A 72,089-nucleotide genomic window follows, 5' to 3' on the forward strand; every position below is an offset into this window, starting at 1 on the left:
TGTTTTGTGGTTAATGGGAATGTGGTTGAATGATTAAATGGACATGTGGGGTGTAATTGCAAAGGGAATGCAAAGTGAATGAATAATGAATGCATGTGAGTTAAAGAGGGAGAATGTGGTGAAATGATGAAGTAGGAAGGTGGAAATGCATGTGAGATGTTGGAAAGGAATTGGGAAGCTCACGGCAAAGGAGTTGTTTTGTTGCATGTGTTGGCTGTTTTGTGTTAGAAATTATGATGAATGCATGTGATGAAGAATGAATAAAGAAATGCATGTAGGGTTAGCTAGGTTGGCTTTGTTTGGGTGCATGTGTGTTAATGGTGGTTTTGCATGTGAATTGATGGATTGTTTTTTATGGAATGGATGGTTCTTTGCATGGCTTTTGAAGTGATTGTGGGCTTTGGAATTGGAAGGAAATGCATGGCCTTGGGGTTGGTTTAAGAGAGAATGGGCTAGGCCCTTTGTTTTATGTCCAAAATGAATACAAGGCCTTCAAATTCGTCCAACACTTTGACTCCAATCATATGCTATCCATTCCAAGCCCAATTTTGCTCCAAAATGCTCCAAAATGCATCTTTTTGCTTCCTTAGCCATATGAACCTAAAAACACACGAAAATGGCTTAAACTACTAAAACAACTATGAATTAACAACATAGATGCACGAAAACAAGCTAAGTAAGTCGCCTAAATATGCTCCTATCATATCCCATCCAATTCAATGAGTTAAGGAAAATCTGATGGTTAATTTGTGCTATCACAGTTAACTTGGGGTGTTGTCATTCATAGTCTAAAGGAATAATAACTGGAAATTGGTTTGTATGCATATGTCATGTGTGGAGAAGGACCCTTTAACTAGCCTTTCACCTTTTTCAATTCACCAAATTCGTTTTTATAAAGTTTTTTTATGCAAAATTTATGTTTTAAGTTTTAAACTCGTAAAAAACAATTCCCCTTCCATTGAGTCTTGTTATTTGAGTCAAAATCTGTTTTCTTTTAGTCTCTTGAGTCAAGTTAAGACTTATTTTCGTAAAAATCACTTGTTAGGTCTAGAATTGAGTCTTTTTGATTGTTTACTGCTGTTTTGAGTTAGTTTTGAGTCTATAAAGTCTAATTTAGTGTTTTTAAGTCTTATTTGTGTTAATTAGCATCCCTAGTTAATCCCCGTTTTAGAACGATCCCTACTTACATATATACTACAATTGTTAACATTAGGGTTTAATTTGTGTGTCAAGTTAATTTTCACATCAATAATAATAATACAACATATGTAAATATAAGTCCAATCAAATGATTAAATGTAAAAGTAGTGACTACGTCCACACAGGACTTTCTTTGAATACCGAATCAATCTGTCACTCTGGTCACCGTCATTATCATTCCATCATTCTCTTCAGATTGTGACTCACCACTCACCTTTCATCATTTCCCAAATGGTCACAAAGATCCAATTGCCACATATTTTAGAACTTAACCATCATACACCTCATTAAATACGTATAGGAATGGTTCTTCAATTTTGAATCTCACCACACGTCTTTCAAGATAACAATATTAATCAGTCATCACACAACCCGAAGTTGTGTAGGCACGACACACCATCAATAAAATAATCACGTGTGATTGAGATATGTGGATGCAAATTTCCGCCTTCTCATTCTTGGACGAAAATGCACATGCAAATCAATTAACACCTAAGATCAAGGCCAATAGCTTTACGTGCCCACGATGAATGAGGGGGCTTTGGTTGAAGAATCTCCGATGCCAAAGTTAGAATTTGAGAGAGAAAGTGTTGAGAGAATTTTAGAAGAGAATTGGACATAGGTTTTTGGAGAGATGAGGGGCTATATATAGAGGTGTGGTTGGCGCTATTTGGGGAAATATGGACCAGCCACTTATGGTGGTAATTTGGCTCTAATTGCAAGATATTATGCTATATAATATCTTGCAATCAATTAGGTAATTAATCAATTAATTTTGGCAATTAATCCCAATTTGAAAAGAATAATTGGGAGTTACCTTGTGGGTGAAGATTTGATGAAGAGTGATGAGACGGTTTTAAAAGAATACCATTTTGATCATCTTTAACCTCGATTGAGCTGTTATTGTCTGTTGCATGCGCGTGTGAGTCCTGATGTGCCTCAAGGATAATTTTGTCTTTTTAACCCCAAAAGTCCATTTGTCGCCTCCATAATTTTCTTGGTTATTTTTGGCTCCACAAATGCCCCAACACCTGTTGGACTACTCACAGGAAAGGGCAACAAGTGTAGAGATCATTTTGCTTTAGGAAACAGAGGATTGTTTCTTGTTTTGATGTAGATTCCCTCTTTAATTGAAATTATATCCTTCTAGAAAAGGGAAATAAATTACTTCTAAAGTCTACTTAAGTCTACCTTAAGTAGATTATTAAATCAACTTTTGAGAGCAATTTATTCTACCTTACAAGAGAGAGAAAGCTAGAGGATATTTGTTCCCCCTCCCCTAGCAATCTTCTACACTTGCCCGCTCAAATGACCGTCTTTCGTTGCTTTCTTTGTCTTCTTCACACCGCATCGAGGTAAGAAAAAAATTAATTTTCGTTGTCTTTTTCTTGAATAGTGTTGTCGCGGGGCAGCCGTTGGGATGGTGCGGCACATCGGCTAGCAGGGGCCAGGAGTTGGCTTGGCATGGGGCGAGGAGGTGTTGTGGCAGGGACCATTGCTTTGGCTGCTCAACTTGGTGATGTGATAAAAAATAGCACACAAATTAAACCCTATAATTGTAGTATATGTAAGTAGGGATCGTTCTAGGCCAGGGATTAGAAGGGATGGTAATCTACACAATTTAAACTCTAAAACACTAAACTAGACCCAAAAACAAAAAACTAGGCTCTAACAACTCAAAACAAGCTAAATAGACTCAAAACACACAAACTAAGTTAAATTGACTCAAAACAGGTACTAGAAAATGATTTGGACGAAAAATAAACTAAAAAGACTCAAAATACTAAATGGGGACAGATTCCGACAAATTTAAACTAAACTAGCACAAATAAGAACTAAGGGGGTATTTAGACGAATTTTAAACTTAAAACAAACAAACTTGCAGAAACAAAGTAATAGGGTACAAATCTGGGTGAATGAATGGGTGAAAGGCTAGCTAGAGGGTCCTTCTCCACACATGACACATGCAACACAAATCGATTTCCAGTTATTATTCCTTTAAACCATGAATGACAATGCCCCAAATTAATCGTGAGAAGCACAAATTAACTTTCAGATTTCCCTAAATTCATTGAATTAGACTCAACGACGCAATCAAATTATTCTTATCAAGTTCCCTATATGAACTGCATGCTAGTGATACATATCAAAGATCATTAAGTTCTATGAAAATCATAAACATTGACAAGACATTCATAACTATGAACTGCTTGACACTCCTACCATGGATTTACTTAACACAATCATGACTAGTGACTTCCACTACTTATAAATATAAGTTCATAACAATTAGGTGAAATTCCCTTATATTTTAGCATCAAATTCATGCATGCAAACTAAGTATGCATCCTTAATCAACACACAAGAATAAGTTATCAATCAAACAGATAAGTAAATCGCATTCATGTTTTATGAAACAATAACTTGAGGAAATCAATTCATATCACATATATGTTCATGGCTTTGAATTCACCTCTAACTAAAAAGAATTTAGTTTCTCATGTTCATCATAATTGAAAACCAAACTAAAATAAACATCGAACTAAAACTAAGGATATAAAGAACCCAGAAACGCTATAACACTCCAAAGTACGCAGCGGCACTCCCTTGGATGGTGGCAGGCACATCACTCTTCCTCTCCTTCTTTCCTTGCACGGCATAAGTCTCTAAAAACTCTTAGAAACCTGGGCACACTCTTTGTATTTGTCTGAATTTCTCTCATGTGTGTTGTATGAATTATGCGGCAGAAATATGTATTTATATGCTAGGGTTTCATGGCACAAAGCCTTGGAGGACAAGGATAAGGCATGGCATAAGTTGAGAAGGAAAAGGACTAGGGTAATTCAGCAGAAACTAGGCTTCTAGAAAGGATATTGTGGCAGGTTTCTAGAAGAACAAGGGATAAAGGGTGCGGCATCAATGTAGGAGAAGGATAAGGCTTTTAGAAACATGATTTGTAGGTATCCTAATGTCATTTAGATGTCCTCCTTTTAGCTAGAATTAAGGTGGGATAAGATTAGGTTAGGATAAGGTTTGGATAAGATTAGGTTGTTTAGATAATGTTTCCTTCTTCTTAGCTGATTCCTTATCTTCCAAGCTTCCAAATTTGTTTCTCCAGATATTAAGCACATTCCTAGCCTCTCTTGAACTTCAAATTCATCCATCCACCTTGCTCCATATGCAAGCTATCCATTCCAGTACAAAATTGCTCTAAAATGCACCAAAATGCACTTTCTTGCCTCTTTTGCCATTTAAACCTACAGACACACGAAAATAGCTTAAATCACTATAATAAATAGAAACTAACTTACTGAATGCAAGAAAACAAGCTAACTAAGTTGCATAAATATGCTCCTATCACTTGGCTAAAGCCAAGGGTAGCTGTGTGGCTGGGGCTGCGGATTGAGGCGTTGGGCCGCAGTGCTAGGCGAGTTGCATAGCTCATGACCTTTGGGCTCTTAGACTTGATGTAGGCCAAGCCAACAATTGAGAAAAATGAGGAGGTCGTGGCCTCATGGTCTGCTAGAATGCTGGGCATGTAGGCTTCTTGCCTGCTTGTCCGAGAGAAAAGATGAGAGAAAAGCTAACCTGGGTTGAGCTCTTCTACTGAGTACTGTGAATGACGTTGGCTGCTTAGTCCTCTTCGCTAGGAGAAAGGTGGGCTGCTCCCGAGAAAGGAGATAAAAAGGATCAAGGCGGATACATTGGCTCATCTGATTGCTATCGTGGAGCCTACTATGAATGAAGGTGGAAAGAAGAGATTTTCCTTGCCTACTTAAGAGATGTCGGTTGAGAAAAAAACTGAAGACTTCGTCTGCTGCTCGTAAGGTTTCGTCTGCTGTCGAGAGGGCTGTGATTAACTTGACTTCTTCCACTTGGAAGAAAAATAAGGTTGCTAGATCTGAGCCTGTGACGTCTGCCATGCTAAAAATGGCTAGTACAATTGCTAATAGGATTGCTCAGTGTAGAGGTTCTGCCATGCCTCAGTGCCGAAGTCTGTACCTAGACGTCTGTTAGGAGCTAAGTCCAGTTCATCTTTTTGCTACTATGAAAAGTGGTAGGTGAACTTTGCTGCTAAAGTGGCGTCAAGGCCTATTTCTCTTGATGCTGAGACTGGTTCACCTACTGAGAAAGAGGAGACTACACACGTGGGCAGTTGTGAGAAATCCACTAAGTCTATTTCTAGAGGCTGCTGAGATTTGTGCACTCTTGAAACCAGATCTACTTGAAGATATGGACGCGTGTGCCAAGTTTGTTGATGACGTTAGAGGGGTTGTTTGCCCAAGTTCATTTTCGAAGCATACGACCGAATATAAAATGACTGATTTGCTTGCTATGATGCAGAAAATGACGATTTTGGCAGCCGAGTCTATGCTCCTTAACCAAGAGGGTACCAAAAATGCCAATGAGGTGGCAAAAACTATGGCAACTGAAGCTTATTCTTCTGCCGAGAATATCAGAAAGTTGGAGTCTTAGTTCGTCGCTTTAAAGGGGTCCAATATCTCTGCCCCCACTTCTCTGCAGCTTGAGGCCACTCACTAGGAGATCTTTGACTTAAAGACTAGGCTTGACGCGATCCAAGTTAAGTATGAAAGTGCAGAGAATGAGATTGGTTGTTACATACCTCAGATTCAAGATCTTGAGCTTGCCATTTTTGAGCTTCATTATGTTGCTTATGCAAAGGATGAAGAGCTGATTGCTGCTTATAATCAAGTGATCCACTTTAAGAAAATTGTCAATAAGCTTGAACCTCAAGTGTTTGGAACTCCAAGGTGCACTGAAGATCAACAAAAGTTTGCAAGAAGTGGATGAGCTGCAGCGTGTCCACGTTGGTCTGCTCGAGGAGAACGAGCAGCTGAAGGACTCGAGGCTGGGCTCGAGGCTTCGCTTGTTTAGAGTCAGGCCGATTTCTACAAGCTGGGTTATGTAGATCATTTCTTTGGTAAGCCATCTGACTTCGAGTTTGTTGGGAAAGACTTTAAGACCTTATTTATTTCTCCGAAAGACTTGCTTGCCTTTACTTTTAAGGTTTCCATTGGTGAAGTAGTCAGAGAAGTTGGTGCCCAGGCTGAGGTAGCCGGGGGTGAAGCGCTGGATGATGTCGCTGCTGAAAGTGTGGCGGCTGCTGAAGGTGTGGTGACCGAGTAGTCGTGAGATGTCCAAGCTGCTGAAGAGTGGTCTTCTAGGTAGCCTTTACAATTTTCTTTGTTTTCCTTGTTGCTTTTTGTTTTGCTTAAACTCCTTCGGCCTTTGCTATTTGTTTATATATTTTGCTAGAAAATTTAATAAACTTGCTTCCTTTACTTTCCTTCATCTTTGTTTCTTTTGTTTACGCCCAACCTTTGACCTTTAGACCAGCGGCATGAGTGCTGCTTTTCTATAAGCAGATAGGCTCATGTAGCCTATACAGCTGTAGGTGTTGGTTTAGAATTTTTGCAAAGTTGTTAACCATAGGGTTGGCAGCCGAATGCCTAACTTACAAAAGCAGACGAGTCTACGTGACCACTTATCTGTTAACCTTGGTTTTCTCCAATTCCATAAGTTGTGTAGTAAGAATCACAACACTTTAGGACTTGGTGTAGGTCGTTCCGCGCTTTGGCAGAAATGAAGCCCATCGACTGCGTAACATGTTGGCAGTGGACGAAGCTTTGTATATGCGCGCCAACTTGTTTAACCTTCCACATAAATGTGCGGTTGTATATGAAGGATATATTTGTGAAAACTAGTTCATTTGAGCAACATATAGGCATGTAATTAATAATTAAAAGGCAAAATCATGCCTGTATGCACTCAAAAACAAAACTTTACCTAAGAAATTCAAGGCCTAGTAATTGTGGTGAACCTAGACTCAACTCAAATCTTAAAGAAAAGAGTTGAAAAACCTTTATACCTTTGAAGCACCTCTTTGCTTAGCAAATGATATTCACCCATGTGAGGGCCTTCTTTCCTTAGTCTCCTTGCTCCTTGACTCCATGGATGTGGATGGAGGAATTTTGCTTCTTGGCTCCATGACTTCTTGGATATATGAAGGAATGAATTCTCCAAGTTCCCAAAATAAGGAACTTCTAAGTCTCCACACCAAGGAGAGCATTAAGGAAGAGATGAGTGACCAGAGGAAGAAAGATTGCTAGCTATTTTCCTCTAGGATGGCCAACCTCTTAAAGAGAAAAGAAGAGCTTGTGTTCTCTCCAATTTCTTCAAAGAAGACCCTTAATGATGAAATGGCTATAAAGATGCATTTATACCACCTCACATTTGAGTGGCAAACTTGCAATTAAGCCAAGTTCACTACCCCTCACACTTATGGTGTTTATTGGGCTTTTAAGCCCTTTATGTTTTCAAGTTGTCATACAATTTGAGTTATTGGACTTAACATTCAAATCCCATTGGACCTTGAGGCCCAAAACTAACCCGAGGTCTAATACAAACTTATTCGTTTGATTAATTAATATATTAATTAATCCTAGCCATAAATAATTAAACCATTTAATTATCCTTACTCATCTTCATTGTTTCTTCAATCTCTACCTTACACGGTGTATGATCCATTAGGTTCCTTTTAGCGAGGCAGTGGGCGATTAGAACTCTTCAAATCGATTGTGAATTGAAACATACTTTCAATTCTCCCTTTAGTGGTTATACACCCTTAGGGTTTCCACAAACCATGAGTGACACCTAGCAGTATATCATGGCTACCCAAGCTAATCAGAAGAGGTGGAGAACCTATTCAATTAATGATTACAATGCAATATGGTCTTTCTCTAATACAATACTCTTGACCACATTGTTTGGTTTGATAGTTTATTCATGTGTACTATCCAATGTGATTCTTTACTTATATGATTACCTTGAATGTGATTTGGAACGGCTTCCTAAATCTCATTCATACTCTGGCCAGATATTCTTAATCATATCATAGAGTATTCTCGCTTAAATGGTTTGAAGGCTAGAGATCGCTTGTTGGGCATTCACTTGCCTCCATGACTAAGTGGCTTAACCTCAACTATGCCATGGAAACCCTTTGACGGAGTGACTTTGACATAGTCAAAGATCAAGGACCTAACCACAAGACAACTATGATGTCTCAGGTCAAAAGACTATTTTGCATTATCTCAACCATGAGTTCTCATGTGACATGAGTATAAGAACTCCTTGTTGATTGCGTTCAGTGGACTTATTCTCTATTGAGCACCTACATGCTTGTCCTGGTGTCAGTCACACCAATGACTCGAGACTAGTCACTCTCCCTAAGAGAAGATATAGCACATACTGATCTTAACGGACTGTCAATGCCCAATTGGCAATCTTATGATCAGGAACGTTTAGGATATGTATGCGAAAAAAAATGGTCTCATGAATCTAACTTATTTAGATCACATTCTCCCAATTACATATTCCTTGGACTTATCGTTTAAGCAAATAACATTTATATGAGACGACTTTAAATAATAATCTTTGCCCTTTATATTAAACTAGATTAGTTTAACATGTGAAATGTTTGTAAAGTATCATCATACGATTGGCTTTAGGGCACATTTCCAACAGTATAGGTTTAGCACGGCTTACTGCTCGAAAGGCAAGCCGTAGGCAGTCTTCTGGAAACCATAGGCTACCTTAATGCACTCGGTAGTAGCTTTAGGGTTCCAGGGTAGCCATCCATATGGCGTACTGCGTAATGCGTAATGTGCCCCATTCGTCTCTGTGCCCCGATTTCTCGCTGATTAGGCCAAGAAACCTAAAATCCTTCCATTAGCTAAGCCTTGAAATAGACCATTATGGCTACTTCTGGGAATCCCAGCGCAAGCCATTGTGCATCTAGTTATACTAAGGCAACCCGTCTCATCCATGTCTAGATATTCAGAGTGTAGAGTTTATCCTCTCGCTTTGGAGAGCAAAGACCCATGTGGGTGTTAGGGAATTGGTTTACCTTTTCACACTAGAGAGCATGGTTGGTCCCTCGGAAAGGTGCAATTCCTGGGATGAGTCTCTAAGAAGGGTGTGATCTTCTTTTGAAGTGCATGAGTGATCAGTTGTTGTAAACATGTAGTCGAGAGCCAAGTTGTAAATTACTTCAGAATTCCTCATTGAAAAATGAGTGAAATGAACGAAAACTTAGCTCTAAAGTAGAGACTACATAACAACTGGATAATCCTCGGCTCGTGAGGTGGTGCCCGTTGAGCTGCTTGAGTTCTTTGGGCTTTTATGTAGAGGTCACACATGGTACTTCCTCATATTGTAGGCATTCAATTGCTTTTCATATTGTAGGCATTCAATTGCTTTTCGATCTCTTTGTTGTTCATGATAGGAGCATATTTGTGCGACTTTGTTATCTTATTTCTTTGCATTTGCTTTGTTAATTTCCATTTATTATCGTAATTTAAGTTATTTTCGTATTATTGTACGTCCAATTGGTAAAGATGACAATAAATGGCTAAATGGAGCAATTTGGAGCAGTTTTGGATTTGGATTGGATAGCATGCGTGTGGAGCAGTAGGGCTGGACGTTTTTGGTATTTAACATGTGCTAAATATGTGCTAAAATTAGGAGGAATCAAATTTGGAAGCTTGGAAGACAAGGAAAGACATAATCTTATCCAACCTTATCCAAACTTATCTTATCCAAACATTATTCCACTTTATCCAACATTATCTCATATTATCTCCAGCTACAAAAGCAGTCCGTATCCTATTTAAAATACTTCCCATCTGATTCTAGGAGTCATAATCCATTCAAACACCCTAATCCTTTTTCAACTTGGTTTCTGCCAAACCCTACCCTATATATATGTATTTCTACTTACGCATACTACAATCATAGGGTTTTGAATTTGAGTGTTAGAATATTGCACATCAAATTTTTGCGTCGTTGCCAGGGATTAGTAAAATTGCTCATCCCTTTGTTTGTTTGTTTATTTTTCTTTTGATATTTGATTTAGTTTTATTTCTTTGATTTCAGGTACTAGAGACGCAAGACATGGCAATTGCTAATCTTCAAGCTCAAATAGCGAATCTTACTTCTCAGTTGTCACAATATGCCGAAGGGTCCACAATGCAAAGTGTCCCTACATTTGGTGCTTCTTATAGGCAAGAATATTAAGCAAATCAATGTCCACAAAGAGATTGGAGTGATCATTCAAACTCTATGTGGTGGGAATCTCAACAAGTTTAACACAAAGGATATTGGCAGCCATATGAGGAGTTATATTCAAGACTGCACAGCCACCACAACCTCATATACATTATGCCCAACCAAACTCAGGTTCGTCAATAAATTGTGCTCAAATTCTTGATGAATTAGTTTCTTTGGCACAGGGCTCACAAAATCAAGCCAAGGAGGCTCAACAAGAAGAATATTGGCAGCTATATAAGGAGTTCTATACAACGCCTATGCAGCCACCACAACCTCCCCCACAACAATCCCAACCAAATTCAGGTTTGTCATTAAATTATGATAAAATTCTTCCAATACTAACTTCTTTAACCCAGGATTTACAAAATCAAGGCCAAGTGATGAGCGAATTGAAGAATCAAATGGGAGAGATTACGGAATTCATGGGGCAAATGCAAGAACAAAGTGAACTATCCGACTCAACTGTTGAAATTGCTGAAGCTATCATCTTGGAAAGTGGCATGGAGGTTGGAGATGAACCCAAGACGTCCAAACCAAGCCAAAATATGGATAAACAGCCGCTGCTCGAAAAACCACCCTTGCCGCAACCCCATATGCCCTCTATGTCGTCCACTACAATCAAGGTAAGCCCAAATTCAATTCTTCCTAGCCCTATTCCACCAAATGTCCCTATTCCGTGCAGGTTCATGATTTCCAAGGAAGAAGAGAGTGAAAAAGACATCTTGGAAGCCCTTCCAAAGATGTAAATAAATCAAGTTTTAGAATGTGTTGTATTGTCCAACGAATTTTGTACAACAAGAAGAATGATTCAAGAGAAAGAAGTGGCTGGGGAATGTCTAGAATTCATCAAAGATGATATACTTGAGACAACAATTCCCAAAGAAGTTAGATTTTATGTCATGGGACAAGTCATAACTCTCAAAACACCAAATCTGGCTGAATTTTCTAGTCCTACAACTTTCGAAGGGGTGTTTATTCTTGAGTTCATGTCGGAGCACACAGGTAAGCCACCTCCCTGAATTTTAATTTTGTTTTATACTTATATGTTGTTAATGATTCAGGCACCCACTCAAGAATTTAAACCATTACCGGATCATTTCAAGTATCACCTCCTATTCAAAGATCAATTCCATGCCATGGGACCTAGGGGAACTTAAAAAGAGGTATCGTCCGGCTGGAAGACGTTAAAGCAAGCGCTTCTTGGGAGGCAACCTATGCATTCAAATAAAGAAGACCTAGGAATCTCTAACACTCCATAACCAGATTTGCGTTCCTAAACCCTACTCTTTATTGCTTTTACTTTGCCATTATTGTCGTGTGTGTTAATTGTGTTATTTGTTTGTTTGTTTGTGAGTCTATGTTTGAAACATTGAGGACAATGTTTGGTTTAAGTGTGGGGGGAGGTGATGTGATAAAAGATAGCACTCAAATTAAAACCCTCTTTTTGACAATTGTAGTATAGATATAAGTAGGGATCGTTCTAGGCCGGGGATTAGGAGGGATTGCCAATGTAATGAAAATCGACTCAAAGATGTGAAAATATGCTTTAAAACACTTAAATAAACTCAAAAGACTCTTAACTAAACTTGTATGACTCTAAACAAACTTTAAAGACTCAAAACTACTCAAAACAATAAAAAAGATTCAATTTAGACTCTAGGACTCACTTTGGACGAAAATACAATTATTTTTTACTCAAAAGACTCAAAAAGACACTTTTGGACAGATTTAGAACAAGTAAGTAAGGGGGATTTGATTTTGGACGAATTTAAAAGAAAAACAAGTAAATTAAAAACTTGAAAACAGATTTTGACGAAATTAAGTAAAACCAATGGATGATGGACTAGCCAAGGGATACTTCTCCACACATGATACATTCAAACATAAATTGATTTCCAGTTGCTTTTCCGATAAACCATGAACCTCAACACCCTAGATTAACCGTGACATCACTAATTAACCCTCAGATTTCCCTTAAGTTAGTGGATTGGATGACATCATACGACAACCCAAAGCATTCTTCAAAAGTCCCCTACATGACATCATAATAGAGATACAATCAAAGATCATTACGTTCAATGGAAACCATAAGTATTGACAAAGCACTTGTAACTATGACATCATGATACTCATGCTAAGAATTTACTTAACATGATTGTGAAAACAACCTTAACTACTTGTGAATATAAGTTTGTGACGATTATGTGAAACTCCCTTATATTCTAGCACCAAATTCAAGCATGCAAATTAAGTAGGCCTCCCTAATCGACATACAAGAATAAGTTATCCATCAAACGGTTAAGTAAATTGCATTCACAATTTATGAAATCACAACTGGAATTTATCAACTCATATTATAAATGTAATCATGGTTTCAAAGCATCCCTAGGCTAAAACGAGTTTAGCCTCTCATGTTTATAACAAAACAAAGGAAAATAGAATTAAACATTGAAAACAAAAGATAGATTACACCTAAAAACGTTCCAACACTCCAACTCGAATGCACAAACGTCCAAGGCTTCGTCTTCCTTCTCCTCTTCCTTGCTAAGTCACGGCACAAGAGTCTAGGGTGGTTTTGTGGATGATTTTCTGGGTTTTGAATGGATTTAGGAAGGTAGGGTAGTGCGGCAAGGGTTATGGGTGGTGTATGAAGGCTTGGATGAAGGCTTAGAAGTAGGGGAATGGTGAAAGGTTGGATGGAAGGCTGAGGCAAAGGATAGATTTTTGAATGAATGAAGGCAGGTTGTGTGGAAGGGTGATTAGGGTCAATAAGGGTGCGGCATAGGGTTTTTATAAGGAAGAAATAATCCTAAGGCTTTATTACTTAGTTTAGGAAAAGAATTAACTCCAAATCCTTCAAGAATAAGAAACACAAAGTCAGAAATTAAAGGGAAAAGGAAGTAACTTGCGGCATTCAATTGTGAGAAGGAGAATGTCATTTATTTCTGAAATTAGGCAAGGACATTGGAATAGAAAAGGGTATGTGAGTTATGGCTGAGTTTGATATGAAAAAGGAATGTGTTTTAATGCTTAGAATAGGAAACAAGGCCCTCCCTTGCACGGCAAGGAAGGGAAACACCAAGGGGATACACGGCAAGGAATTTGGGTTGCAAGGGAACATTGTTTTGTCACCTAGAATAGGTAGAAGTCCTTGATATTGCTGAAACATGGAGTCTTTAAGGATTAGGAAAGGTTAAACCAAAATAGGAAACCTTGGCTTAACTTTCCTACTTCAAGTAGGAAACCTTCTTTGACTAGGATTCCTCATTTGATTAGGAATCCTCTTGTGATTAGGAATCCTAACTCTTTTAGGTCTTCAATTTCATCCATTCCTTTTGCTCCAAGCATAAGCTATCCATTCCAAGCCCAATTTTGCTCCAAAATGCTCCAAAATGCACCTTTTTGCTTCCTTAGCCATATGAACCTAAAAACACACGAAAATGGCTTAAACTACTAAAACAACTATGAATTAACAACATAAATGCATGAAAACAAGCTAAGTAAGTCGCCTAAATATCCTCTTATCAGGAAGGGGTAAACAAATGATTTTTCACTGATTTTCGTGGGATTTATCACCTATCACTTCTAACGTTGTTACTCACTGTTTTTAAGTGTTTTTAATGTGTTTTAATGTGTTTTTCGTGGGATGTGCTTCGATTCCTCGTTGATTATTAGGTACCCTAAGAATCTACCTGAATATACTCTAAATGTGCATTTGGCGAGATTGAGCTTCATCTTGTACTTTCTATTCGAAAGTTTCTGCCAAGTTGCCGATGTGGTCTGATTGTTGTTTGCCTTTCACCATGATGTCATTGGCGTAGACCTCCATGGTTACTGCAATTTTCTTCTTGAATATCATGTTCACTAACCTTTGGCAAGTGGCTCCCATGTTCTTGAGGCCAAAGGGCATGACCTTGTAGCAATAGGTGCCTCGCTCGATCACAAACGTGATTTTCTCCTTGTCGGGCACATACATGGCTATTTGGTTGTAGCCGAAGTATGCATCCAAGAAATTGAGCAACTAGTTCCTAGAAGTTCGATCTACTAATAAATCGATTCGGGGAAGTGGATAAGGATCCTTTGTGCATGCCTAGTTGAGGTCGGCATAGTCTACGCAAACCCTTTATTTGCCATTCTCTTTCTTTTTTACTACCACAATGTTGGCAAGCCATGCTGAGTGTGCTACCTCTTCTATGAATCCGGCCTTTAGTAGCTTGTCAATTTCCACTTCGATGAACGTCACTCGTTTGGGTGCAAAATGCCTTCTTTTTTAGATCATCGGTTTGGCAGTAGGGTCGATGTGCAACTTTTGGCAAGCTATCTTGGGGTTGATGAAGGGCATGTCGAAAGGTGACCATGCGAAGATGTCATGATTTTCCTTAAGGAAAATCGTGAGTTCTTCCTTTTCCTTCAGGCTCAAACGTAAGTCGATACTAGCAGTCTTCTCTGGCTGCTGGGGATCAAGAATGATGTGTTTGGCATCCTCTTCAGGTTTCCATCCCATCTCATCTGCTGGCACGTTAGTTTGAACACCATTTTCTTGATCCGCTTGCTATAGTTGTTATTTAGTAGCTTCATCATCATTTTAGACCTCGGTAGCCTCTACGGAGGTAAATGTCTTTTTCTTTGATTTCAATACTTGCCCAATGCATCGTTGAGATGCGACCTAGTCAGACTTGATTTCTCCGACTCCTCCTCCTAGGATGTGGAATCGAATTTTTTGATACTTGACGGAAGTGACGGCATCCAGTTTTATTAGCCAAGGTCTCCCTAGAATCCTATTGTAGGGAGACGGGTCACTTACTATTGTGAATGTCTACTTTGAGACAATTGGAGGTGTTTTCACATTAGGTGTGATATGGCCGATGGTAGTCGAGGTGTCCATTGAATCTAGTGAGTACATCCGCTCGACGTATGATTGTGCTTTCCAGGCCCATCTTTTAAATTATTGAGAGTTAAAGTAGGTTGACTGCACTTCTATTGTCAACCATCATTCTGTCGACTATGGTATGGGCTAGTTGGACATATACCACTAGTGCGTCATTGTGTGGGGAAATCGATACCTTCAACATCTTGCTCAATGAAGCCAATGATGGGTTCAGGTCGGGTGTCGACTGTTTGGACTTGCGAGACTAGTAGAGCCTGCTAGATGTTCATGTTCTTTGAATTGTTGGTGGCCCCCAAGTGCTTAGATTCAGCAAGGTTCTAAAAAACGCTAGGCACTAGTCGGGCGACGGGCTGGCACCTAACGCCTAGGCGGCTAGGCGGGGTTTAGGTGGACGCCTAGGTGGCCTAGGCAAATTTAGGTAAATTTGTTATATATCTTGTAAATAAGTGCATATTGACACTTATAAAAAATTATACTTGTATGAAATCCAAATATAAGATAATCAAAGTTCTAAAAAACGCTAGGCACTAGTCGAGCAACAGACTGGGGTCTAGCACCTAGGCGGGAGCCTAGATTTAATTAAATTTTACTATATATTATATAAATAAACATCAAATAATACTTATATTATTTTTTTTAAGGAAATAACACAATATGTATATAATGTGAGAGTTTAATTTAAAGAGAATCTGGTGGAGTCTTAAAATACAAAATAAAATAAAGAAGGAAAATAAAAGTTACAAAGGATAAATAAATAATTTTTAAAAATGATAAATGGAAACGACAAAAAGAAAGTTGAGGTCATGAAGGAAAAAATAAGGGAAAATGGGTAATCAGATGACAAAAGAAAGGTGGATTTAGAAAGATTAGAAAAAGAATAAAATGGTGGGGTCGAGATTCTGTACAGTTAGTTTAGAAAACCAAGGTATACAAACGAAAAGTTAGCAAAATTAATCGATATCTTTTGCAAACGACCTCGTTTAGGTAAAGGGAAACTTCAAGAAGTAGGCGGCTTTGTCTTCTTTAGCGAGTTGTTGCTGCTTTGCAACTCTTTTTTTTTTTGCAGATTTCGGTTTCCACATAAACCCGCCTAGCCCCACATAACTTCGTCTAGCGCTGCCTAATCCTACCAAACTTTGTCCAGTTGCAGCCTAATAGCTATCCGTTTTTTAGTCCGATTATAGGCAAATCGCATCGGTTGACAGACAACCACTGCCTAGGCGGCTGCTTAGGCCGCTTTTTAGAACACTGAGATTTAGCGAAGATGCCGTTAATCTGAATCGTCTTGTTGGGTGCTTCTTCGTCAACATCCGCATTCCTTCTAGGCTGCGCAGCCAGCTTGTCCAAGTATCTATCAACCTTGGCTTCCTTCATAAGCTTCTCTAGGTGATAGGAGCATATTTATGCGACTTAATTGGCCTGTTCTCGTGCATTTACGTTGTGTTTCTTTAGTTATTTTAGTCCTTTATGCCATTTTCGTGTGTTTCTAGGTTCATATGGCTAAGGAAGCAAAAAGGTGCAATTTGGAGCATTTTGGAGCAAAATTGGGCTTAGAATGGATAGCTTATGCTTGGAGCCAAAGTGTTGGACGAAATTGAAGCCTTGTATGCACTTTAGGACATAAAACAAAAGGCCTAGCCCAATCAAACAAAGCCTTAGAACCAGAAATTCCCATACACACACAAATTCATCCCTTGCCGTGCCTTCCCTTTCCACTTTCCAGCCTTCCTACTCCTTCATTTCAGCCACACTTCCACATGCATTCATCATCATTCACCATAATCATTCCCTCACATGCTTTCCCAACAAAGAATTCAGCCAACACATGCACCCATCACCCAAAACAATTCATTGCCGTGCACCCCCCTTGCAATTCCAGCTTTCCACCAACCAACCTAGCTGCCATTCCACATGCATTCCCTCTTTAATCATTCCCTCCTAGCTGTCATATTCCCTCTTTTAATCATTCATCCATCTATAAATAAGCATCCATTGCAGCCACAAAGGATCATTCAATTCCACACCTCCATTCATACACACTTCAACACAAAAACACATCCTGAAACTTCCTTACCGTGCCTCCCCATTCCATTTCCAGCATTCTTCTCTTCTATTTCCACCACTCCCCAACCCTCCAAAACACTATCCAACCATTCCTCCATACAAACACCAATCCAAAACCTATCCTTAGACCTTGTGCCGCAACAAAGAGGAGGAGAAGGGCCTAAACGTTCATACAATTCAAGTTTGAGTTGTTGGAATTTTTAGGTGTTTTCTTTTCCTTGATTTCAATGATTAAATTTACGTATCTTTGTTTTGTACGTATGAGGAAGTAAACCCCCCATAGCTAGGGGGTGATTCGAAACCATGTTTACGCTTGCAATATGAATTGATTACCTTTGGTTGGAATTTCATGAGTTGTGGATTCAATTTGTTTAACTATTTGATTGATAACCTATTTATGTATGTTTATTGAGAGTGCACGCTTAATTTTCATGCATGAATATGACGCTAAAATATAAGTGAGTTTAACCTAATAGTTATGAACTTATATTCACAAGTAGTGGAGGTTGCTTATAAACAATCGCGTTAAGTAAATTCTTGGCATAAGTTTCATGCAATTCATAGTAACGAATGCCTCGTCAACACTTATAGTTTTCATGATGCTTAATGATTCTTGCTTGTATCTCTATTATGCAATTCATGTAGGGAACTTGTGGGGAATGCTTTGGGTTGTCGCATGCAATCATCCAATTCATTAACTTAAGGAAAACTTGACGGTTAATTTAAGCGGACCTAATTAACTCGGGGTGTTGAGTTTCATAATTCATCGAAAGACCAACCGAAAATCATCTTGTATGCAAGTGTAACATGTGTGGAGAAGAACCTTCTAGCTAGCATTCATCCATATTTTCATCACATTCATATTTACATTTTGCCCTTAATTACAATCTCTGCATTTTAGTTTAATTTCGTCAAAACCTCAATCACCCCCCCCCCATATTTTGTTTAGTCTTAATCTATCTTATTTTTTGTTTTTAAGTATTTGGAGTCTTGTGGCCTTATTTTGAGTTTTCGTTAAGTGAATTAAGTGTTTAAAGATTAGTTTTATTTATTTGAGTCAAGTGCTTAGCACCCCTAGTTAATCCCCGATTAGAACGATCCCTACTTACATCATTACTACAATTGTCACAAATAGGGTTTAATTTATGTGTCACATTCGTAACGCATCACTAGGTAATTCTTCCAAGTGTAGCAGTCGTCAATTGTGTAACAGGACCTTGGTGGAAAGCGTAGTACTTGGTGTGGTCCAACTGAAGGAATATTTGTGAAAAACATGTTCATTTAAGCAACATCAATAGCATGCAATTAACAATTAAAGGCGGAATCATGCTTGTATGCACTTAAAAACAAAACATTTACCCATGAAATTCAAAGCCTAGTAGATAGGTGAACCAAGACTCAACTCAAAACAAAGTGAGTTGAGAAATCAATACCTTTGTAGATTCCTCTTTGCATGAGCAAAGGCTAATCACCCAAAGAGAGGGCCTTCATTCCTTGCATCTTAGATCCATGGATTTGGATGGATGAAAAGGTTTCTCCAAGTTCCCAAAATTGAGAACCTCTAATGATTCATCACCAAGGCATAATGAAGAAGAAATGAGTGACCTTGGAGGAGTTTGATTGCTAGATGATCCCTCCAAGGTTGGCCGAAATTTTAGAGAGAAAGGAGAGCTTGTGTTCTCATCCTTTCCCCCAAAAATAACCCTTTATGAATTTTGGCTATTAAGTCACACTAATACCTTAATTCATTTGAGTGGCAAACTTGTAAATAAGTCAAAACCCACTCCTTCTCTAACATGGCCGGCCTTAGGGATTTATTTGGGCTATTTGGGCCTTTGTGAATCATTATTCATTAAGTTGTCATACAACTTAAGTCAATGGACTTGACGTTCGAAGCCCATTGGGCCTTAAGGTCCACAACTATCCCGAGGTCTTTTAACAAACTTATTCGTTTGATTAATTAACATATTAATTAATCCTTGCCATTGGATAAATAATTAAACCATTTAATTATTCTTACTCATCTCCGTTGTTTCTTCAAACTCTACCTTACTCGGTGAACGATCCATTAGGTTCCTTTTAGCGAGGCAGTGGGCGATTAAAACTCTTTCTAATCGATTGTGAATTGAAACTTACTTTCAATTCTCCCGTTAGTGATAATATACTTTTAGGGCTTCCACAAACCATGGTTGACGCCTAGCAGCATGTCATGGTTACCCAAGCTAATCAGAAGAGGTGGAGAACCTATTCAGCTTTAGGATTACAAATGCAATACGGTCTTTCTCTAATACAATACTCTTGACCACATTGTTTGGTTTGATAGTTTATTCATGTCTACTATCCAATGTGAGTCTTGTGCTTATATGATTACCTTGAATGTGATTTGGAACACATTCCTAAATCTCATTCAAACTTTGGCCAAAGATTCTTAATCATATCATAGAGTATTCTCCCTCAAACAGTTTAAAGGTTAGAGATCCCTTGTTGCGCATTCACTTGCCTCCATGACTAAGTGGCTTAACCCCAACGATGCCTTGGACACCCTCCTGATGGAGTGACTTTGACATAATCAAAGATTAAGGACCTAACCACAAGACAACTGTGATGCCTCAGGTCAAAAGACTAATTTGCATTATCCCAACCATGAGTTCTCATGTGACATGAATATGAGAACTCTTCGTTGATCGTGTTCAGTGAACTCATTCTCTATTGAGCACCTACGTACTTGTCTTGATGTCACATACACCAATGACTCGAGACTAGTCACTCTCCCTGAGAGAAGACATAGCACGTACTGATCTTAACGGACTGTCAATGCACAATTGACAATCCTATGATCAGGAACGTTTAGGATGTGTCAACGAAAGAATGGTCTCATGAATCTAACTTCTTTAGATCGCATTCTTCCAATCACATATTCCTTGGACTTATCATTTAAGCATATAACATTTATATGAGACGGCTCAAACAATAATCTTTGCCCTTAATATTAAACTAGATTAGTTTAACATGTGAAATGTCCATAAAGTATCATCATATGATTGGTTTTAGGGCACATTTCCAACACCAACTTGGAAGTATCTCTATTTGATTGCTTTGGTAGCTCGAACCATGGTTCGCTCCTGATGTCGTGGAGGATTTGGTGGATAAGGATCGAGAACTCATAGTAGGTTTTGGATGCTAAACCTTCTTTATTCATGGGTTGATCCTTACGCTTAGCCTCCTGCCTGTTTGGTTGTACTGCTTCCTGTCCTTCTTCTTTTGAACCACTGCCAACTCTTTCCGTGGCTGCTCAAGCGCCTTGTCTGCTTGCCGAGCCTCATCCTAGAGAGCATGCTTCTCTGCCAGAGCGAAAGAGTCTGCCATAGTTAGATATTCTTTCATGATTAACTCCTTAAACATCGGGTAGTCTGCTAGGAGTCATTTTTGGAAGGTTGCACTTGCTATTGAGTCGTCACATCCGACTATTTTCTCCTTCTCTGCTTTAAATCTCTTCACGTCAAGGTTCTAAAACCCTAGGCGCTAGTCGGCCAAGGGCAAGGGCCTAGGCGGATTTATATAAATTTATTATATATCTTCTAAATAAGTGCTTATTTACACTAAAAAAAATATACTTGTATGGATAATAAAATAATGATAAAATACAAAACTAATACACAAAGTACATCCATCCAATAAGTTCAATATTTAAAAAATGGTAAGCATATAATCATAATGAGAAGTATTCTTGGATGATAAACTAAATTATTCTTGTTTATGATCAGTATAGACTAAATAACTCATATGGTATTTAGATAAAACATTAATATATATAAACTTTTGAAAGATAAAAGCCCAAGTAGTGGGTTGTTATGTAATTAAAATCCATTGAACGTGCACTCCACCTCTCACATTACCCAAGGTAGAGCCCAAATAAAGTAAAACACCTTCCTAATTTCCCATTAAATTTGTTCGCTTCTTCGTCTTCCTTATCTCTTTTAGAAGAATTAGAACCATAAAGTGAAACAGAAACTACAGCTCGCACGGTCGCACTGCCACGGCTGAAATGTCAAATACCCTCTCTCTCTCTGCGCATACTTTCTCTTCCTTCATCTACTCACAGACGGCAAAGCTGCATAAGCTCGCAGAGATCAGAGCTTGTAGATTCAGAGTTGCTGCGCATTTGGGATTTGCAACCGCCTAGAGTGGCTCCTAGCGCCACCTAGACTGCCTAGTGAGTTCCTAGACAGTCGTGTAAATCCTCTCCGTCTTAAGTGAATGATTTGGTCGAAATCAGATCGGAGCTCCGCCGTCCAACGCCTAAGCGCCGCCTAGGTCAATTTTTAGAACACTGCTTCACGTAGTCGTGAAGCGACTCCTTTGAACAAGTGGTCAAACTTCTTCTTGATCAAGCGATAAGACGAATATTCTTTGATGAAAACCAAGGAAAGAACATCAAAACTCCAGATGGATCGTGGCGGTAAGGTGTAGAACCAATCTTGCACCTCACCTTGTAAAGTGGTGGTAAATATTTTGCACATAAGACCATCATTGTTTTGATAAAGAACCATCGCACTACGGTAATGCTTCAAATGCCTTTCCAGGTCTCCATCTCCTTTGAAAGATGTGTGGCATGTTAAACTTGTGTGGAGGCTCTGTTTGCTCGATCTCGTCCGTGAAGGGTGACCTGCTCATGTTGGTTATGTTTCATCATAGCACTTCGTCGGTGACTTCGTTGCGTTGGAAATCACGTAACCGCTCATTCAAGAGCTTCTCTACTTCTTCCTGAATTTGCCTTCGATGGGGCAGCAGAGCTTTCGGTTGCCCCTGATCCTGATCTACTGGTCTAGGTTGCTCTTCCACTTTCTCTGCTCGTCGATGTCACAGTGGCGGTGCACGTGGTTCTTTCCTAGCAGGTGAGGGAATTCTTTGCATGTTGTCGATTGAACTCGAGCCGAATTAAGTGACTGCTTCTCTTCATCTGTCGTGCTACTTACTCCAATGTGAGGTGGAAGATGCTCCTTATAGGCCTAGCCGTGAATGAACACTTCACCTAGAAGGTTGCTCATGTTGATTGTCGGAGTATGGTCTCAACCGTGAGTGTATGCTCGTCTGTGGGCTTAATCGAGAGTGCACACTCCTTCGCTCACTAAGACGGGAGTATATGCTATCTCGGGGGCCTAGTCGGAAGTGTACATTGCTGGAACACTCGGTTCGTGGTTGGTTGAGTAGCTGCTTATCGAGATGCTGCTGGAGAAGTTCTTCATTTGCCTTTGTCCTACTTTAGGACACCTCGTCTGGGGCGCGTTGCATCTCGATGCACTGCAAAAGTTGATTCACCAAGTTCATCCGTTGTGCGAGGGGGCTCGTCAATTCTATGACTTGTAGAGACAAATGTTGTTCGCCATTTAGGTTGGAAGAGTTTGGACGGAATGCGTGTCCTTGAGTAGTGGAAGTGTGGTAAACTACGGCCACGAGATTTGAGTTGGAAAATGTCAAATCTGTGGAGAGGTGAAAATGCCCCCGGTTCAATCGTCGGCCCATAAATTTAGTGTCGGGACTGTTGAACCGGTCTTAAACCGATTTGGACTACTTGGGACACCACGGGAGTGGGCTGGATTGCATGCAGCACATGTTGGGCCTGGGCTCGGCTCCGTAGATCGTAAGCTTAGGCTTGTAAAGCTTGGAACGACACGGGGCGCTAGATTGGCTTGGTTTGGGCCTATAGACCTTGGGCTGTGCATTGTGCTCGAAATTGGGCTGCTGGGACAGTGACTTGGGTTGTCCTTGGCGCCTGGGCTTGCTACTCCCCATAAGTGGGTCCTCCAAAGGTGGGCACGGTGGTTGCTGTCGTGGTGGCCATCGTGGTAGCTGCTACAGTGGTGCCCTATGAGGGTGGTTCCACTCTACTCGTCGTTGCGTTAAGTCTTGTGGATCACCGCAGTCCAAATTCTTGAGCGTTGGAATTTTCGCTCGTCATGGTTTCTGAATCTTTTGCCATCATACTTTTCTTTTATGTTTATTCAAAGAATTTTTGTATAAAAAATTCTAGGAATAAGAATGTACAAAAAATCTACAAATGAACAAAAAATTAGAAACCTTGAATGCAAGAGTGTTTTTCGAGCGTTTGATCAAGACTCTCAATGAAAACACCAATTTGTGGATGCAAATTTCTGCCTTCTCCTTCTTGGACGAAAATGCACCTGCAAAACAATTAACACCTAAGATCAAGGCCAAAGAATCTCCGATGCCAAGGTTAGAATTTGAGAGAGAATGTTTAGAGAATTTTAGAAGAGAATTGGACTTAGGTTTTTGGAAAAATGAGGGTCTATATATAAAGGTGTGGCTGGCCGTATTTGGGGAAATAAGGACCAACCACTTATGGTGGTAATTTGGATCTATTTGCAAGATATTATGCTATATAATATCTTGCAATCAATTAGGTAATTAATCAATTAATTTTGGCAATTAATCCCAATTTGAAAAGAATAATTGGGAGTTACCTTGTGGGTGAAGATTTGATGAAGATTGATGAGAAGGTTTTAAAAGAATACTATTTTGATCACCTTTGACCTCGATTGAGCTGTTATTGTCCGTTGCATGCGCGTGGGAGTCCCGATGTGCCTCAGGGGTAATTTTGCCTTTTTAACCCCAAAAGTCCATGTGTCGCCTCCATAATTTTCTTGGTTATTGTTGGCTCCACAAGATTGGTATCTTTTTAATCATATCATCTCTTCGTTACGAGTATGAATAGAGTCACATCTGAATACATTCTATTTTAGGCAACACTATCATGTAAACTATTTGATTCAATCATTTGTTTCTAAATTGAGCCACACAGGCCTTCAATCTCTTATTTCATATATGTAAAAACATGCTAGGTCTAGGGCTATAGAGAAACAATAGGCTAAGGCCTACAATAGGTAACCGAATAGGATATGACCTTCCAATGCAGATTAACCAGGCATAGTCACTCATACAAACAGTGATATGAGGTAATCACCCAATGCAAATTGACTAGGTGAGATCACACCTAAAATACGTATGACCATACCTAGATAACGAGAAGATTGCCTAATGTAGATTAACCAGACACGGTCTTAGGGTTGCCCAATGCAAATGAACCAGGTGCAACCTTCAAATAGTATGGTCCCCCAATGTTGATTAACCAGATAAGACCATCCATGTAGCATTGCTACATGGTGCAGATTCCGATTTGATGCCACATCGCCTCATGTACTAGGTTAACAATCCTTTACTAGCCCACTATTGTTTTCCTTCCAAGTGCAAATATAAGGATAATATAATCGCACAAGTAGAGGTGTCGAACCACAAGGACTGATTAGACCTCTACACATTACTAGCTTTATGTGAACCCTAATTAAACAATGCAAATAACAAGTTGGATTTGATTTTTTGAATTGAAAACTAAAATAACTTAAAAATGCAAGAAAGATAAAGATGAATGATAGGTTGATTTAGAAACAATGGGAATGGAACTAGGGACATCGATTTCACCATTACAAACCAATACCGTGTATATTAACTCAAAAAGTATTCAACTCTCCAATCTGCAATTAGGGTTCATTTTACTTATTTATGATCATCCGTTTGATGTGTGGTTGTGATCAAGTACTCCTAATCTGTAACCTAGTTGTGATGCTTAACTTAGATTACCAATTAAGAATTCTTTAAGAACAAGAAAACTTCAAAGAACCAAAGAAATAACAAGGCAGGATGTGTATTATAACCTGGATTAAATAATCTTCAAAGCACCTTCTCCATTCATTCACATTTCCACCAAGATTAAGCATGATGTGTACTATAACCTTGATTAAATAATCTATAGGAAACCTAATGGTGATCAAACATTAAGATAAATAAACAAATTAAACTATAAAATCAGTGAATGAAATAAGAAAATAGATTGACGAATTGAAAGCTTTAACTTAATAACATATAGTAGTTTTGCAAGGCTACATCAAAATCCCCAACTATGAACTTAATTACACAACATGATCACATAATATGTAAATATGAAGAACAAAAAGAGTGAAATTAAATCCATAGAAGAAAACCCCTAAAGCAATTCTGAAGTGGAACTCATTCAAGCATAGCGCAACTACATGGTTTCTTTGGTGGCAGTAGATGGTGAGGAGAAAATAGAGTTTTGTTTATAGAAGAAAGGCCAAAGAAAGAGAAGAGAGAGAGTTTTGGGCGTCCCCAAGGGGAGGGCTTGTGTAAAAAGTGGCAGAAAGGAAAAGTTTTATAAGGTAAAAGAGGCTGTTATAGAATGCCAAGACATCCCAGTAATGAAGCATTTATTTCAGACTTTTTTTGCTGTTATTGGTCTCTTAAAGGGCCATATGCATCATCATCTTCAATTGTACACTTTTGATTTTTCTCTCTATATCAAAATCCTTATTCAATTCTCCACTTTCAGCACTATTTTGCCTCATTTGCCCTAAAATGAAGTCTAAAATACAATTAACTACACATTAACACAAAAGAGGGTAAAACGCAACCAGTTTAACTCAAAAATATTACAAAGAGACTAGGAATGGATGATATAAATGTATAAAATATATGAGTTATCACCATCATATTTCAAAATCATTTGAAACATAGCATAGATATATTTTTGATAAAACCATCAAGTAAACATATCATAGTAGCACACATTTCCACATCATTTGTAAATCCATGTTATATCCACATAGTATATAACAAGGAAGTGCTCATGGTAATAACCATATCACATAATATTAAAGTTTCTCACCCAGGTTCTTTCAACATTTCCAGATTCACCAACACCTCCCCAAGGAACCTAATACAGTACACAATACCCCACTTAGGAAACTTAGTACATAAACGAGACCAAGTGCCACTTGCATGTGAATCGAAATGCATGTCAACCAGGAATGACACGTCATTGTGATAAGCCAACTAAGCTCTATCAAGCCTCAACAACATTTTATAAATAAATGACACATTAGAATAATTTGGGACACGTTGAATAAAATGTCGACTGTCGGTCAAATATTAATGGTAGGGCCAACAACAATAGTAATTCTAAGCGGAAGATCCACAAATTGGATTTTTAATTTGTAAGTAAGGGTCTCAATATGCTTCCAGAACAACATACTAAAAATTTATGATGATTCAACGATCGAATCTTCGTCTATTACAAAAATCGTACAACTGAACGATTATCCTAAAAAGTGAATAATCGAACTATCGTATCAAATTTCAACAAACGGGCCTTGGATATGGGCTAAGGTCATTGAGAACATCTTGCTATCCAAAATCTATGAAATTTTATTTTTCCTCACGTGCCGCCACGGGTGGTGGTTTCCGGCGATCGCAGACCTAATTTTTTCCCTAGCTCCAAATTCTACCAAAATTTACAAGAATGTAAATCTCAACAAGAGGAATAGCTTTTATACCTGCCACGAAGTCTAAAAATGGACGGAAGACGGTCAATTTCTACTGTAAAGATAGTGGGTGTCTAAAACTTCCCGGTGTCGATTCGCCACCTACGGTGGTCCAATGCAGTCGGGGTTGGTCAGGATTTACTCCTAGCATGATAACCTACAAAAGGTAGATTGTGGCGTCAGTCGTCACTTTGTTGATTCACCAGACAAAAGGAAAAAGGGAAAACGTCGCTGGACTTGTCACGAAAACGTTGGGTTTCATGGCCTTGCACCGCCACATGCAATGGTTAAATTGGTCGGTTCTTGAGTGGGTTTTGTTGAGGAGAGTGAGAGCTTCAAGATAGTGGTGGGGGCATTGAAAAATTTTGTTGGAATTGGCGAGAATCGATGTTGAAAAATAAGCAGTCGTGTGGGCCAGTGGGGTTGAATTTGGGTTTGTAAGTTTTTTGGGTTCTGGTCAGTTTCCCAAAATGGAAACTTTCCAAAATCTTGGTTCCCACTTGTGGAAACCCGCTATTTATAGTAAGATCAAAATGACCAAAATGCTCCTCACTTTAAAAGCTTCTAACTTCTTCATTCTAACTCGGAATTGGGATCCGTTTGAGGCTATGTGCTCATGGGATCGAGCTTTATCTAACCAACTGAAGAGTTGACCAAAAAGCTTGAGTAAAAATTGGAAATGACAAAAAAAACCTTTTATTGGGTTTTTCTCAAAACTGAAGAATTTAACGAACTATATTCAATTAAATCTATGAAACACTTCTAGAATGAAATAACTAGAAAATTTGGGATTGGATATTACATTCAATTTATTCCATGATATTTTTATTCTTTATTATAAGTCCATAAAAAGACATTGAATGTTTTTTTTCTTGTCACGCATGCATGCAATATAAGAGGAGTTTGACTCGCACTTGAAACTGAGCACAAAGATGCTAAATTTACGTAATTATAATTTATGGAGAGAGAAATTTAAATTCCAATGCAGAGAGTAGAACACACTACTCTATCCAACTTAGTTAAATTCAAATTTTAAGAGTTATGTTTGCTTTACATTGCGTTGTCATGATGTGTTTTATTAATGCAATTTTACATTATTAGGGTAGTCACATTAGTTGAATATAAAGATGGTTCATTTGCTTTTTCCCCTAACAATTAAAAAGGACAAAAAACCAAAAGACAGAAATATCTTTTTCCCTCCGGTTGGAATTGTCCAAGTGTGACAGTGGGTGTATTTCCTAATCTGATGAAATTATGAATAATGACTAAGAGCATCTTCAAAGAGATGTTAAATTGTCCACATAAGTTATAACAGTAAAAAAAGATAGTTACTATTGTTTCACACCGAAATGCTAAATTTTATGTGGCATGACATGAAATGACAGCAAAGAAGTTTGTTGTCAAATTTGACAATAGCTTCAAATTTTTTTTACTAAATATTTTAATGTCCACTCTCTCTGAAAGTCTGTGAAAAAAACAGTAAAAAATTTCTAACCTTTTCAAACTTTTTCTTCCGAATCATCAGATCTATATTTTTCTAACCTTTTCAAACTTTTTCTTCCAAATCATCAGATCTATGACTCTGACTCTCTCTCTCTCTCTCTCATCTTTCTCTCAACTTGGTACTGGTAATGGGATTTTGTAGTAAAGTTTTTTTCTACGCGGGAGGTCTTGATTTTCCATCTATATTTTTCTAACCTTTTCAAACTTTTTCTTCCAAATCATCAGATCTATGACTCTGACTCTCTCTCTCTCATCTTTCTCTCAACTTGGTACTGGTAATGGGATTTTGTAGTAAAGTTTTTTTTCTACGCGGGAGGTCTCGATTTTCCAACCAAAATCTAGATATGTGCTGGAGATTTAAACTACTAATTGAATGCACCTCTTTGAGAAACTCAACTGAAAATTACATAAGATCAGTAAAACACAATCAATATGTGTAGGTTTGTTTTTTTAAGGTGTATAATTGTCATGAATGATTTGGTTCTTTGAGATAGTTTGAGTACATAATGATTTTGATTTCGAGTTCTTGTTTGGGTTTTTTATTCTAAGTTTAAATTTGTTAATTTGACTTAAAATTGGATGACTATGTACATTAATCATGGTTCAAACATGCGCTATAATGATTCTTTTTATTCAAATTCACTTTGATAGGAGCATATTTGTGCGACTTAATTATCTTGTTTTCTTGCATTTTAATTAGCTTGTTTTCTTGCATTTATATTATTAGTTCCTAGTTATTTTAATATTTTAAGCTATTTTCGTGTGTTTGTAGATCCAAAGGGCTAAAGTAGCAAGAAAGTGCAATTTGGAGCATTTTGGAGCAGTTTTGGGTTTGGAATGGATAGCACATGTGATGTGAAAATTAACTTGACACACAAATTAAACCCTATTTGTGACAATTGTAGTATATATGCAAGTAGGGATCGTTCTAGACTGAGGATTAACTAGGGTTGCTAATCAACACAATTAAGACTTAAAACACTAATTTAGACTCGACTTAAAACTAACTCAAAACACTTAATTATATATAAAATCTTGGAGTACAATGAGATATTTTAAGTGTCAATAATAACATCCTAAATAACGATAGTTTCTTAATTTTATTATATAACAATGTTATATTTTTAAGTGAAACTTTAAAGTTAGAGGTTTGAAGTTTTTTTTTTTTTTCCATGTTTGGTTGTTTAAGATAAAATTGCTTTTGATTATTTAGTGAATGTTATATTTGTAATTGTTTCTCTTTTTATTTATCATTAAAGTCATTTGTAAACATGCAATCAATGAGTGCTAAAGTTTGTTTTGATTTTTTTTTATTTTTTTTTATTTTTAACAAACGATATTATCTACATTAACTGAGTGGGGGAGTGGACTAAGCCTTACAATGAGCTAATAATAATGTGGTTCAAATTTGTCTTTGATGAGAATTGAACCTAAGAACTCTCACTTACAAATGAAGAGGAATACTACTAGACCGTAATACTAAGTGGTTTTGTTTTGATTTAAGTGAATGTTTTCTTGTCACATCCCCGCCCGGGGCGGATCACTTCCCGGGCATGCTCCACCACCATAGCACGACATTGTCCGCTTTGGGCTTACCATTCCTGAAGGAATATTTGTGAAAAACATGTTCATTTAAGCAACATCAATAGCATGCAATTAACAATTAAAGGCGGAATCATGCTTGTATGCACTTAAAAACAAAACATTTACCCATGAAATTCAAAGCCTAGTAGATAGGTGAACCAAGACTCAACTCAAAACAAAGTGAGTTGAGAAATCAATACCTTTGTAGATTCCTCTTTGCATAATCAAAGGCTAATCATCCAAAGAGAGGGCCTTCATTCCTTGCATCTTAGATCCATGGATTTGGATGGATGAAAAGGTTTCTCCAAAGTTCCCAAAATTGAGAACCTCTAATGATTCATCACCAAGGCATAATGAAGAAGAAATGAGTGACCTTGGAGGAGTTTGATTGCTAGATGATCCCTCCAAGGTTGGTCGAAATTTTAGAGAGAAAGGAGAGCTTGTGTTCTCATCCTTTCCCCAAAATTACCATTTTTAAATTTTAGGCTATAAAGTCCTTTATATAGTCCCTTCAAATAAGTGACCTAATGGACCAAAAGCCCTATTCTTCTAACATGGCAAGCCTATAGGGTTTATTGGGCTTTCAAGCCCTTTGTTTATTCAAGTTGTCATACAACTTGAGTTAATGGGCTTGACATTCAAATCCAATTGGGCCTTGCGGCCCAAAACTAACCCGAGGTCTTTAACGAACTTATTCGTTTGATTAATTAACATATTAATTAATCCTAGCCTTAGATAAATAATTAAACCATTTAATTATTCTTACTCATCTCCGTTGTTTCTTCAAACTCTACCTTACTCGGTGAACGATCCATTAGGTTCTTTTTAGCGAGGCAGTGGGCGATTAAAACTCTTTCTAATCGATTGTGAATTGAAACTTACTTTCAAGTCTCCCGTTAGTGATAATACACTTTTAGGGCTTCCACAAACCATGGTTGACGCCTAGCAGCATGTCATGGTTACCCAAGCTAATCAGAAGAGGTGGAGAACCTATTCAGTTTTAGGATTACAAATGCAATACGGTCTTTCTCTAATACAATACTCTTGACCACATTGTTTGGTTTGATAGTTTATTCATGTCTACTATCCAATGTGAGTCTTGTGCTTATATGATTACCTTGAATGTGATTTGGAACACATTCCTAAATCTCATTCATACTTTGGCCAAAGATTCTTAATCATATCATAGAGTATTCTCCCTCAAACAGTTTGAAGGTTAGAGATCCCTTGTTGCGCATTCACTTACCTCCATGGCTAAGTGGCTTAACCCCAACGATGCCATGGACACCCTCCTGATGGAGTGACTTTGACATAATCAAAGATTAAGGACCTAACCACAAGACAACTGTGATGCCTCAGGTCAAAAGACTAATTTGCATTATCCCAACCATGAGTTCTCATGTGACATGAATATGAGAACTCTTTGTTGATCGTGTTCAGTGAACTCATTCTCTATTGAGCACCTACGTACTTGTCTTGATGTCACACACACCAATGACTCGAGACTAGTCACTCTCCCTGAGAGAAGACATAGCACGTACTGATCTTAACGGACTGTCAATGCCCAATTGACAATCCTATGATCAGGAACGTTTAGGATGTGTCAACGAAAGAATGGTCTCATGAATCTAACTTCTTTAGATCGCATTCTTCCAATCACATATTCCTTGAACTTATCGTTTAAGCATATAACATTTATATGAGACGGCTCAAACAATAATGTTTGCCCTTAATATTAAACTAGATTAGTTTAACATGTGAAATGTCCATAAAGTATCGTCATATGATTGGTTTTAGGGCACATTTCCAACAATCTCCCACTTGCACTAGAGCCAATCAGCTTAGTCATCAGTGATGATACCTCTTCTGTAGTCATTTCATAAATGGCTGAGTAGTAGGCCTAGACAATGGATATCTATATGTTATCCATAGAAGCAACCTTGAGAATAATGACGTCACCATTATACATGATTCTCAATCATGTGGTTCAGTCTTTCATTTGAGTTCAGACCTTGATGAAACCTTGATTCCCTGGCTTGAGCTATCGCCCCATTAGTGTCATACACTTTATGGTTGGAACCGAATGGAGAGTTCATGAATGAACTTTCCCATCCAAACAACAATGTTGTAAGCTTCTATATGGCAATATATTTTGCATACATGATGGAACACATTAAAGTCATTACTTTTAACGTTTCCACCCAAATATCTCTTTAGTCATAATAAAGAGATATCTCATTATCACTTCATTCATAATGAAGAGATATTCTATGATGGATTAGATTCATAATCTAATACATTTACGCTTCCATTACGTTACTCTAATTCTTCCTCATTCTTGAGGAATCCATCCTTAGTATTTCTTAAATATCTAAAGATTCACTTGACAGTTGCCATGGTTCTGATCCTGGGCTTGCACTGATATCATCTTGTACCGTTCTAGGTACAACTTATATCAATGTTTTCATACAATATGAAATACATAAATCACCTTTCTGCGTATGCATAAAGGATTCTATTTACGCATTATTTCTTTGGGAGTCAAAGGGTACATTCCCTTTGAGAAGAACAACTTCCTAGTCTCACTAGAATTGTCATTCTAATTGAAGTTTATCATCATATGAGAAACTTCCTAGCATCTCATTGTCTATTTTTGGGATTGATATAATCCAATTATATCTTGAAATCTATCATTATAGATTTTCATCCCATGTATATAGACTATGTCTCCCATATACATTCTATCATTATAGAATGTTTAAAGTCATAACTTTAACGATGAAGAATTCCTTTCATTTTCAAAATTAATATATATCATGTATATATATTCAAATTTAGGAATATGATCAACTCCCACTAATCTTTTGTAAACCTAGTAAACAAAAGATTCATTTACATCTTTATGAGAAATCAAACAATTGATCTTTTCTCATAAGACGCTTATAGCTCCTACGAGCTTGCTAAGATCCATGATGGATGGATCTCTACAACTAACCTGTCTTGTGATTTATTGTTTTAGACATATATTATCAAGACTATCTTAATAATGGTTTCGGAAACCCATATTATATCCAAACCATTCAACTAAGACGGTTTATAAACCTTGGAGCTTGTGGTATAGGAACTAGGTTGTCTTAGAAGTATATATCATATATATATATGGGTAATTGATAATGTCCAACGAACTAAATCTTATTCATGTTCATTCTTCTCCTAATGGAGAAATTCATTATCTTACGATGCTACTTTCCTTGATATTTTTCAAGGAAATTAATCTAAAGTGTTACTTTTACCTTGGATCAAATCTAAGGAGGTAAATACTTTAGACGTCTCACTCATCTACTTACATTTCTTGAATTCTTTGAAACCTTTTGCAAAGTATTCGGACTTGTGTTTATTCAAAATAAACTATAGTCCAACCGAGAGTGATCTTCGGTGAATGTCATACAACATGAGTAGTATTATGTTGTGGATAAGTGCCACTAACATCTAAGTGAATTAACCTCAACAACTTTGTGATTCTTTCTTCTTTCCAAAAGAATAAAGATTCGAACATTTCGCCTCTATACAATTTTAACAAGAAGGTATTGGATCCGGATCTAACGATCCAAAGCATCCATCTATGACCAACTCGTAACTTATGTTTTAGAGGTGTCACAACTCAGTTGGGATTAGTCACTCCCTTGCAACCTTTTGGGTTTTAAGCATCATCGTATTGTAAACAGTTAAACTACCACATCATCTCTACTATAGAGACAACCAATTAAATTACAATAATCTAATTATTGATTAATAAAGAACAATGTTTTGTCAAACAAAACATTCATCCATCTCTACTATAGTGACGGATTTAAGTTCCTTAAAATTGATATGTAAAGACAATCTTTAGTATTTTCCAATTTCTTTGGTAGTTCATATAAGGAAGTAAGTACAATCCACTTTCGCAGAGATCTATATTCGATTCACGTTTGGATTGTGAAGTACTTTCTCTTCTCTCATTAATCTTCTACTTCTTATTAGCACACTTTTACAACAATTGTAAAACATAGTTACTAATACAGAATCATGCATTCAAGTAGAAGAACCAACTGTTATGAATTTTTCAAGAACATTTTACGATACCTTCAAAAGGTGTGTTCTTGACACTTGCAAGACATTTCTTGCAAATACCCCTTCTAATGTCCATCCTTTCATAAAGAAAGTTTGTTCCCTTGGAGTTATTTTGCCTTCTTCATTTGACTTCCCTTTTGATTACAATAGTCATGGTCCCTAAACTCCCACTATCTCTCTTGAAACTCATTTCAAATGTGTTATACACATCAAACGATTTGGAGAGCGTGCGGTTATTGTTCACTATATAGTTTACAATAAACTTAGTGAACCATTAGGATAGGGACACAAAGGTGAAGTCCTTGCCTAGTTTCCGTCTCGTTAAGTGGTTTAACACTTCAACACTCAATGATTCAAAATCATCATAAGTCCATTTAAATGGACTATTTTTGTCAACCAACCATTATGTTCTAAATATAATAACAAACTTTCAAGAGTTGTTCAAGGCAACTCTCATTTCTTCATACAACAATTTGTAAGTGAAGAATCATGGCGCATAAAGTGTCCATGCCCTTGTGCTTACTTCTCAAGTTCCTTGTTCGTGTAACAAAGAGACAAGCACTAAAGTTTGTGTTGATTAAGGGTTGTTCAAAGCAACTCTTATTTCTTCATACAACAATTTGTATTTGAAGAATTATGACATTTAAAAGTGTTGTCCTTCTCATGTTAGACTTATCTAACATATTCTTCCAATGATACATTATCAATAGGAAGATTGTGAGGATGAGACTACTTAGTTACATCTACAAGCCATTAAAGACAATCTATGGGATTGTAGAACTAAGTCCGGAATATTAAAGCATTCGGCTTTTCTTTGTCAAGTTTTGGATAGCGTTTGCAAATATATTGGTAAACAAATACATAACGAATATAAATTGATTGATTTTAAGCCATTTGATTCGGGTCTTTAAATCAAATAGCACCACCCACTATTTTTGGCAAATTCCATATCCCTCATCGGAATTCGAGAGTTTTGGAGGAAACTCTTAGTAGGGTATGGGAGGCTCACTATTACCAAGCCCACCTCACGATGATACGATATCGGCTAGCATTAATAATAATGAGAGAGTACGCTTACTCATTTGCATCTCTTGCAAGTACCCATCTTATTTGGCCTCTAGAGAATGTTGCCTCACAATGATATGATATCGGCGCCATTGCACTTAGTTAAGTTATTCCCACCATGCTTAGTTCATGAAGGGGTTCAAGAATAGCCTCACAATGATATGATATTGGCCATCCTCGTTGCCTACACTCACCTCATCATATGCGTATAGACTCCTCCTGAGTGTAAGCATGCACTTTGTACTCCCCCATGATAGGGTGAAGCCGGTGTACAAGTCACAAATGATTGGAGCCCACCACGGTGGAAGGCCTACGAAGAGATATTCAAAGCATCTCTCGCTTATCAACTTAATATTGATTTGGTTGAGGGTTTTTAGGTCTCATCACATATAAACATACATTTTAATCCAATTAAAACATTTTGGTCCTATTACAACTATTGGTCCATATGATTGATTTAGTAGTACATAATACTCCCACTATGCTTTTAAAACGGTTTTTAAAGCAAGACTATATGGTACTACTAACATAAGATTTGCATTCATTGATGGACTATATAGTTGCCTTAGGGCCTTAGGATGACTATGAACCTTTGATTCGATTCAACACGAGCCTAGTGTTGAATCTCGGTCTAGGGATGGAGATTGATTTTAGTTACGCGTTTAATTACATTAAGGCGTGTTGTCTTATTGGGCGTTGGACCCAACTACTCCAATTTCATGCATATCGAATAAAACAAGAAAGGAGTACTTCAAAGTAAATAAGAGCTTATGCTCTTTTACAACAATTGATCAAATCAAATTACTTTAAAGTAAAGAAGAGCTTATGCTCTTTTACAACAATTGATCATATCAAATTACAACCAAAATTTAATCTACACATTCCCATGGTTCAAACAAATTTGAAACGGCCTTTCACATAGCTCAATTATCGTAGGCTAAGGTTCATAATCACCCTTTCTTTAATTAATTAACGCTTTAACTAATTAAACTTGAATGCAACATTTTCATTTGGTTTTTGTATCCATAGAATTGATTTAAATGGAGCTAAATGAAATGAAAATCCAATTCTCATTTAAAGAGACAAAACAATTTTGTTCTCTACCTAATTTGGGCCAAAATGCTATGACCTCAACTTGTTTGGGCCATAGTGCAATTAACCTCAACTTTTGGGCTATTTTGCAAAAACTTAAACTTTTGGGGTCACTTTGTAAAAACACAAAAGTCCACTACTTCATGTAATTACAACTAGAACCCAAAAATTTCCATAAAAATAAAACTTCATTAAAGGAGCAAAACAATTTGTCCTTTTAGTGATTTTGGACCTTTACGTAAAAACGTAAACTTTTGGGTCAAAATGCAAATACACAAAAGTATCAAAACTTTATATAATTGCATAAAAGCCCCACAAGGACCCTAATTGAGTAGGGTGGCCGGCCACTTTGAAACAAAGTGTATAAAAATTTCAAAGTTTTTTGTAAGTGGGTGTGTGTAATGGAATAAATCATTACACACCAACCCACTAAAATTTCTTTAATTTTTCAAAATAAATATCTAATATATTTAAACATAAGAAATATTTCAAAACAAAAACTTTATGAAATAAATCAAAACACCAAACCTTTTGTTCTTGGCAAGAACATATCAAGAACAATGAAGAACATTCATGAAAACCCATAAGAGCTCCATGAACATTCTTCACCCAAAAACATACCAAAACCACTCAAACTTAAGGGAAATAACATACAACCATACTAGGGTACATAGGGGTTCCAAAAGTCACTTTAAAACACTTTTAACAAGTCAAACAAGAACCCAAAAATCCACCCTTTGGATTTGGCCGAATTTCCCCAAAAACATGGCACCAAATTTTAGCTCCATATGAACTACATCTACAACATTTGAGATGGCAAATTTTCTAACAAAATTTACATTCAAAGAAGCAAGAATAAAGCTTGTAACAATTACAACATTCAAATCACAAACTATGAACTACAAAACCCAAAAGGATTCACCAACTACTAGACTTAGGCTCTTTGATACCACTTGAAGGAATATTTGTGAAAAACATGTTCATTTAAGCAACATCAATAGCATGCAATTAACAATTAAAGGCGGAATCATGCTTGTATGCACTTAAAAACAAAACATTTACCCATGAAATTCAAAGCCTAGTAGATAGGTGAACCAAGACTCAACTCAAAACAAAGTGAGTTGAGAAATCAATACCTTTGTAGATTCCTCTTTGCATAAGCAAAGGCTAATCACCCAAAGAGAGGGCCTTCATTCCTTGCATCTTAGATCCATGGATTTGGATGGTTGAAAAGGTTTCTCCAAAGTTCCCAAAATTGAGAACCTCTAAGGATTCATCACCAAGGCATAATGAAGAAGAAATGAGTGACCTTGGAGGAGTTTGATTGCTAGATGATCCCTCCAAGGTTGGCCGAAATTTTAGAGAGAAAGGAGAGCTTGTGTTCTCATCCTTTCCCCAAAAATTACCATTTTTAAATTTTAGGCTATAAAGTCCTTTATATAGTCCCTTCAAATAAGTGACCTAATGGACCAAAAGCCCTATTCTTCTAACATGGCAAGCCTATAGGGTTTATTGGGCTTTCAAGCCCTTTGTTTATTCAAGTTGTCATACAACTTGAGTTAATGGGCTTGACATTCAAATCCCATTGGGCCTTACGGCCCAAAACTAACCCGAGGTCTTTAACGAACTTATTCGTTTGATTAATTAACATATTAATTAATCCTAGCCTTAGATAAATAATTAAACCATTTAATTATTCTTACTCATCTCCGTTGTTTCTTCAAACTCTACCTTACTCGGTGAACGATCCATTAGGTTCTTTTTAGCGAGGCAGTGGGCGATTAAAACTCTTTCTAATCGATTGTGAATTGAAACTTCCTTTCAATTCTCCCGTTAGTGATAATACACTTTTAGGGCTTCCACAAACCATGGTTGACGCCTAGCAGCATGTCATGGTTACCCAAGCTAATCAGAAGAGGTGGAGAACCTATTCAGTTTTAGGATTACAAATGCAATACGGTCTTTCTCTAATACAATACTCTTGACCACATTGTTTGGTTTGATAGTTTATTCATGTCTACTATCCAATGTGAGTCTTGTGCTTATATGATTACCTTGAATGTGATTTGGAACACATTCCTAAATCTCATTCATACTTTGGCCAAAGATTCTTAATCATATCATAGAGTATTCTCCCTCAAACAGTTTGAAGGTTAGAGATCCCTTGTTGCGCATTCACTTACCTCCATGGCTAAGTGGCTTAACCCCAACGATGCCATGGACACCCTCCTGATGGAGTGACTTTGACATAATCAAAGATTAAGGACCTAACCACAAGACAACTGTGATGCCTCAGGTCAAAAGACTAATTTGCATTATCCCAACCATGAGTTCTCATGTGACATGAATATGAGAACTCTTCGTTGATCGTGTTCAGTGAACTCATTCTCTATTGAGCACCTACGTACTTGTCTTGATGTCACACACACCAATGACTCGAGACTAGTCACTCTCCCTGAGAGAAGACATAGCACGTATTGATCTTAACGGACTGTCAATGCCCAATTGACAATCCTATGATCAGGAACGTTTAGGATGTGTCAACGAAAGAATGGTCTCATGAATCTAACTTCTTTAGATCGCATTCTTCCAATCACATATTCCTTGGACTTATCGTTTAAGCATATAACATTTATATGAGACGGCTCAAACAATCATGTTTGCCCTTAATATTAAACTAGATTAGTTTAACATGTGAAATGTCCATAAAGTATCATCATATGATTGGTTTTAGGGCACATTTCCAACAATTCCGTCACGGTTTTGTTTTTGGGAACTAACGAGCAACTTCCCAGTGGGTCATGTTGGAAATGTGCCCTAAAACCAATCATATGATGATACTTTATGGACATTTCACATGTTAAACTAATCTAGTTTAATATTAAGGGCAAACATTATTGTTTGAGCCGTCTCATATAAATGTTATATGCTTAAACGATAAGTCCAAGGAATATGTGATTGGAAGAATGCGATCTAAAGAAGTTAGATTCATGAGACCATTCTTTCGTTGACACATCCTAAACGTTCCTGATCATAGGATTGTCAATTGGGCATTGACAGTCCGTTAAGATCAGTACGTGCTATGTCTTCTCTCAGGGAGAGTGACTAGTCTCGAGTCATTGGTGTGTGTGACATCAAGACAAGTACGTAGGTGCTCAATAGAGAATGAGTTCACTGAACACGATCAACGAAGAGTTCTCATATTCATGTCACATGAGAACTCATGGTTGGGATAATGCAAATTAGTCTTTTGACCTGAGGCATCACAGTTGTCTTGTGGTTAGGTCCTTAATCTTTGATTATGTCAAAGTCACTCCATCAGGAGGGTGTCCATGGCATCGTTGGGGTTAAGCCACTTAGCCATGGAGGCAAGTGAATGCGCAACAAGGGATCTCTAACCTTCAAACTGTTTGAGGGAGAATACTCTATGATATGATTAAGAATCTTTGGCCAAAGTATGAATGAGATTTAGGAATGTGTTCCAAATCACATTCAAGGTAATCATATAAGCACAAGACTTACATTGGATAGTAGACATGAATAAACTATCAAACCAAACAATGTGGTCAAGAGTATTGTATTAGAGAAAGACCGTATTGCATTTGTAATCCTAAAACTGAATAGGTTCTCCACCTCTTCTGATTAGCTTGGGTAACCATGACATGCTGCTAGGCGTCAACCATGGTTTGTGGAAGCCCTAAAAGTGTATTATCACTAACGGGAGAATTGAAATAAGTTTCAATTCACAATCGATTAGAAAGAGTTTTAATTGCCCACTGCCTCGCTAAAAGGAACCTAATGGATCGTTCATCGAGTAAGGTAGAGTTTGAAGAAACAACGGAGATGAGTAAGAATAATTAAATGGTTTAATTATTTATCTAAGGCTAGGATTAATTAATATGTTAATTAATCAAACGAATAAGTTCGTTAAAGACCTCGGGTTAGTTTTGGGCCGCAAGGCCCAATGGGATTTGAATGTCAAGCCCATTAACTCAAGTTGTATGACAACTTGAATAAACAAAGGGCTTGAAAGCCCAATAAATCCTATAGGCTTGCCATGTTAGAAGCATAGGGCTTTTGGTCCATTAGGTCACTTATTTGAAGGGATTATATAAAGGACTTTATAGCCTAAAATTTACATATGGTAATTTTTGGGGAAAGGATGAGAACACAAGCTCTCCTTTCTCTCTAAAATTTAGGCCACCTTGGAGGGATCATCTAGCAATCAAACTCCTCCAAGGTCACTCATTTCTTCTTCATTATGCCTTGGTGATGAATCATTAGAGGTTCTCAATTTTGGGAACTTGGAGAAACCTTTTCATCCATCCAAATCCATGGATCTAAGATGCAAGGAATGAAGGCCCTCTCTTTGGGTGATTAGCCTTTGCTTATGCAAAGAGGAATCTACAAAGGTATTGATTTCTCAACTCACTTTGTTTTGAGTTGAGTCTTGGTTCACCTATCTACTAGGCTTTGAATTTCATGGGTAAATGTTTTGTTTTAAGTGCATACAAGCATGATTCCACCTTTAATTGTTAATTGCATGCTATTGATGTTGCTTAAATGAACATGTTTTTCACAAATCTTCCTTCAGGTCACCCATCATGTGATTGCTCTAGCCCCCTTCTCGCTTAACTTCGGAGTTCCTACGGAACCCGAAGCCAGTGAGCTCCCAAAAGGCCTCGTGCTAGGTAGGGATGGGATATACATTTAAGGATCACTCCCCTGGGCGATGTGGGATGTTACAATCCACCCCCCTTAGGGGCCCGACGTCCTCGTCGGCACACTCGCGACCAAGGTTAGGCTCTGATACCAAACTGACACACCCCGACCCAGAAAGTCCACTTGGACCCTGAATCGAGCTGTGCTGGCCGACACTTGGAAGGTGACGAAGCCATAAAATGTGATAGTGTATAAAAAGTGAATGAATTTGAATCCAAAAGTGTCTAAATACCAGAGTGCGCTACGAGTGGGAGCGAACCCATTTCACGCGCGATGTCAGAGCATAAGTAAGGTACAGTAATGTGGGTAAGAATCATACCCTCAAAAATATCCATCAATACTAAGAAAGTCTGAATCCGAATTGACTTATCACATCAATCGATAATCACCATGCATCATCAAAATCTCCCTAGAGAAGTGTCATCTAGCCTTCGAAATAAGGTAATGACTGTTGACTTTAGGTTAATGAATAAGATGGTTCGTTTCAAACGGTTCTAATCGTGAAAATAAAAGCAATACTCCGTCATGTTGCCATACCAACTTAACAATGTGGTGGTATCCGCGGTAAGATTTTTTGAGATATGACGCCAAAAGTATACGTCCTCAAATTTACAGTACTACTAACCAACTCTACGACACGAACTAAAAGGTCTTCACAGTTTCCTCGACACTCATAACAATCTAACAGTGAGATACCATCCCGCATTTCGATTCTAAAGTCTACCTATTGATAGGAGCATATTTAGGCGACTTACTTAGCTTGTTTTCGTGCATCTATGTTGTTAATTCATAGTTGTTTTAGTAGTTTAAGCCATTTTCGTGTGTTTTTAGGTTCATATGGGTAAGGAAGCAAAAAGATGCATTTTGGAGCAAAATTGGGCTTGGAATGGATAGCATATGATTGGAGCCAAAGTGTTGGACGAATTTGAAGGCCTTGTATTCATTTTGGACATAAAACAAAGGGCCTAGCCCATTCTCTCTTAAACCAACCCCAAGGCCATGCATTTCCTTCCAATTCCAAAGCCCACAATCACTTCAAAAGCCATGCAAAGAACCATCCATATCATCATAAACAATCATGCACTCCACATGCATTTCCACCCTTACAAGACCCTAAACATATCATCCACACAAATCTTCCATCATATTCACATGCATTCCATCCTTTAAAACATTGCACATGCATCCATAATCATTCATTTCAGCCATTCCACATGCATTCATCATCATCACTCTAGCTTTAATTCACATGCACATTCAACATTCCAGAAATTCTCCTATGCCGTGCACATTCTCCTTTCATTTCTGTCAAAGCACATGCATTCCCTTCATAAATAATTCACATGCATTCATCATCATTACCCCTTTAATCCACATGCTCTCCCATTTCAGATTCACCACAAGAAAACACCATCATTGCCATGCACATGCATTCCCTTCCATTTTCTGCTTGCATTTCCAGCTTTGCACATGCATATATTCCTCCTCCTAGCTGTCATGTCCCCCCCATTTTACCTATAAATAAGCATCCATTGCATTCATTCTCATTCACTCTCATTCATACACATTTCAGTCACACACTTCTTCCATTTCAGAATGTAGACATCAAACCACCCTTGCCGTGCTCTCCCTTACAATCCAAACACCATACTTCCATCCCCCCAACCAACTATCCCTAAACCTTATGCTACAACGAAGAGGAAGAGAAGAGGAAGAGAAGAGGGCCTAAACGTTCATACAATTCAAGTTTGAGTTGTTGGAATGTTTAGGTGTTTCTTTGATTTCAATGTTTAAATTCAATTCTCTTTGTTTTGTATGATTGAGGAATGGAAGAAAAGAGTGCTTAAACGTTCATACAATTCATGTTTGAGTTGTTGGAATGTTTAGGTGTTTCTTTGATTTCAATGTTATAAAGAACTAAATCCCCCTTTGGCTAGGGGTGGTTTCGATGTAGCCTTGCAAAACTATTCCATGTTATTAAGTTAAAGTATTTGATTCACCAATCTGTGTTCTTGTTTCATTCACTGATTTTATAGTTTAATTTGTTTGTTAATCTTAATGTTTGATCACCATTAGGGCTGCTTATGAATTATTTGATCAAGGTTATAGTACACATCATGCTTAATCTTGGTAGACATGTGAATGAATGAAGAAACTGCTATGCATACATCCTACCATGTGATTTCTTTGATTCATTGAAGTTTTCTTGTTCTTAATGGATTCTTACTTGCTAATCTAAGTTGAACATCACAACTAGGTTGCATATTAGGAGTACTTGATCACAACCACACATCAAATGGATGATCATAAATAAGTAAAACGAACCCTAGTTGCAGATTGGAGAGTTGAATACGTTTTGACTTAACTTTCATGGAATTGACTTGTAATGGTGAAATCGGAATCCCTAGCTTCATCTCCATTGATACTATCTCATTTTATTAGTTGTTGATTCATTTATTTGTGTTTACTTCATTTCCTTATGCTTTTAAGTTACAACAACAAATCTGCCTACATTGATTAGTTTTATTTCTCTAGTAAAGAGTTCTTGCAAAACAAGTAATTATATAGGTCCAATTAGTCCCTGTGGATTCGATTATATGCATATGTTCATGTGTGGATAAGGAACCCACTAACTAGTTTCTCATCATTCTTCGTTTTACAATCTATTTTGTTCCCAAGTATTTGTTTTGTTTTCAATTTCATCCAAAACCAATCCCCCTTTTCTTTGTTAAGTCATTTTAGTTAGAAAGTATCTTAGTTTGTGTTTTTAAGCATTTTGATTCATTCTATTACTCAATTTCGTCCAAAGTTACCAAAGTGCTCAAAACTGCCCAGAAAGTGATTTTAAGGCAGTTTTGAGTGTTTTGGGGCTGTTTTGAGTCTTTTGATTTGTTTGAGTGTTTTTATTGTTTAGTTTTGCATTCTTTGAGTCTAGTTTAGTGTTTCAAACTTTATTTTACGTTTTTGAGTCAGTTTCCAAGTGATTTTGCAATCCCTCCTAATCCCCGGTTAAGAACGATCCCTACTTACATTCTTCACTACAATTGACAAAAAGAGGGTTTAAATTGTGTGCGTATAATTCTCGCATCACCTATGGAAGTGATCGAGAGGTGGTTAGTCAAGGGTTTTCGTTTACATAGATAAGTGATAGGGTAAAAACAACAATCATAAGTTTACCGTCCCATCATCATGGGATTGCTCTAGCCCCCTTCTCGCTTAACTTCGGAGTTCTTATGGAACCTGAAGCCAGTGAGCTCCCAAAAGGCCTTGTGCTAGGTAGGGATAGGATATACATTTAAGGATCACTCCCCTGGGCGATGTGGGATGTTACAATCCACCTCCCTTAGGGGCCCGACTTCCTCGTCGGCACACTCACGACCAGGGTTAGGCTCTGATACCAAATTGTCACATCCCGGCCCGGGGCGGATCACTTCCCGGGCCCGCTCCACCACCGTAGCACGATATTGTCCGCTTTGGGCTTACCATTCCCTCACGGTTTTGTTTTTGGGAACTCACGAGCAACTTCCCAGTGGGTCACCCATCATGGAATTGCTCTAGCCCCCTTCTTGCTTAACTTCGGAGTTCCTACGGAACCCGAAGCCAGTGAGCTCCCAAAAGGCCTCGTGCTAGGTAGGGATGGGATATGCATTTAAGGATCACTCCCCTGGGCGATGTGGGATGTTACATTTCTAGTATCAATACATTGTCATACTTTTTTTAAAAACTTAAAACTATCTTAAGGAGGGTTTCTTTTACAAAAATCGCATAGGGTCCCTAAAATCTCAGAGACGATCATAATTTGTGACAATACCTTCATCATTTTCACGTGGGTCATCGCTGCGATGCCTGATTCAAGAAGTTCAAGTTCGAAACGGTGTTGTCATTGAATCAATTCCATTGATTTTTTTCCCAATCTTGTAAAATTGTTTTATATATATATATATATACACATATATATATATATATATTATTTTTAATGGTTGGGTTCGGAATCGTTATTGTTTGTTTTGTGTTCTTGGTTCATTTGAAAAATGTTGCTGATGTTTGTTTGGATTATTGGTTTGTGAATTTTTAAAGGGAACTTGGCTGGTGTTGCTCCAAAACACCAAATGTGGCTGGTGTTGCTCCAAAACACCAAATGCGATCGGATTTTAGGTTTTTTCCTTTTTCTTTTTCTCATTTATGATATTTTGGGTTTTTTTTGGTCAAAATAACTAATGATGTGGTAAGATATGATTGGTTAGTCTTTAGGTCCTTAAAGATCATTTACACAAGGATAAAGTTGTCAATCAAATTATCATTTCAAAATGGATGGAAGAATAAAACATTAGAATTCTAATGGGTTTAGTAGAATTTTTTTTTTTTTTCTTTTTTTTGTGTCGGGCAATTTTGTGTAATTATATTTGTCGAAAACATTGTTTCCCCGAGCTCTGGCTGTAGAGAAGAGATTTCTAAGTATACGGTTTTTCCTGGCAACCATAGTTTTGCCAATCGCAATGGAACTCCTTTCATTCCCTATTTCGTCATCACTCACCGGTAGTACTCCTCTCTCTCTCTCTCTCTCTCTCATAGGCGCCCACACACAGAGAGACACAGAGTCGGGCAGCAGCATAATCTATAGCTTCTCTGCTCAGATAACTCTAAATTCTTTGAATTTGTAACCATTTTCCAGTCGGTTTCTGATAATCTGTGTTGAATTAATTGATGTCATCTGCGACGGTTAACGCTGCTTAATTTTTGGTTTGGTTGCATTGATGTGTATTTCTCTGTAATTAGCAACGAAATTGGGTTGTTGTATCAATTTTTTCATTAGTTTAGTTTGTAATTCCCACACCAAATGAAAAGCTTGACTACATGTGTTTCTACCTTCAAGTTATATTTGTGGAATTATTAATTCTTAAGTCGAGTTCCAAATGGGGAACAGAACAATTTTTTGTGTTGGAACATTGATTATATTATTAATTCTACGGATGCTAAGTTATAATCGAGAATAATTCATCGAAATTTAGTGTTTATTCACAGGGGCAAAGCCTAATATTTATACAAGATACATGAAACTAGAAGATGCATGATAGGGAATGACAGGAAATAATAACCAACGGAATTACCCATGCTACGAATAATAATCAACTATGTAAACAAGGCACGACAGAAGGTGACGAGTGACGACGGAGATATTTAGGGGATTTAACCTAAATCAAACCGTGGCATGCTTTTGTAATGTCAAATGAGGCAAATGGTATAATTTTTCTCATGGGAAGAAGGCTTCAGAAACTCTTTTGTACCATTTTACACTCTGTCGTAGTTAAGAGATACGTGCAGGACATGATAGTTAATCACAGGACTGCTAAATCTCATTAAGTTTTATAAATTTGAACTGATATTGTGTGTTAAATTGGAATGGAGTGAAATTTGTCCAGGTTTGCTTTGAACTGGCAATTGAATTGTGTTTCATGGTTCGGTTGGGCTTATGAAACAGTTTGTGCAAGACTTGAGCTTGAGCCTGGCCAGCTGGTTTATAACAAGCTAAATAGGAGCTTGTATCTGTTCGACCAATAGGCCCCTAAATTTCCTTGTATATTATATATTATTCTTCTAAATCATGGGAACGCCACTCTTGTGCTGGCTTACACAAAATGTGTATTGTTTGGTATTTAGTCTGATAGTTGTGATTGCTATTGTGCCTGTCTTAGGTAATGCGTTGTTTTTGGTACGAAAGCATTTGTGCAAGTGGAAGAGCCATGGTAGATTTGACTTGGATGCAAAATTTGTGAGAGACAGAATTTTGAATAAGAGTTGGCGAGGAAGGAGATGTTTCTCTCAAAAAGCAGAAACTCCTATTTCTTGTTCGAATGGTACGGGGGAGGATCCCTTTATACCTGTTAATAAGAAATTAAGTGATGCGCGTGTGATTTATGCTGTAGCTCCTGCCATGGGCCATAATAAGGTACCACTCAGCTGGTCAGTTTTGCTGTTTTAGTTCATTTCTTTAGAACTCTTCTTGTTTTTCTTACACTTGCTAGCATTGCATTATGTTCCTTCCAAGTTATATTTTGGGGGCACACAACGACGCTTGTAGATGGAGTTAAACTCAATCTAAAGCCTTTAGTTTAGTTGCACATGGCAGCATGTTTCATACATTTATAAATCTATAAAGAGATGCATGCATTAATACCTACCTACATATATAGAGAACTTCTAAAGAGGATGCCCTTTTTTTTCCCTACAGATTCGCATTAGAATGATGTTAGATGGTGATAAACTGTATGGAGACCCTAGACTTCTACTAGTCTCGTGTTGCATTAGTATTTCCACATTTGGATACTTTTAACTGTTTAGCGGAAGTAGATTCTCTCATCAGAATTTTTTTGTTCCCATCCCAACCATTAGTCCGTTGGTTGATTAGTTCTCCAAGTTATAAAAACGTTTACCTTGATATTTTTCTCTTTCATTGATGGTTGTAACGTTTCTATGCTCATATCTTTCTTTCATGTCACTGTTATATTCCTCGACAACTCCAGTTGTTTTTTGAATTTATTACCGTAACAGGAGGCTCATCCAGAATCTCATTTTAGAGTTCCTGCAATAGTGAATGCTCTTGAAATGTTGGAGCTCTCGCCTAAGGTACGAGTCGCTATACACTATTTTTATATGTCATCAACTGACGGACCCTCAATTTTTGTGCCATTTTTCACTGTGACTTGAATAATTGACTGTTTATTTATCAACATTAGTTTGGCAAGCCGAATCAGGGAATATCTTACAGTTCTCTATAAGAAAGTTTGATAAACTATGGTACGAATGCTTGGTGGCCATCTCCTTATCATTCTAATTGAATTTCCCATAAGGTTCAGAAGTGCAGACATCAATGCACTTGAGCTGATTGAGCAGCCACTGAGCAGTTGCTTGTTTATTTTTCAACGTCAATCAGTCTGCTCACAAGCTAGACCTTAAACCCTAAGCCTTGGTCGATAGTTTTCTTTACTAATCAAAGGAACCCTGCTCAGACTAGAATAAAAAATGTGTAAAAAGTACAATAGGGATTACCTCTAATGCCTAAGCTCAAAACAGGGACTGTATACCTTAAACTAATAAACCAGGGTTTGAGTTGAAAACTTGGAGAAATAGCTATGCCTTGATCTTGTGGCCCTAGATAACTAATCAAATATAGTCACAGACCAGCGTTTTCTTTTATGGGTGTTCAAGTAGCCGACAGTTCATGGGCCTTGCGTCTATATCATATTTTCTTGATGCTGAAAAGAAGACAAGCCCAGATGATTGGGAGTGGCATTACTTCTCTAAACTCATATAGGTGGCATGAACTACCCCTATAAACATGCCTATTAACAGCCATAACTCAGCCTCCTCGGTTAATTATGGGTACCAAGAACTTTTACCTTAGGATGGAGATAATAATGACCTTTTATACTTCTTCCAATCAATACATATGATGTGCTTTACTCTGGATTCGATTGATGTTTCAACTGATAAGTGCCACCATTGGTGATCATTGGAAATGGCTTTAGTCTTATCCCCTTTGATTTCCAGCACCAAATCCCTTGCAAGTCCTTTGGTTAACATATCTACTACTTTTTGACATGACTCATGATATCATTTGGTAATAATACCCACCAATAATCATTTGCCTCACATAGCTATTTGCCAATTCAATATTCCTTGACTTTTATTGTAGATTTGGAATTAAGTTCTTGATAGAGTTGCTTGACTATCACAATGGATAGATAAAGAAGGAATTGGCTTCGGCCATATGCGTATCTCTATGAATGAGTTCCTTATGCCTATGATTCAAGTTCTATTTTCTTAATTAAAAATAAAGCATTTAAAATTCCAATCTTTTAAATCCTTTATTGTTTCATACCTCAGTTTCGTGGCTCAGATGTTATTGAACTTGAAACTTTCAAGTCAGCGTCATTGGATGATATAGCAAGTGTTCATACAAGAGCTTATGTATCAGGCCTGGAGAAGGTATCTTTAAATTACCCATTGCAGTTTTATTTTTCTATTACACTATTTTTTTGCCCCCTGCTTTTCACCACCCTACCTTACTTGTCCCTCTCTTGGATTGTATTATGTGCCTGAAATCTGACAGAATTATGGATAGAATTTTTTTTTTTTTACTGTTGCTAGTGTTTCTTTGAGGAGGGGAACGGGGTTAATGAAAAGATTAATTTCATGTTTCATCTAGAAATTTTAAGAATTTAATTCACCAACATGCTCCTTGACATTTTGCAATTGACGGAGATGTTTCTTGTTCTATTATGTAATTGCTCGTTTTGTCCTTGAAGTTGAAGTGCGCTGTACTTGACATTCTTTTTGTTAAATACCATGCTTGCTTGTTGAGTGAATGCAATCAGATGATCAAGGAGCAGTAAAAACTTATATTCTTCTAAGTTAGTGGATAGAACTTAGTATTGCTAAAATCATGCAAAATAATCCCTTGCATGCTGCCTTACATTGCAAAAGAGACTCCTTATTCAGTTGTACTAGAAAATTTTGTGGAGGCTGGATTGCATCCCTTATTTTAGGTCTTTGCTTATCTCAACCTTTCCTTGCATATGGTGTTTTCTCTTTCTTTTCTATAAGTGAATATACCACATTGACGGTACTGGAAATCAATTGGCACTGGAACTTATTTTTTTCTTTGTTTGCTGATGTCTCACCTGTACAGGTTGGAGAAAAGCCCTTGTATAGGGTTCCAAACCTATGCTTCATCAAATATCCCATAAATATAGGTAGGGGCAAGACTAACAAGCGAGAAACTTGACTTGGTTGAAAAAAAAAAACAGGGCTACGCTCGCTTGCTAATAATATAGGGCTTTTTCCATCGTAATATTATGGAGGGTTACAAAGAACCTTTGTCTACTAGGTGCAATGTATTAAAAAATTAGCATTGCGGGGCTATCAAGAAAACAGCATCTGCCAAGTGGGAGTGGGCTATAGACTAGCCTAGGTTTTTGAAGGCATGCCTAGGTGCTTGAGGCGTCGTTGAGACACCACCTGGGCGTTTGATATTATATTTGTTGTTTTGAGCAGGGTTTTTATAAAAGTCATGCTAAGTTTATGTTTCTTACTTAGTTTTTATTAGTTTATTGTTACTTTATGATGTGAAATAGAAAAATAATAATAATAATAATAGTAATAGTAATAGTAATAGTAATAGTAATAATAATAATAATAATAGTAATAGTAATGGTCAAATATTTGATTGCTTGGCATGCTTGCTTGATTGTTTTACAAAGTATTATATTATATATATATATATGTATATATATATATAATTTAGGCACTGTGAGGCTATCGCTTCATGCCTCGTGGCTATGCATAAACGCCTTGGCTTTGCCTTCGCCTTTTTAATATTGACTAGGGGCTTTAGTTGTTGAGGATTTTCTTAGAATGGACAACTCTGATGGTACCCCTTTTTTATTTGTTATCTTATTGTTCTCTTTCTCTAACCCGAACTTGACCTCTTCCTTCTGCCAACTTATAGGCTATGGATGAAGCCTCACAACAGGGAATTATTTTTATTGAAGGTTCTGGACCAACATACGCAACTGTTGATGTAAGTGTTGCGTTGGACATTTCATATCTCTCCAAGCTCGTGGAAATTTAACAAACTGTATTTATCGGTTGAATACCAAGCAAGCCATCTGTTTACCATTTTGCTTATCCAACTGTCCTGTTAATAATGTAGACGTTCCAGGAGTCCCTTGTTGCAGCTGGAGCAGGAATTTCCTTAATTGATTCAGTGGTGATTCCTCAATCATTGTCTTGGTAATATATGTTAAGTACGTGTGCTGAAGTGTATAGGCCATACATTTGCATTCACATTCAATTGATTATCCCCTTCTTTGAGAGAAAATAAAAGTTTTTATTAGTACCGTCTTACACTACATCCTATTTCATATCTCAGGTCGCACAATCAAAGCTCAGCAAGAGTCCACCTATAGGTTTTGCTTTGATAAGACCTCCCGGACACCATGCTATTCCAAAGGGTCCAATGGGGTTTTGTGTTTTTGGAAATATTGCAATTGCAGCTCGTTATGCTCAGCGAGTGCATGGCTTAAAGCGTGTGTTTATCATCGATTTTGATGTCCATCATGGGAATGGGACAAATGATGCTTTCTATGAGGATCCAGATATTTTTTTCCTGTCAACTCACCAAGTAAGGATTCGGTTTGTACTACTTTGATGCAGTTTTGTCTTCATATCTAGTCATGTATTCTTGTTATGTTCATCTCTTTTTTGGTTCATACTTGTTATGCTCATCTAAGTACCTTATTTTTGGTCTCCAATTAGTAAATTTTATCCTCTATAGCGAGACTGTCACTGCACGCTGATGTGAGCTTATAGCATAAATCTGAAAATTAAATGTCAATTTGTTTGGTGTGAATCTCATACGCATGTTTTGCGAATTAAAGAGTAGTTACCCTGAGACCGCAAGATGCGGCTTGACATTGTGTTCTTGTATTGAATCAGAATCTTTATTCGCCAAAAAAAGAAAATAAAGTACTCAGGCGTACCATGTAGAACGACAACATAAGCATAAAAAGAATGACCAGTGGCAATAATATGACAGAACCAGAACCAAAGACCATATTGCAGCAGCAACTTAATTACAGATTAAATGCTATGGAAGTTAGAATCAGGGAGAAGAAACAAAAACTTTCTTACAAGAAGCCACCGTGTACACTTCTTAGTAGGAAAAAAAAAAAAAAAAATCTGAAATTGTTAATATTGGAAGACCGAGTCATTGCTGTTAGGTTGCGGCCAGAAATTGTTTGCGTCAACACTCACACTTGGTCCTTCTTCACAAGTAGCCTCTAACATGTGAAGTTCAATGGTCTCCTGCTCCGATACCATGTAGAGTTTGCTGGTTTACCATTACTCTGAAAAGTTTAAGCTGTTAGAAACTTAGGATGTGAGCCAACCGTTTTTGGTCTTCTAATTTTAGATCTTTTTCCTTGAATTTATTTATTGCCACTTGGAATTAATGTGAATTTTAGATGTTCATTGGAGAAATACAGATTTATTCCCTTGTTTGTTTGTTGATTCAGGATGGAAGTTACCCTGGAACTGGTAAGTTTGACGAGGTAGGTCATGGCAATGGGGAAGGAACAACACTAAATCTTCCTCTACCTGGAGGCTCAGGTGATGCTGCCATGAGAGCTATCTTTGATGAAATAATTGTACCATGTGCTCAGAGGTTTAAGCCAGATATCATTCTTGTCTCTGCCGGGTGAGTTGACGTTCCATGAAAATCAAGTTATGCCCAAAGCCTCAATTGATTTCACAATTGAATTCATTTTTATTACTCTAAAAAACTCTAGAATGGACATCTCATTACATGCATATCGTGTCTGGAATTGTTTTAGGTACGATGCTCATGTATTGGATCCACTAGCTAGTCTGCAGTTCACGACGGGAACATACTACATGTTGGCGTCCAATATTCAACAACTTGCAAAAGATCTATGTGGGGGTCGATGCGTGTTTTTCTTGGAAGGAGGGTACAACCTCGAGTCGCTTTCATATTCAGTGGCTGATTCATTCCGAGCCTTTCTTGGAGAACCGAGTTTGGCGTCCCAGTTTGACAACCCCGCCTTCTTGCATGAAGAGCCATCAACCAGGGTTAGGCAGGCAATTCAGAGGGTGAAACAAATACATTCCTTGTGAAGAAGATCTCATATTTTTACCTGGTTTCATGTGAAATTGTAGGTCAATTATTTGTAGGGGCCACACTATATCCCACTTAATCCAATACCTTTTGTTTGTAATGGAACATTAGACTACATTGTTGTACCGATCGCCTATTGAATCGAATAGAGGTGATACATACAATATCATATTAATCGAAATTATTCTAACAACGCAAACTTCTCGTCATTCGGGAAAAATAACTGTTCATGAAGCGTGATGTGAATTATCATGGAACTATTGTGGCAAGTACACAAGTTCATATCACTCAATGGTTAAAGATGAAACATCCAGTACACGTTTTACATGTCTCCCAATTAGAAAAAAATTCTCCACTCAAGGTATTAAACATGCACCAATGTTTTATTACATAATTATTTAGTTGCTAATTCTAATTTTTTTTATGCCATTTAATATTACGATCTAATGATATTCTTCTTCATTTGTAAGTGAGAGGCAGTAGGTACAATTTTCACGAAATACGAATTTGAGCTACATTATTGCTGGTTGATGTGAAAATTCTACGCACACAAATTAAACCCTCTTTTTATCAATTGTAGTGAAGAATGTAAGTAGGGATCATTCTGGACCGGGGATTAGGAGGGATTGTTAATCACTTGGAAACTGACTCAAATACGTAAAAACAAGTTTAAAACACTATACTAGACTCAAAGAATGCAAAACTAAACTTTAAAACACCAAAACAAACCAAAAGACTCAAAACAGCACCAAAACACTCAAAACTGCCTTAAAAACACAATTTGGGCAGTTTTGAACACTAGACACAACTTTGGACGAAAATTGGTTTTAACTTGACCTAAGACACTTAAAAAACACAAACTAAAGTGAATTCTAACTACTATGACTCAACAAAGTAAAGGGGGATTGGTTTTGGACGAATTTAAAAACAAAACAAACTTTTTGAATCAGAACAGATTGTAAAAACGAATTTGATGGAATTGAATGGATGGGAAGCTAGCTAAGGGGTTCATCTCTACACATGTTATACTTGCACACAAAACGATTTCTAATTGCTTTTCAATAAACCATGAATTCTCAACGCCCCAGATTAACCGTGAATTGCACTAATTAACCCTCAGATTTTCCTAACGTTATTGAATTGGATGATTGCATACGACAACCCAAAACATTCCCTACAAGTCCCCTACATGATTGCATAATAGAGATACAAGCAAGAATCATTAAGTTCTATGAAAACCATAAGCGTTGACGAAGCACTTGTTACTATGATTGCATGAAACTTATGCCAAGAATTTACTTAACGCGATTGAGATCATCAACCTTTACTACTTGTGAATATAATTCCATAACGATTAGGTGAAATTTCCTTATATCCTATCATCCAATTTATGCATGATAATTAAGCGTGCACTCTCAACCAACACACACAAATCAATGTAATTCACATAGATAAGTAAATTGAATTCACAACTTATGAAACGCAATTGGAAGTAATCAAATCATATTGCAAGCATAAACATGTATTTCGAATCCCCCCCTAGCCAAGGGGGGGTTTAGTTCCTCATACGCACAAAACAAAGAGAATTGAAATTAAACATTGAAATCAAAGGAAAAGAAACACCTAGAAATTCCAGTGACGCGAACTCGAATTGCATGAACTTCCGAGCTTCCTTCTCCTCCTCCTTGGTGCGGCAAAGGTCTAGGGACAGGTTTAGGGCCTTAGGTGTATGGATGCATGGTTATGGAGGGATGTAGTAGTGTTTAAGGGAAGGGGATGGTGCGGCAAGGCTTAAAACTAAGGAGAAAGGTGGTTGTTGGCTGCGGCAAGGGTGTGGAGAGGTTTGGACGAATTTCTGGAATGAATATATGTGTATGAGAGGTGGTAATCTGATCTAGGGGTTAATATGAGTATATATAGACACTTAAAACCCTAGGGTAATTAGATATGGACTTGAATAACCCAAATCCACCAGGAAATAGGCTTAGAAATTAGAAATAAAAAGGGATAATGCTTCCTAGGTCCGGCAGGTAAGGAGATAAGGTGATAAGGCTTCTAGAATGCCTCGCAAGGCAAGGGAAATCAGCTTTCCAGAAGGGATAGGTGCGGCACTAAAGGATAGGGCAGATTAGGGCTTCTAGAAACCCTCTAATGCAAGGAAACTCATGGCAAGGATAGATAAGGTTTCTAGAACAAGGATAAGGTATCCTAAATGGATAAAGTGCCCTAAATGGATAAGGACTCCTCATTGCACTTGGAAACTTTGCCTATTAGGATTAGGAAACCTTGTCTTGGTCATTCCTTCTTCATCTTGGACTCCTTTTCCTTCTTGGACTTGGAAAACTTCTTTGTTGCTTCACTTGAGACCATTTGGATTTTGACTTTCCTTCATCAAGTAGGAAACCTTATTTGAGTAGGAATCTTCATTCTTCTAGGAATCCATCTTCAACTAGGAATCCCTCGTTGATTAGGAATCCTTCTTCAATTAAGAATCCCTTGTTGACTAGGATTTCATCTTTTAATTAGGCGCTTTCCTACTTCGACTAGGAAACCTTGTTCAAGTAGGAAACATCATCTTCAAATCTTCAATTTCGTCCATCCTCTTGGCTCCAAGCATATGATGTCCATTCCAAGCTCTAATTTGCTCCAAAAGGCTCCAAAATGCATCCTTTTGCATACTTTGCCCTTAAAACCTGAAAACACATAGAACTAGCTTAAAAGACTACTTTACTATGGAAAAACACTATAAATGCACAAGAACACGCTAAACTAAGGTGCGTAAATATGCTCCTATCACTGGTCTATTATGAGGCTTAGCCCACTCCCCCATCCTCTTAGTGTAAATAATATTGTTTATTAAAAATAAAATAAAAAATTATTAGTTTTTTGTATACAACAATATATTTACACTAAATATGGGAAGTAAATTGATTTTAAACTGGCTGTTAACGAGATTCGAATTTAAGACTTCTCACTTAAAATAAAGAAAAATACTAATAAACCGTAATATTAATTGGCTTTAAGTAACACGTATAGGTGAGTTGTGAGGAAAGAGACATCATACATGATGAAAGAGAGACACATCGGATATGAGTTGTAAGATGGGTGCTGATCCCTTTTTGGATTCAAGCAGAGCATCATAGGTGGGTAGTGGGGACAAAGTAATCAAATAAGTTTTGGTCCCGCAACGGCTGTTCGACTGATTTGGCACTCTTATCTTCAACCATCGAGATTGAACAAACCATTTCATTCCACTCCACTCCACGACACAATACGAGAACTTAACACGGGTATCAAAATGATTTATATAAAATGAGTTTATCATCACTGCATCATTTCAGGTCAATAATGTCATATATTACATTTAAGTTTTTCTTCAAATGACATGATATTATTCAATTGAGATGATATCCAACGGTAAATTTGTTCTATTCCATCTAAGTTTTACTTAGCCGTAATGATATTATACATTAATCGTACAATGGGACATCGAGAAAAACTATACATGTTCTTATATCTTTTAAGGCAAATTACATAAAATTACCATAATTATTGGTCGCATCACAATCTCATACCTCTGTTAATTAATCTGTCAAGTTGACCGTTAAGTGATGACGTGGCAAATGTAGGACCATATTTTGCTGACTCAACTTTACCAATGGTCGAACAACTAATAAAAACATTTAATATAAAATATTATTTTAAAAATAAATAAAAACCCAGCCTCACCCCACCATCTCCTTCCTTCCCCACTTCTCTCTTGCCATGCCTGAATCCAGAACCACCATCCCACCCCTCTCTATCTCCCGTTTCCTCCCGTATTCTCTCTATCTTTCTCCCTTTCACACTGCAATAGTGGCCTCATTAGCTCCGCTTTAGGACAAGATGTGCAAACTCATAGAGCAAAAGGCAGAAATTAAATAACAAATTCCTCAAATATTTAAGACCCAACTTCACAGCTGCAAAACCATTTATGCAAAAGTAATCAGATCCAATTTCTCAATTGAAAATGGCAACACAGAAAACATAGCAAAAACCAAATTCAGCCAAGAAAATAAAAGAAAGCTATGTAATTTACACTTTAGAGGAAGAAAAGGAAACCAAATTAAGCAAACAAGCAAGAATGGGCTGAGAGGCGAATTTGGGGTAAATGCAGGAGGAGCCTAGGAACAAGGGCTTGTTGACTATGAATCAGTAGGCATCGTCAATGATGTTTGTTTGGATTTGAAGATTGACAGTGATGAAATCTGCCGCATACGTGTTATTGGTGTGAATGTCGTTGACTTTGGCGGCTGTGAAGATCACGAGTTGGGGTTTCTTGGCGGCAAAGAAGGACTCGACTTTGGCTTGGCAAGTGAGGTCAAGCTCGGTGTGGGTGCGGAGGACGAGGTTCGTGAAGCCTAGGGCTTGGAGCTTGAAGCTTGCAGATGATGGCGGAGTTGACAAGGCTGCTGTTGCAACGTGAAAGGGAGAAAGTGAGAGCGAATACGGAATGGAAAGTAGAGAGAGGGACGTGATGGTGGTTCTGGGTTCAGACATGGCGAGGGAGAGAAGGTGAGGGGAAGAAAGGGATGGATGGGGCTAGGCTGGGGTTTTTGTTTTTTTTTTTTGTGTTTTTTTTTAATTTAAAAAAATAATATTTAAATAATTTAAATAATTAAGTATTTTATTAGTTGTTTGAGTATTGGCACAAGTTGATTGCCACATCAGCAAAATATAGGTCTTGCAATTGCCATGTCATCGCTTAATAGTCAATTTGATGGATTAATTAACGAAGGTTTGACATTGTAATGAATTCATAAATTAAGGTGTGACATTGCAATGTTTAAATGTTAGGACACGTCCTTGATTTTTACGATATTTTAATATTAAAAGTGTGAAATGACTAAAATGCCCATAGAGGCGAGGATTTTGACTTTCGTTGGCCATCATATTGTAACATATATGGACCATTCTCTTAGCATATTGTCGTAGTACTCGTCGCTACGAACGCAGGGGTGCAAGTGGAATGGTGATAGAAGCATATTTATGCGACTTAGTTAGCCTATTTCCTTGCATTTACTTAACTAATTTCTATTTATTATAGTGTTTTAAGCTATTTTCGTGTTTTTGTAGGTTTAAATGACAAAAGAGGCTAGAAAGTGCAATTTGGAGCATTTTGGAGTAGTTTTGGGCTTGGAATGGATAGCATATGCATGGAGCAAGGTGGGTGGATGAATTTGAAGTAAAAGAGGCTAGGAACATGCTACAAATCTGGAGAAACAAATTCAAGACAAAGAAGATAAGGAAAGAGCAAGAAACATGGAACATTATCCAAACAACCTTATCTTATCCAAACCTTATCCAACCTTATCTTATCTTATCCTACCTTAATTCCAGCTGCAAAGAGGAAATCACCTAAATATCAGGTTCTAGAAGCCCTATTCCTATTTTCGTGCCCTAAGTTTATGCCACATATAACCCTTCTAGAAGTTCTAGAATCTGCCGCAAGGACCATTCCTTGTCCTCCCTGGAATCTGATTGAAAGTATCCTTGTTCTTTGGTGATTTGGAGTCCTAATTCCTCTCCTTTTCAGCCCAATTCCATGCCTTCCCTTCATCCTATAAATACATGATGCCGCAGCAATCATAAGCACCACCCTCTACCACAATTTCACATCACACCATTCACCACACCTCAAGAGCCTAAATTCAGAAAATCCCCATTGTGCCACAGCAAGGAAGGAAGGAGGAGCCACCTGGAGTGTTTCTAGGTGTATTCTATCTTTGTTTTCAATGTTTAAGTTTAATTATCTTTGTTTTAGCTAGAGGAGACTTTGAAACCATGATTATATTTGCAATATGAATTGATTGCTTTCAGTTGTGATTTCATAAATCGTGAATACAATTTACTTAACTGTTTGATTAAGAACTTATTCTTGTGTGTTGATTAAGAGGGCCCGCTTAGTTTGCATACATGAATTTGATGCTAGAATATAAGGGAGTTTCACCTAATCGTTATGAACTTATATTCATAAGTAGTGAAGGTTGCTAGTCACAATCGTGTTAAGTAAATTCCTGGCAGGAGTATCATGTTTTTCATAGTTACGAATGTCTTGTCAATGCTTATGATTTTCACAAAGCTTAATGATCTTTGATTGTATCTCTATTATGCTGTTCATGTAGGGAACTATTGAAGAGTAATTTGGTTGCCGATGCGTATTCCATCCAATTCAATGACTTAAGGAAAATCTGAGGGTTAATTAGTGCTGTTCACGATTAATCTGGGGTGTTGAGGTTCATGGTTTATTGGAAAAGCAACTGGAAATCAATTTGTATGCAAGTGAGTCATGTGTGGAGAAGGACCCTCTAGCTAGCTTATCACCCATAGTTTTCGTTAATTTCGTCCAAAATCCAATCCCCCTTTACTTGGTTGTGTCTTTTAGTTAGAATCAGTCCAAACTTGTGTTTTTAAGCGTTTTGAGTCAAGTTAAAAGTAATTTTTGTCCAAATCATCCTTTAGTGTCTAGTTTGAGTTTATTTGATTATTTTGTGCTGTTTTGAGTCTTTTTAGTTTGTTTTGAGTCATAAGAGTCTAGTTTTCTGTTATTGAGTCTAGTTTAGTGATTTAGAGTTTAAATCGAGTAGATTAGCATCCCTTCTAATGCCCAACCTAAAACGATCCCTACTTTCATATACTACAATCATAGGGTTTTAATTTGAGTATTAGAATATTTCACATCAAATGGAAATCGGAGTTACGATGAAGATTTTATGGACCTACGAATCTGAAAGATATTTTTGTAAAATTACTATTTTAATTATTTAATTATTATATTAATTTTTAGGTAGGATTTTTGTGGTTGCGAAGCCCACACCCATTTTTGTGACGACCCGTCCCTAATTTTATGTTTTTACAAATTTTAAAAACGTGATTTTACGAAAATGGTCTTAGAGACGAGGGTATTGACTTTCGTGCACCAACGTATAGTGAGACATACAAAAGAATTCTATAGTGTATTCCTGAAGTTCTCGATAAATTTTTTTGTATATATATTACTATTTTATAGCTTTGCATGAAAAGATATTTTTATTATTTTGTGGATGATGAGATTATAGAAAGAAAAAAAAAAAAAAAAACCGGCAGGGGAAGAGGAAGGACAGAACTACCCAACCGGCGAGAGAGAAAGGTTAGCTGAATCAGGAGAGGAGAGAGGAAGGGCTGGCTAATCAGAAAGCAAGAAAGGAGGGAAAGGAGAAGGGGGAGAAATGGGGGAAAGGAGGAAACGGGGTTCCCCAACCTGCGTGACCCTTGCACCCATCTCTCCATATTTTCCGATGGTTTTCCAAGGGATTTCCCACGAATTGGATCAAGGCACCACTCTCAATCATTACCTAGTCCTTTTCTCTTCCATTTCCACCTAAATTCGGAAGGGATTTGATTGTAATTTGGTGAAAAACACCTGTGGGTGCCGCGGGGAACCATGTTTTAAATCCATCAATTATGAAACCATTTCCTTCAATTACCACCACTTGAACACTCCCCTAGAACCCAAGAACAAAGCCCAAGCAGTGGTGAAGACGTTGGAGCACCGAGGATGTCAAATTGAAGAACCCCCATTCTAGGGTTTCCGGTGGATTTCAGTAAAATTGGAGCTCTTCAAGGCCAAATTGGCCTTGGTCACAGGTATGAAAGTTACTCTACTCATTGAGATCTTCATTCCTGTAAATTTTGGTAATTTTTGGAAATAGGTAGATTTTTCCGGCTAATTTGGACTGCCGACCGTCACCCATTGCAGCGCGTGGCCACTCTTAGGCTAAATTGGATGCCTTGAGCTTAGTTTTGGTAATTGTATGACATAAGTTGATGGTTGGAACCTAAATTCTCTACGATACGTTAATTGGTAAAAGTGTGAATTGACAATCCAATCGTTGGATCGTCACCAAACTTTAATGCATTATAGTATGTAATATTTGAGGACCATAGAAACTTACAGATTGGGAATCTGACGTATGGATCTTCTCAAAGTGGATTTGTAAGTTCATAAAATAAAATGTTGACTGGCACTTGGTTTTGGCAATTGGCAGAGATCCGACCGTTGGATCGTAATGAAACATTAGAACATTGTTCTAGGAACATAATGTGGATCTTTGGAAGTAATGGATTGGAAATCCGTGATGCGGATCTTCTGGATTGAATTACGTAGGGATGTGTTTTATGTAAATTATGTATTCCATCAGTAGGAACTCTGAGACATGATTTAATAATTGTTCTAGGCAACGTTGGTTCATGATATCTTGATATTCGCGCCAGGGAGTCGTAGTGTGGACCTCAAGTGAGTGGGTCTTTTCCTTTCTACTATATATATATATATATATATATATATATATACATGATTGATAATTCCACAAACGTTTTTAAGTTGATTTATGCATATTACCTACATATAATTACTGTGAATGTTTAGAAGTATATGCGTGAACTGTGAATGGCTTGATCTCTGTTTAGGGTACGTAGGCAGTCTAGCGAGAAGCTAGATGCAGCCATACAAGAAGTGAGATTAAATAATTGAGACAATATCCTTGTTTGGGGAATTGAACAATGTGAGGGACATTGGTGTAAAATGTGAGATTTAACCTTATGTGTTGGTGGTTAAATGTTGGTTATAAATCAATGTGTGAAGAATCAAGAAATTAAAGTAAAGAAACATAAGTAATGATAGTTAATTAAACTAGTGTCTAGTTGGGCTTATCACCGATGATTATTGATGTGATATATAATAGCACACAAATTAAACCCTATAATTGTAGTATGTGTAAGTAGGGATCATTCTAGGCTGGGGATTAGAAGGGATGCTAATCTACACAATTTATACTCTAAAATACTAAACTAGACTCAAAAACAGAAAACTGGACTCTAATAACTCAAAACTGACTAGAATGACTCAAAACACACAAACTAAGTTTAATTGACTCAAAATAGGTCCTAGAAAGTGACTTGGACGAAAATTGAACTAAAAAGACTCAAAATACTCAATAGGGATAGATTCTGACGAATTTAAACTAAACTAACACAAATAAGAAGTAAAGGGGTATTTGGATGAATTTTAAACTTAACTTGACTCAAAACACTAATATAAATAGACTTAAACAGATTCTAACTAAGTTCAAACACTAAATATTAAAGGGGAATTGGTTATGATGAATTTAAAACTTAAACACACATATTGCATAAACTAAACTAAGCAGTATGAAACTAGGGTGGATGAATGGATGAAAGGTTAGCTAGAGGGTTCATCTCCACACATGACACATATGCATATAAATCGATTTCCAGTTATTATTCCTTTAAACCATGAATGACAATGCCCCAAATTAATCGTCAAAAGCACAAATTAACTTTCAGATTTTCCTAAATTCATTGAATTGGATGGAATACGCATCGGCAACCAAATTATTCTTATCAAGTTCCCTACAAGTACAACATAATAGAGATATAATCAAAGATCATTAAGCTTTGTGAAAATCATAAGCATTGACAAAGCATTCGTAACTATGAACCGCATGATACTCCTACCATGGATTTACTTAACACGATTGTGACTAGCAATCTCCACTACTTATAAATATAAGTTCATAACGATTAGGTGAAATTCCCTTATATTTTAGCATCAAATTCATGCATGCAAACTAAGTATGCATCTTTAATCCGCATACAAGAATAAGTTATCAATCAAACAGATAAGTAAATCACATTCATGTTTTACGAAACAATAACTGGAGGAAATCAATTCATATCACATATATGTTCATGGCTTTGAATTCACCTCTAACTAAAAAGAAATTAGTTCCTCATGTTGGCAATTAAACAAAGACAATTAAATTTGAACATGGAAAACTAAGATAGAATACACCTAGAAATGCTCCAACAATCCAACCTCTTAAATGACAAGCATGGCTCCAGGTGGCTTCTTCTTCTCCTTCCTTGCAGAGTTGAGGCACAATGGGGATTTTCTGAGTTTATGGCTCTTGTGTGTGGTGCGAATTATGGTGTGAATATATGGGATGTTGTGGTCTGATATATGCAGCAAAGACATGTATTTATAGGTTAGGGTTTTGCACAATTTCTGAAGGGAAAATGATTGCACAATCCTAGGGGAAAAGGGCTAGGGTTACACAGCAGAGACCAAGGAGTAAAGGAATTCAAAACCTACAGCAGGGAATAGGCCTTCTAGAAAGGGTATTGGGGTAGATTTCTAGAAAGAAAGGGATGAAAGGTGCAGCATCAATGTAGGAGAAGGATAGGGCTTCTAGAAACCTGATATTTAGGTGTTCTAATGTCATTTGGATGTCCTCCTTGCAACAGGAATTAAGGTAGCAAAAGATTAGGATAGGATAAGATAAGATAAGGTTGTTTGGATAATGTTCCATGTTTCTTGCTCCTTCCTTATCTTCTTTGTCTTGAACTTGTTTCTCCAGATTTGTAGCACATTCCTAGCCTCTTTTGACTTCAAATTCGTCCATCCACTGATAGGAGCATATTTATGCTACTTAGTTATGTTGTTTCCTTGCATTTAGTTAGTTAATTACTACTTATTATAGTCTTTTAAGCTATTTTCGTATGTTTGTAGGTCCTAATGGCAAAAGTAGCAAGAAAGTGCATTTTGGAGCCATTTGGAGCAATTTTGGGCATCAATTGGATAGCTTATGAGTGGAGCAAGGTGGATGGACGAAATTGAAGTCAATAGAGGCTAGGAAATGCTACAAATTTGGAGAAACAAGTTCAAATACAAAGAAGATAAGGAAAGAGCAAGAAATAAGGAACATTATCCAACCTTATCTTATCCTATCCTAACCAACCTTATCCTTTCCTAAATCTAGCATTATCCTATCTTATCTTATCCAAATCAGTTTATGCCTTAATTCTAGCTATTTAGAAGGGATTAGTTATACATTTTAACACATAACTCAGATTCTAGAAGCCTAAACCCTTATGTGCCACATATATGCTATTCCTTGGAGGTTTAGGAGTTGTAATCCCTGTCCTATGATAGGAGCATATTCATGCGACTTAAATGGCTTGTTCTCGTGCATTTACGTTATGTTTCTTTAGTTATTTTAGTCCTTTATGCTTCTTTTGTGTGTTTTCAGGTTCTAAGGGCAAAGTATGCAAAAGGATGCATTTTGGAGCCTTTTGGAGCAAATTAGAGATTGGAATGAATATCATATGCTTAAAGCCAAGTAGATGGACGAAATTGAAGACCAAAGGAGGCTAGGAATAAATAAAGAGATGAAGAAATGAAAATGAAGAACAAAGAGTTCACATTCACCACCAATTCAACACATGCAGCCATTCACCCCTTTTCTCCAACCTTGCCGTGCACATCATCATAAACAATCAGCCATTCCACATGCATTTCCACCCACATGCACTTTAATCATTCAATCACACCAATTCTATCCCTTGTGCCGTGCATCCTCTCACCAAGAAATCATTCATTACACATGCATTCATCAACATATCTAGCTGTCACTCACATGCATTTCCTTCATCATTTCCAACCCACATGCACCCAGAAATCATCCTTGCCGTGCACATTCACTCACCACAAACAAGCCACATGCATTTCCACCCCACATGTCCCTTTAATCATTCAAACATGCACCCTTTATTCTTTCATTAATTAAACCATTCAGCCACATTTTCACCAACAATAAGCATCATTGCCGTGCCTTTCCAGATTTCCAGCATCCCATAATCATTCACACCCCTTTAATCCACATGCAGCCACATATTCATTCCATATGCACATTCACCCCTTTCTCCACACCAAAACCATGCACATACATTTCCCTTGTGCAATTCCAGGTTTCCACAACATATCTAGCTGTCATTGCACATGCTTTCACATTCATTTCCAGCACTAAACATCCCATGCCGTGCATTCCCTTTCATTTCAGCCAAGTCACATGCATTCCCTTCATAAATCAGCCACATGCATTCCCCTTTTGATTTTCCAGCTTTCCACCAAGTTCCTAGCTGTCATATTCCCTCTTTTTCACCTATAAATAAGCATCCATTGCAGCCACAATTCATTCACTCTTCCATTTTCAGAAAATCATCCACAAACACCAACCATTTCCTTGTTGCCGTGTACTCCCTATTAATCCAAACACCACCAGAAATCATTCCTTGTGCCGTGGCTTTCCCCTTCCATTTTCACCACTCCCCAAACCATTCACACAATCAAACTATCCTTAGACCTTGTGCTACAATAAAGAGGAAGAGAAGCGGGCCTAAACGTTCATACAATTCAAGTTTGAGTTGTTGGAATGTTTAGGTGTTTCTTTTCCTTTGAATTCAATGTTTAATTTCAATTCTCTTTGTTTTGTACGTATGAGGAACTAAAACCCCCTTGGCTAGGGGGAATTCGAAATATATGTTTATGCTTGCACTATGATTTGATTACTTTTAATTGCGTTTCATAAGTTGTGAATTCAATTTGTTTAACTGTTTGATTGATAACTTATTTATGTATGTTTATTGAGAGTGCACGCTTAATTTTCATGCATGAATATGACGCTAGAATATAAGTGAGTTTCACCTAATAGTTATGAACTTATATTCACAAGTAGTGGAGGTTGCTTATAAACAATCGCGTTAAATGAATTCTTGGCAAGAGTATCATGCATTCATAGTTACAATTGCCTCGTCAACACTTATAATTTTCATAGAGCATAATGATCTCTCATTGTATCTCTTCTATGCATTCATGTTGAGAACCATTGGAGAATGATTTGAATTGTCGCATGCATCATCCAATTCAATAACATAAGGAAAGTTTGAGAGTTAATTAGTGCATCACGGTTAACTTGGGGTGTTGAGCATCATGGTTTATTGAAAAGCAATTGGAATTCGTTTTATATGCAAGTGTAACATGTGTGGAGATGAACCCCTTAGCTAGCCTCCATTCCATTCATTAAATCCAAATTCATTTTAAAATCTGTTTGTTTTACAAAGTTTTAAGTTTTGTTTTCAAATTCGTCAAAAACTCAATCCCCCTTTGCTTTAGTGTCCAACTTAGTTAGAAAGTGTCTTAGTTTGTGTTTCTAAGTGTTTTGATTCATTTTATTACCCAATTTCATCCAAAGTAGTCAAAGTGCTCAAAACTGCCCAGAAAGTGTTTTTAAGGCAGTTTTGAGTGTTTTAGGGCTGTTTTGAGTCCTTTGGTTTGTTTTAGTGTTTTAAATGTTTAGTTTTGCATTCTTTGAGTCTAGTTTAGTGTTTTAAACTTTATTTTACACTTTTGAGTCAGTTTCCAAGTGATTTTGCAAGCCCTCCTAATCCCCGGTTAAGAACGATCCCTACTTATACTTACTACAATTGACAAAAAGAGGGTTTAATTTGTGTGCGTATAATTCTCGCATCAAATTTTGGCGCCGTTGCCGGTGATTAGCAAATTTGCTAATCCCTTGGATTGTTCGTTTCTGTTATGTATTTTAGTTTTAGTTTTTTTTATTTGTGTTTTGTTTGTTGAATTCAAGTACTAGAGAAGCACAACATGGCACTGGATAATGCTTCTCTATTGTCACAGCTCATGGAAAGGTCCCAAATGCAAAGCGTTGATATATTTGATCTTCAATCAAGGAATAACGTGTTTTCCAATACTTACAATTCAGATTGGAGTGATCATTCAAACTCTATATGGTGGGAACCTCAACATGTTCAAGAAGAAGGATATTGGCAGCCATATGAGGAGTTCTATTCAAAACCTATGCACCCACCACAACCTCATATTCAATATGCCCAACCAAACTCAAGTTCATCAATAGATTATAATCAAAAGCTTAATGAATTAATTTTTTTGGTGCAGGGCTCACAAAATCAAGCCAATGAGGCTCAACAAGGAGAATATTGGCAGCCATATGAGGAGTTCTATTCAACGCCTATGCAGCCACCACAACCTGCCCAAAGCAATGAAATCCAAACTCAAGAAAAATCAATGCAAAATCAAGACAAAAGGTTGGACCACTTGGAAAAGCAAATTGGGCAGATAGCGGAGTTTGTAGGACAATTTTGCGACCAAGGCAAAATCCCTAGTTCAACCTGTTGGAAATGTGCCCTAAAACCAATCATATGATGATACTTTACGGACATTTCAAACTAATGTAGTTTAAATGTAAAGGGCAAAGATTATTGTTTGAGCCGTCTCATATAAATGTTATATGCTTAAACGATAAGTCCAAGGAATATGTGATTGGAAGAATGCGATCTAAAGAAGTTAGATTCATGAGACCATTCTTTCGTTGACACATCCTAAACGTTCCTGATCATAGGATTGTCAATTGGGCATTGACAGTCCGTTAAGATCAGTACGTGCTATGTCTTCTCTCAGGGAGAGTGACTAGTCTCGAGTCATTGGTGTGTGTGACATCAAGACAAGTACGTAGGTGCTCAATAGAGAATGAGTTCACTGAACACGATCAACGAAGAGTTCTCATATTCATGTCACATGAGAACTCATGGTTGGGATAATGCAAATTAGTCTTTTGACCTGAGGCATCACAGTTGCCTTGTGGTTAGGTCCTTAATCTTTGATTATGTCAAAGTCACTCCATCAGGAGGGTGTCCAAGGCATCGTTGGGGTTAAGCCACTTAGCCATGGAGGCAAGTGAATGCACAACAAGGGATCTCTAACCTTCAAACTGTTTGAGGGAGAATACTCTATGATATGATTAAGAATCTTTGGCCAAAGTATGAATGAGATTTAGGAATGCGTTCCAAATCACATTCAAGGTAATCATATAAGCACAAGACTCACATTGGATAGTAGACATGAATAAACTATCAAACCAAACAATGTGGTCAAGAGTATTGTATTAGAGAAAGACCGTATTGCATTTGTAATCCTAAAACTGAATAGGTTCTCCACCTCTTTTGATTAGCTTAGGTAACCATGACATGCTGCTAGGCGTCAACCATGGTTTGTGGAAGCCCTAAAAGTGTATTATCACTAACGGGAGAATTGAAAGTAAGTTTCAATTCACAATCGATTAGAAAGAGTTTTAATCGCCCACTGCCTCGCTAAAAGGAACCTAATGGATCGTTCACCGAGTAAGGTAGAGTTTGAAGAAACAACGGAGATGAGTAAGAATAATTAAATGGTTTAATTATTTATCTAAGGCTAGGATTAATTAATATGTTAATTAATCAAACGAATAAGTTCGTTAAAGACCTCGGGTTAGTTTTGGGCCGCAAGGCCCAATGGGATTTGAATGTCAAGCCCATTAACTCAAGTTGTATGACAACTTGAATAAGCAAAGGGCTTGAAAGCCCAATAAACCCTATAGGCCGGCCATGTTAGAAGAATAGGGCTTTTGGTCCATTAGGTCACTTATTTGAAGGGACTATATAAAGGACTTTATACACTAAAATTCATGAAGCGTTGTTTTTGGGGAAAGGATGAGAACACAAGCTCTCCTTTCTCTCTAAAAATTTCGGCCACCTTGGAGGGATCATCTAGCAATCAAACTCCTCCAAGGTCACTCATTTCTTCTTCATTATGCCTTGGTGATGAATCATTAGAGGTTCTCAATTTTGGGAACTTTGGAGAAACCTTTTTCATCCATCCAAATCCATAGATCTAAGATGCAAGGAATGAAGGCCCTCTCTTTGGGTGATTAGCCTTTGTTTAAATACAAAGAGGAATCTACAAAGGTATATATTTCAACTCACTTTGTTTTGAGTTGATTATTGGTTCACCATTTTACTAGGCTTTGAACATTCATGGGTAATGTTTTGTTTTTAAGTGCATGCTATCATGATTCCGCCTTTAATTTGTTAATTGCATGCTAATGATGTTGCTTAAATGAACATGTCATCTTCCAAAATAATCCTTCACAACCATTGTAAATCCGAAGGAAGGAGTTGAAACCACCAAAGCTATCATGTTAAGAAGTGGCAAGGAGGTTGGAACGGACCCTCAACCATCAAAATCAAATCACGAGGAAGAGACCCAAGCCACGGCTAGGGTGGAAACACCTTTGCCGGAGGCACCTATTGCTCCTATGCCATCTAATTCAAGTAAGGTTGTTCCAAATTTAATTAGTGGTAACCCCATTCCACCTAATGTCCCTATTTCTTGCAGATTCATGACTTCCAAGGAAGAAGAAAGTGAAAAAGACATCTTGGAAGGCCTTCCAAAGGTGCAAAGCATGGAATATCAAGAATTCATCAAAGAGGACGTTCTTGAGATAAACAACCCCAAAGAAGTTGAATTTTATGACAAAGGACGAGGAACAATCCTCACACATAGTCTGTCCAAGGGCAAGGTTCCTGAAATATTCAAAGAAGATGTGTTTATTCTTGAGTTCATTTCGGAGCACACAGGTAAGCCGCCTCCCCGAATTTCAATTTTCTTTTATACTAATATGTTGTTAATGATTCAGGCATCCACTCTAGAATTTAAACCATTAACGGATCATCTCAAGTATCACCTCCCATTCAAAGATCAATTTCATGCCGTGCAATAAAAAAAAAATAAATAAATAAAAAATAAAGGTGTATGAATGGATGGAGCCTTCACAAAGGATGTTTACGTGAAGCCCCACTACGAGGCATCGGAGTAGGAGGCATCGGAGCGGAAGGCATCGGAGCGGAAGGCATCAGAGCAGGAGGCATCGGAGATAGAGCATTCGAGGCCTCAATACTTGGCGAAACGCTGGATGACCCAGGAAAAAGGTGCCTCTAGAAGAAAGACGCAAACCTTTGACGGTCACTTTGCATTCGACCTTGAGATTCTTGCAGCTCATCAAGCTTCCTCTTCATGCCCGACGAATAGTTATTTGCAAGCACATGCAAACTTCTATTCTCGTACTTAAGCTGTTTGATCTCCTGCTTAAGATTTTCCACCTCTGCCATCAATGATTCCACTTGACGGGACCGAGCAAGCAGGCGTTGGCCCATGTTGGACACAGAGCTCGCACACTGAACACTGAGAGCGAGGGACTCTTGAACGGCCAACTCATCGGACCGTCCTGAAAGCAGCCTACTATCTTTTGGTGTGAGGAGGTTCCTAGCTACTATTGTAGCTGTTGTTGCATCCTGCATCACTGAGTCTTCACCTATAAGAGGACCGTTAGAAGATAAGAAAGAAGGGCGCCATATGTTACCTTGACGCGGCGCGCCCGTATCACTGCTGAGACTCAATTCTAAGCTATGGTTCGATGGGTTAGCCATTTTTCAAAGGTGTTAAAAGAGATGGGTGGATGGAGTTAAAACTCAAAGGGCCGGAGATGATTTTCAGGAATGAGCAACCTTCAAAGTGTGCATGTTAGAGGTGATCGATACCTCTATAAAAAGGAAATGACGCTTGCTCAGAAATCAAAGAGGCGCTTGCTCAGAAATCAAAGAGGCGTTTGTTCAGAAATCGAAGGGCCGCTTATTCAAAAGTTGAAGAGATATCGCTCTGCAAATCTCAAAAGCCGGATTTTCCGACGTAAGTTAGGCGACGCTTTCTCGGCTTTTCAGAACACGGGTCCAACTTTGTCAAAAGATCACGTGGAGGTCATCATCGCAACTACACACTTTTGCCGACAAGCGTAAAGATCGTCGACGCTTTCTCTGCTTTTCAGAAAACGGATACAACTTTGTCAAAAGATCTCTGACAGAGCCGCATCCGCACTACTACTTGCCGTTCAGAAATCAAAGGGCCGCTTATTCAAAGATCGAAGAGTCATCACTATTCGAATTTCAAAAAGCCGAATTTACTGGATAAAAACTTTTGTCGACAATGGTAAAAGAACAATACCACCACTTGCTATTGGGAAATCCCTATATATGTCGACCTTCATCTTTTATGGCAAGGCAGACCTGAAGAAAATGCCCAACTCTTCCTCACCTCTGAGGGCGCACTCCCAGCAAAGCCTCTCGAAATACTCAATTTTTCTTCTTCCCCAATGTGCTGATTCATTCGCTGCCTCTTCGAAAGCAAAGGTATCTCATATCATCAAGGGCAAAAGCAAAGGTATCTCATATCATGCTTTTTCCCTGTCTTTTCCTTTGTCCTTGATATTACTTGCATGGCAAAGTGAAAGAAGCAATCAGCCGGCACTTGGAGTCTACCTGGACTCTATTCCCTGGTTGCTTACCTAGCGTTGCTCTCGAGTAGTCATCTTCAACGGTTGATACACTTCCAGAGAAGGGACCACTTCTGCAAAGGGGAGCAAGTAAGGCAAGTGAAAATGATACATTGAAGCATGAGGAGACAAGCAACAACTGCATATGCTGAGCTATCCTCTAACCCTCTTCAATACGAATTGGAGAGATTGAACAAAGAAACAGATAAAAGGAGTAAGCTCAGACCTTCGGGGGAGACCAAAAGAATCCTGCTGCCCAGTTCAAGAGTAGCACAAAGGAAAATCAACGATTGGAGGAAACCAAAAGAATCCTCCAGCCCAGTTCAAGAGTAAGCCTGTGGAATCACCAAGATCATGCCCATGCATTCAACAAAGGAAGGCCGATAAAGCACTCCAATTCCAGATTTGCGTTCCTAAACTCTTCTCTTTGTTGTTGATTTTGTTTATGCCATGTTAGGTTGTTAGATGTTGTTTTGTTTGTTTGTTTGTTATTTGTGTGAGTCTATGCTTGAAACATTGAGGACAATGTTTGATTTAAGTGTGGGGGGGGGGGGTAACTAAGTATATTTGATGCAAATTCGTGGGATTTTATCACCCATAACTTCAAATGTTGTTCTTTGTTGTTTTAAGGTGTTTTTAAGATGTTTTAGAGTGTTTTAGTATGTTTTGTTTTTATAACTCCGAAAATCACATAAAAATTTGAAAAACATGTTTTGAAAAGCCTAAAAAGAGTGTTTTGAGTCGTTTTTGTGTGTTTGTGTCTTAGGGTACCTTCCAACACAATGATAAGGATTTGGTTTGTAATGGCATGACTGTTAAAAAGAGTTATGAACATAGAGAAAAGTTTGATTTACTCTTGGTATATGCTTGGTTATGGTTATAATGTATGACTTCACATGCAATCATAAAAGAAAAATTCGTTTTTGTAACATGCTTGAAGGAAGGAACTCAAACAAACGCTACAACCCTGTGAGACTCGAGCCATTACCTTCTTTGGAGAGTTATATTCTGTGATTCTTTGTTTTCTAAAGTTGTTGCATGATCTCATTATTCCTTGCTTGGTTGCTACTTAGAATGCAATTATATCATGATAGAACTAAATGCTAGAACTTATTTCCGTTTCATTCAAAGCATGACATTGAATTGCATAACATATATCAAGATGAAGTTGTGTAGTTGCCACCATAGCCAAATAGCCTTACTTCCCATATTTCGTATATGTTGTAAACCCCGTTGAGCTTTGTTTAACCTTTATTCTTTGTTAACCCACATTTTTCTCACCTAGCCTAGTTTAGGACAATCCACACCCTTGTTCTTAAAAGATAGTGAGCATGACTTAAATGAATTCCTTTTGAGTTACATTATGCTAGAAAATGAGTGTGGGGGAGGGAAAGTTTGTTCTTAAGTTTATATGTATGTTTTGAGATTCAAAAGAAAAGAAAAAAATTGTGAAAAACATATGAAAAAGAAAAACAGAAATAAGAGAAGAAAGAAAGAAAGAAAAAAAG

The 72,089-nt window shown here is 37.6% G+C and overlaps 1 protein-coding gene across 1 annotated transcript; it reads left to right on the plus strand.

Annotated features, from left to right (window-relative positions):
• The first annotated feature begins 45,151 nt into the window (after positions 1-45,151).
• Positions 45,152-52,664, plus strand: LOC125473269 (histone deacetylase 14, chloroplastic). The gene is made up of 9 exons (XM_048575849.1): positions 45,152-45,306; positions 46,464-46,717; positions 47,320-47,394; positions 48,655-48,756; positions 50,279-50,350; positions 50,483-50,539; positions 50,702-50,953; positions 51,846-52,027; positions 52,164-52,664. Exons 1-9 carry the CDS (start codon positions 45,267-45,269, stop codon positions 52,462-52,464), a joined length of 1,335 nt encoding a protein of 444 aa, XP_048431806.1. The 5' UTR covers positions 45,152-45,266; the 3' UTR covers positions 52,465-52,664.
• Positions 52,665-72,089: the final 19,425 nt, after the last annotated feature.

The sequence above is a fragment of a genome, unplaced genomic scaffold (genome assembly GCF_019419815.1).
Source record: "Pyrus x bretschneideri cultivar Hongxiangsu unplaced genomic scaffold, Pyrus_bretschneideri_v1 Contig80, whole genome shotgun sequence".
Taxonomy (NCBI): domain Eukaryota; kingdom Viridiplantae; phylum Streptophyta; class Magnoliopsida; order Rosales; family Rosaceae; genus Pyrus; species Pyrus x bretschneideri.

What these genes read in the sequence shown, in the direction of transcription:
- LOC125473269 (XM_048575849.1), top strand. Translation starts at nt 45,267, where the DNA reads ATGGAACTCCTTTCATTCCCTATTTCGTCATCACTCACCG. An exon ending in CAACATACGCAACTGTTGAT is followed by an intron (nt 50,351 to 50,482) that starts GTAAGTGTTGCG and finishes TTAATAATGTAG; the next exon opens with ACGTTCCAGGAGTCCCTTGT. An exon ending in TTTCCTTAATTGATTCAGTG is followed by an intron (nt 50,540 to 50,701) that starts GTGATTCCTCAA and finishes TTCATATCTCAG; the next exon opens with GTCGCACAATCAAAGCTCAG.